Source organism: Myxine glutinosa, chromosome 1, assembly GCF_964187855.1.
Source record: "Myxine glutinosa chromosome 1, kmMyxGlut1.1, whole genome shotgun sequence".
NCBI classification, from domain to species: Eukaryota; Metazoa; Chordata; class Myxini; order Myxiniformes; family Myxinidae; genus Myxine; species Myxine glutinosa.
Window position 1 is genome coordinate 371748809 of NC_136261.1, and position 72089 is coordinate 371820897.

The following is a 72089-nucleotide window of genomic DNA, read 5'->3' on the forward strand; positions in this document are numbered from 1 at the left end:
CCAGACAGTCGGAGAGATCATTGATGAAGATCAGAAAAAGCACAGGGCCCAGAACACGACCTTGGAGAACTCCAGCCTGAACAGGAAGGGGAGATGAGAGAAATCCATTCAGGGCCACACGTTGACTATGACCAGAGAAGAAGTCCGCAAGCCATGCGTGGAAATTTCCATGGATATCATAGGAGGAGAGTTTGGTGAGCCGAGCTGGGTGCCAGACCGTATCGAAGGCACGTGATATGTCAAGGGAGACAGCTCTGACTTCTTGTTTCGCATTGAGGACCTCCATCCGTTGTTGAGAAAGCAGAAGCAGCATGTCCAGAGTAGAATGACCTGGTCTGAATCCACATTGATGATCGGAGATCAAGCCTGTGGAGAAGAGGAAGGATTTGATATCCGAAGCAATGATGGATTCCATGACTTTGCTGATAATTGGGAGCAGGCTGATTTGTCTGTAGTTGCAAGGATCTGTTTTTGCACCTTTCTTGTGCAAAGCGGCAATGTTTGCTGATTTCCAAGAAGCTGGCAGATGACCTTGAGCAAAAGAGAGGGAGAAAAGAACAGAGAGAGGGTGAGATAGAGTGGCAGAGCAGGATTTTAGGACCCGTGGACTGATGCCGTCTGGTCCAGTTGCAGAATCAGTCGAGGTTTCACAAAACTTATTCACCTTGTCAGGAGAGGACACAGAGTCCAGGAGCAGTTGGGTTCGACTGGGTAAGGTGGGAACAGAGAGAGATGGGTTTGGGACACAATATTTTGAGGCAAAAACAGAGTTGAGGCATTCGGCTTTGTCACGTGCGGTGTCAACTGTGTCGCCATTTGAGGTAAGGGAGGGAATGGAGGGGGAACAAAGACCAGAAACGGATTTGACCAGACGCCACCAGGATTTGGCAGAAGGAGACAGGTTTGAGAGTTCATTCTTGAGTGAGGAGAGATAGTGCTTCCTGGCACTCCTGAGGGTAGACACACACTTGTTCTGAGCTTGGTGGAAGGAACTGAGATTTCCTTCAGTTGGATTAGCCTTCCAAGAGGTAAAGGCAAGTTGTTTCAGGGCAACTGCCTCACCACAACATTCAGTGTACCATGGACGGGAGGAAGGGTAAGACAACTGAAGACGAGATGGGATAAATCTGTGCATGAGAGAGAGCAGTTTGCTTTGGAAGAATTCACAGGAAGAATTGATGTCAGAGGCAGTGGAGATAGGAGACCAGTCCAGATGATTGATGGCTGCTTGAAGACCGTGCCAGTCGGCCTGAGTTCAACGCCAGCCTCATCGACGCTGAGGAGGCTCTCTGAGAATGGCCAGAGATGTCCACTTTAACAAGCACATGATCAGAAGAACTGATTGGAGCAGAGGAAGAGCAGCAGACATTTGCAGGGAAGTTTGTCATAACCAAGTCGAGAAGAGAAGATGCTCCGTTGACTGAGATCCGGGTTGGGAAATTGACAGATTGTGTCAGTCTCAATGAGTCACAGAAGTCCTTTGCTGAGGTGCCATGACTGGTGAGAGAGGAACCTACACCCAGCCAGCTGGCATGATGACAGTTGAAGTCGCCACATATGAGGAAGGGAGAGTTGGGATGAGTGGATCGAAGTTGGTCCATGTTGTCAGACAGCGAAATGTAAATGGAGTCATCACTGTTTGGAGGACAGTACAGAACACATATGAACAAAAGGTGGGAGTGGAGAGGAAATCGTAGCCAGAGGTACTCCTGGGGGTGAGGTGGAGAGAGGGCAGTGCAAGGAGAGTGAGGAAGAGAGTTTTTGATAAAGATAGCAACCCCACCACTAGGACGAGGCTCAGGTCTATCATACCGGAGGAGGGAGTAACCAGGAAGAGATATTAAGGAATCAGAGACATCTTGAAGGAGGAAAGTTTATGTTAAGCAGACCAAGTCTGGATTGTCAGAAGCAACCTGTATGGAGAGATCAGTCAGGTTTGAGCGAAGGCCCCGGTTGTTTGAAGTCTATACCGTTAATAAAGAGAGAGGGGAAGCATCGGGTGCAGGACAGGGGAGGGGAGGGGGGGTAGGGTCAGATGAAGGATGAGAGGGGGAGGTAGGGAGAGCTGTTGATAGTCTGTCAGAAATTACAGAAGAGTTACAATAAAGGGAAGGATGACGAGGACGAAAGGTTTGATGGTGATGGGATGAGGCACAGTGAGGGGTTGTTTGAGGGGGGGGCAGAGGAAAGTAGAAGGTTGGGAGAGGTGAAGGTATGGGATAGAAGGGAGATGAAGTGGGGAGGAGGGGGCTTTGAGGAGGAGGGGGCAGGGGGGAGAATTGGAGAGGGATGGTAGGGGGGGGGGAGATTTGAAGGGGAGGGGTTGGGGGGAGTTTTAAAGGGGAGGGGTGATGGTGGAGTTTCGGAGGGGAGGGGAAAGGGGGGAGTTTCGGAGTGGAGGGGCGAGGGGGGAGATTTGGATGGGAGGGGAGAGGGGGGAGTTTATGAAGTGGAAGATCAATGAAAGATGAACATTTATAACAAATTGGGTTTATTGTGATTTTCAAGTTAGAGATCCGTTTAGGAATGATAGCGGAGGGGTGGAATGAAGGTGAGTTTTGAACATGTCGTGAGGAAGAATTGTAAGAGATTGAATTATTTTTTGAAGTGGAATGAGCTGAAGAGGAAATTGAAAAAAGCCTTTTAAATAGGAAGAAAAACAGCGTGTTGTCATATACCACTGAATAAAACACTGCAGGGGAAAGATAAAACATATTTAAATAATATTTAAACAGAACCGCGAAGAACAATGTTATATTCACAAAATACCGACGGGGAGAGGGCATAAAGGGACAACCACGAGTCACGTGAACAGGGCAAAAGGTGGAAGGCAAGGATATAATCTGGGCGGGCGAGACAGCACACGTGGACATAAGCACACGAAACAGCACACGTGGAGAAAAGGAAATAAATGTTTTTTGTTTTGGGGGGGGGGGGGGATTTAAAACGTCAGACAAAGAATAGATTAGTCAGGTTCACTATGCCAATAAATTATATTTCGTTCAAAATCATGGTAGATTAGCAAACCTATACATTTTTGGAAAGGTTATAGCATAAGGAAACTAAAAATCAATGTTTACATTTGGAGAGATACCTGTATGGCGGCCATTTTGAATTTTCAAAATGGCCACTGTAAAATACATATTTTGTTCTATTTCTGCCTCTAATTACTCTAAAAACTTTAAAAAATATACTAAACCTATATTTTCAGGGAAAAGGAATCCAATGAAAGTATCAAATTAGTGCTATGGGGAATGGTAAGACACGAATCAAAGGTTTTGAATTGCAAAATACTGTCTTTATATTCGCGATAAGTTGCATAATCAAATACATGTTATCATTTTGTACAGGCAGTTAATAACATCAAAATGTGTCACAATAATTCATATCACCAAACATACACAGGCAGTCAGCAAAATCATATATACACATGCAGTCAGTATAACTTCACATCTACACAGGCAGTCAATGACAAAATATACACAGGCAGTCAATGGCATCAAACATACACGATTACAGAATATGCCATTTAGAGTTCGTCATCACTGTCCTGTGTGTCGTATCCGACAATATAGTCCGCATCGTTTTCACAGTCCGTTCCACACAAGCAAAGGTCGGTCAAATTGATTGGCAAATCGAATTGGTCGAATGGTCGATCGAATCGAATTCGATGAATCGAATCGAATCGATCGAATTGGTCGAATGGTCGATCGAATCGATTGGTCGAATGGAATTGGTCGATTGGTCGAATTGGTCGAATTGGTCGAATCGAATTGGTCGTAATTGGCAAATGTAAACATTGATTTTCAGATTTTCCATGTAATAACGTTTCCAAAAATGTATAGGTCTGCTAATCTACCATGATTTTGAACGAAAAAACATAGTGAACCTGACTAGATGTTCGGAGGAGAAGGGAAAAATCTAAGAACCAAGCAAAACAGCGAAGTAATTAACTTAAGTTAAGTTAACAACCACCGACGGGGGTAGCCTCAGGCTCAGGGTACAAGGCCGCACACGCGGTGCAAACAGAAAACGATTAATTTATTACGTGTTACAGGAAATTAAAACCAAAACGAACTAGAAACAAACAATAACGCATTGACGATAAAATACCGAGTGGAAATTTTACAAACACACGAATGGAAAAATAACAACTTTTGATGCCCGGAGAGAACAAAAGTCGCCACCTCGATCGAGAAACCGGAAGCGGAGGTCCCAATGTTGTGTATTTCTCACCTAAGAACAACCTTCTCCTCCCCACCCCGGAAAGGAAAAAGATAAAAAACTACAAAAAACCCACAAAACCCAAAAAAACATACATACACCAACAAAACATCAACAACAACGACCAAATACGTTTTACATTTTTCTTTCTTTATATAAATATGTTTGTTGTTAATGCGACACAGACATGATGGGCCGTCTCCCTGCGTCTAAATGTCTCGTGTGTTTTTACTTGTGACCCTTGATGTAAATTGTAAACCGACCTTTATCATGGCGGAGCAATCGTTCTGCATTCCGATTCGTGTTTTCACCCCTCGTACACCACGTCAACTATCGTTCACTGCAGTCTTTCCGACACCTCTTCTTCCTCAGCCACACCTTGTTCCTCAGACACCACAGGTGTGTGTGTGTGTCTGTGTGTGTGTGCGTGTGTGCATGTGTGTGTGCGTGCGTGTGTGTGTCTGGGCCTTATCTTTTTTTTACCATTGAGTTTTGTCATCAAATTTTCAGCAAAGCTTTATTGTGTGAATATGGAGAAGGCCCCCCCCCCCCCCCCCTTCCCACGCCTCCTCCCCCCAAGCCCTCTCCCTTCCACACATCTCCCTGCTCTCAAATGTTGTGTTTGTGTGCTTCCCCTTCTCTCCCCATCTTGTTTTCCGCTCCCTCTTTTTATATATTTTGTTTGTCTGGTTGATTTGTTTGTGAAGTAAATGTTAGCTCTTTCACGAGCCTCGATTCAGTATACAAAAAAAAAAAAAAAAAAAGGCAAATTCATAATTTTGGTCAAAAGGTCAATGGTCAGTATCACATAAAATTGTCAATTTTCATCTGATCGACCTGACATTTTAAGAATTTGCATATTGAGTCACAGAATTGATTCAACAATCGAAAGCTAGAAACGGATTATTTTTTTATATCTAAAGATGAAAGGTCAAGGCTGCATACAATCATCAATTTTCATTTTGTATTTTTTTTTAATGTTTTCATTATTCTGAGCAGTAGGAAGAAGAAAAGGACGACGTCTGAATACAAACCGATGCAGACGTGCTTTGCATTTTCAGATGCTTTCTCGTTTGACATGTTTACCAGCTACCACCAATATTACTATTTGTGTAACAACAAATTCTTGACTAAAAAAGAAAGAAATCGAATACTTCATGCATCATGTCTCCCCGGTGATTCACATACATAAGCATTGTCTTAATATAAATACTGTTCTTACCTTAATGACTAAAAACCACCGTTTAGAGGCCATTTTTCCCCGCAAAGCGGGGGTTGGCCTTTTCGGGGACCGTGGTTGTTGTTGTTTTTTTTTTGGTCCCCTTTTTGAATACCTTAATGACTAAAGTAGGTATAATCGTTTTTCCCTTCGGTTAACGTAAACATCCACAATGTCATCTGGAATCAGCTTCACAGTTAAATCACCTTCTATGTGAAGAAGAGTCAGTGAGGAAAATCTCTCTTCACCCAAGGTTGAACACAAACAGTTTCTAATCCGTCTAATTGAAGAAAAGCTTCGTTCTGAAATGGCTTCATTTGTGAAAATCCTTTATTTGTGAAAATCCTGCATTTGTGAAAAATTACAATTTTCAAAGTTGTTAATCTCATTTGAAAAAGGATGCAGCCAATCACATCACTCAATGCAAATACCACGATATCTGCCGTGGCGGGGGGAAGAAATCCACACACTTGGGGTCCATTTCGCTTTGTTTTTCACGTTTAAATATGGGATGTTTTTATCTTAATTGTAAACTCCTGAAAAATATTAACGTGGGGGCGTTGCCCCCTTTTTTCCGCCAAACCGCCGCCGGTGGTTGCCCCCATTTATTACCCTGTGCTCACGAAGCGAAGAGCATGGCGAAGCGATCAGTTGTGTGCGTACGTGCGTATCTGCATTTTTAAAATTCATTTTCTCGGCAACCGTTGGTGCGATTGACGCGACACTTTACCAGAGGAGCGCCTCCCCTGTATAATGTATTTATTCATAATTATTACGTCATAAGTCATGTGGTACGGAAGCCATCTTGGAAAAAAACAAAAATTGAAACGTGGCTCATTGTCAAGTACTCCCCATGGGGAACAAGATATGTTAATTATGATGTCACCGGTGCTTTCACTATGACGTCATAATTCGACAAGTACAATGCTTGATCCGATCAGTATGAAAAAAAATTCCCTGCAATTGGTAGTCCGATGGACAATAAATTTTCACCAAAGGAGCGCCTCCTCCTGTAGAATTTTTTGTGATAATTATGATGTCAAAGGCCACATGGTCAGGGTGCCATCTTGGAAAAACTTCACACCTCTATATCCCCAAAACCCCTCCATGGAAAAAAATGAAACATGGCTCATTGTCAAGTACTCCCTATGGTGAATAAGATGTTTTAATGATAATGTCAGCGGTGCATTCATTATGATGTCATAATTCGATAAGTACAACGCTTCATCCAACCAGTATTAATTTTTTTCTCTGCAACTGTTGGTCTGATGGACACAAAATGTTCATCAAAGGAGCACCTCCTACTGTAGAATTTTTAAATGATAATTAGGACGTCATAGGTCACATGGTAGAGGCGCCATGATGGGGAAAAAAGTTGCACCTCTATATTTCTGAAACTGCTCCATGGAAAAAATTGAAACATGGCCCATTGTAAAGAACTTCACATGGAGAATAAGTGTTGTTAACGATGACGTCATTGGTGCCTCAATTATGACGTCATTATTTGACAGGGACAATGCTTAGTCTGATCAGTTAAATATTTCTTGAGCGTGATCAACGCAACAATGATATTATCTTGCCCTGATGTTCTTTCTGGACAGCAAATGTTTCCTCCTGGCACACCTCCCATGTAGATAAAATTTGTGCAGCCTCTTTCTTATGGTAGACTCGTACACTTTGACATCAACAGTGGCAAGAGCTACCTGGAAGGTCACATGATAAAATTCTGGGGTTCTTAGAGACTTCTTTCAGCATCTTGCGGTCTGCTCTCAGGCTGAACTTGCTGGGGCGGCCTGGCCTGAACAAGTTGGCAGTTGTTTGGAATCTTCTCCACTTGTAGATGATCTTCCGGACAGTCGAATGATTGATTTCAAATTGTTTGGAGATCTTTTTAAATCCCTTCCCAGACTCGTAGGCATCTATAACCTTCTTTCTGAAGGCCTCAGAGAGCTCTTTTGATCTAGGCATGGCGACGCCGCACACTTCAACAACAAAGAGCAAACCAAACTAAATGTCTGAGGTTTAAAAAAGACAGGTTCCTCCAAGATCCTCTCTCACAATGTTCTAATCATTTGCACCTGAGCTGGTGCACCTGATTTGAATTTTAGTTATTTGAAGTAGTGATAAATGTAGGGGTGCATTTACTTTTTCCACATGTGAAATTTGCATTGATGTTTATGTAAATTATACGATGGACTCCAAAATGTAAATGTTTCATGATATTTGTTATATTATATCACCTTTATCTATTAATATTGTTGAAATGAAGATCAAATAGCTGTATGTTGAAAAAGTCAAAACTTTACATGGGGTGTACTTACTTTTTCACGTGACTGTATATATGGTGGCGGCCATCTTTGATTTTGACGTGGCGACCCAATTTTCAATAGGGTTCTTCCTTAAGCCTAGATACACCCACACACCTGATTAGAAGTTGGTACTTCGCTTATTTTTCAAGATATTCCTCTCACAAGGTTCAGACATAAAGGGCGTCAGACATACATGGCGGCGGCCATCTTGGATTTTGACGTGGGTTGCACCCACACACCAAATTCTAATGCCGTCCTTCGCTTACGCACGCACGCACACTCGCACGCAAGGATACACGGACGGAGCGGAAAACCATGGTCGCCCTTTCGCTCCGCGGTGCGACCGGGGACAATGACATTCAAATCTCTGCCTTTGAATCAATTACAAATCGATCACACACCACGATTCTGAAACGTGAGTCCTTTTGGATACGTAAACCTCGGACAAAAATCCCTCATGGCATAAATTCTGATGATTAAAGAATGTTTCAACATCAACCCAATCAAATCATTAACCGTAACCCATTCATTCACTCATTCATTCATTCTGCCTTTACAAATGTAGGTAGTGTATTCATACTTATATAAATACAAATGGTATATGAATATATGCTTGTGTGTTTTTGTATGTATGTATGTATGTATGTATGTATGTACGGACGTACATACATACATACATACATACATACATACATATATATATATATATATTTGTATGTGAACGGTAACTGTAAGTTGCGCTTCACTCCGCTGAACTTGGGGACGGTGAGTGAGCTTCAGCGTGGCTCTTCTTTCTGTATGCATCTTCTACACATATCGCACATCTTACACACATATCACTGTACATACTTGTCTGATATACATGCCTGTTGTTTCTGGAGACTAAGAAGAAGACGTTTGTTGGTCGAAACTTGTCGAGAATTAAAGATCGACCGTCCTGAAGCGACGTCTGCGTCTTATTTAATCTTCCGATTATATATATATATATATATATATATATATATATATAACTTATTTAACAAACGAATAAATTCCTGCGTGGGACGAGTCTGCCAAAATGCTGACTCAACCCGAGACTCAAACCCAAAGACATCACGTGCGCGGCAACAACCCACTGAGCTATTGAGTCTTCGGGATATCCTCAGGGATTTCTCACAATAATCTGCAAGCTTTATCATGGCCAAAGTCTTGTGTGCGTGCTCTGTCCATGTTGAGCAACACGACGGCCATTGCGGAAGCCTGGGAATGACTCGATCACAAGTTCGACTTGACGTACGCCAAACGTGCCTTTGTGCACTGGTATGTGGGGGAAGGAATGGAGGAGGGAGAGTTCGCGGAGGCACGGGAGGCCCTCGCCGCGCTGGAGGATTATGAGGAGGTTGGAGCTCACCTGGTTGAGGGAGAGGGGGAGGAGGGAGATGAGTTCTACCTCTTTTGGTCCTTCACCATTTTGTTATTCATTGACATTTATGTGTCATGGAGATCCTTACGTAGATCCTTACAAAGTAACCGATTGCTGAAGTGGATCACACACTGGGTCCACCATATTTGTGTCATTTACACCTGGTTTACACGTAAAGTTTATTTACCTCCACCACCACATTTACCTCGTAAACCATCTCTGCAGGTCTCGAATGATGGACCCATCTTTGAAGCAAGTTAACTCAGGGAAGACTTTGCAACTTGAGTGAACAATTTGATCGTTTCCTTTTACCCAATATTAAAGAATCGGATCCATTGATATTGTTGGTGTTTTGTCAACATCACGACAGGGGCTCAAACTCAAGACCCCAAGATCTTCAGCGAGCCACCTTAACCGTAAAGCCAGCACCAGGATTACTGGACCGTTGATCCATGTTGAACGGTTTACCTGTGATGCAGATCACTTGTTGACGTCACGGATTTATTTAATTTAAGCGGAATATATTACATTGTGACGTCACGTGGTAAGATCGGAGCACGAACATCAATTGCGGAGATTGTGAGGTTCGTGAAACGATGAACTCGATATCATGGACCAAGAAGATGTCGAACGAGGAGGAGATGATAATCATAGACCAGAAGGAGACCGGGTCCAAAGATCCAAGGGATCCCGTGGGTTGGACCGAGTCTGTATTGAGGGATTGATCACACAACCAGACATTGAGGAGGTGAACCTGTCTCCATTTTACCTCCAAATAAGCACGTGGGGACAGGTGGGATTCACACAAGCAAGGTGTGTCAAGTTACCAAGCACCTAGCTAGCGCTTGCCAAGCCAGCCGTTCCTTAACAGTTTTACGTGGAGTGCTTGCTGGAACGACTAAGCTTCCTGGCGAGAGCTCTTCAAGAACCTTGGTAACTGAACACACCTTGGGGTTCACCTGGAGAATTGTTTTTTTTCATTCTGAGATCCTCACTTGAAATTAAGGTAAAGTCGAGATAGATTCCACCTTTGGGGCACAGATGTGACGTCATCAATAGGTTAAACACATCGCAATCCCGATCGATTGGAATAAGAAATAAAATAATTACCTGGAGATTTTATGGTTTGAATGAAGAAGAGGATCAGAATGAACGTCTCACCTTGAGGGTTCTTCGTCTGATTCACGGCGAAGACGGATCCGACTAAAAACTGCTCCTCGTGGTTCACGTTGGATCATTTTATTGGACAAAAATGTCACGTGGTGATTGTGTTCTGATTCGGGTCGAAACTGGGTGTAAACCCGAAAAGCATGTCGGGAATTGTTTTTATTTAAATTCAACATTCATGAAGAGATTTGGACTTCCAGTTCATGTCGGTTGAGGACATCAGGAAACAAAACTTATTACCTTCTTAAACTTCATTTAAAATAAACTTTCATCAGATGGTGAATATATGTTATACACAAGACCTGATTTTAATAAATTCAACACAAAATAACCTGCAGATTGTGAAATAAACTTTCATCACGAACAGAACGGAATGAACGAAATCATTAAAACGAGCAAAACCGCACGAAGTCACCATCACCAAAAACCGCAATCGCGGGTTTAACGGGGTCCAGGAAGTTCGCCCTGAACACGTGCAGAACCCGCGAGTCCCGGAAACACGTAAACTCTCCCTCCTCACAATCCAACAAGAACCCAAACCGTTCAGGATCCCCCGGCACGGGCAGGAGGGTGTAGTGATTGTTGTGCCGTGTGTAGTATTTGTTTTTATATTTCTGTAAACACCAAGACTCGGGATTCCCTCCCAACCCGCACTCTTTCCCTCCCCCTTTCCTCCCCATGGAGTTTAAACAGATTCCGATTCTCCACGAACGACTCGACCTCACATCGACCTCCCAGTAATGACGACTCGAGGAGAAACTCTCAGAGGAAAGAACTTGTGACCAACGATCAAACCGATCAGGATGTTCCGGGTGATGATTGTCGGTCTCGGTTCGAGTCGCCGTCCTGAGATCCCGGGAGATCTTGATCCGTCGATGTGCAGAGTTTGGGTCCAGACTCGGAGTCCGTCCATCTGCGGACACGACGACGCGGGATCACAGACTTGGTTGGAGAGGGTGGTGGGGTATTTTGGAGGAGGAATGGGAGGGCGGATATTTTTGAGTAGGACGGAGGGGGGGTATTTTGGAGTAGGAAGGGAGGAGGGTATTTTGGAGTAGGAGGAGAGGGGAGGTATTTTGGAGTAGGACGGGAGGGGGGGGGGGGGTATTTTGGAGTAGGGGGAGGGGCAGTATTTTGGAGTAGGAGAGGGGGGGGGGTATTTTGGAGTAGGAGGGAGGAGGGGTATTTTGGAGTAAGAGGGGAGGGGGGTATTTTGGAGTAGGACGGGAGGGGGGGGGGGGTATTTTGGAGTAGGGGGAGGGGCAGTATTTTGGAGTAGGAGGAGAGGGGGGGGGTATTTTGGAGTAGGAGGGAGGAGGGGTATTTTGGAGTAAGAGGGGAGGGGGGTATTTTGGAGTCGGAGGGAGGAGGATATTTTTGGAGTAGGAGGGGAGGGGGTATTTTGGAGTCGGAAGGGAGGGGGGTATTTTGGAGTAGGAGGGAGGAGGGGTATTTTGGAGTAAGAGGGGAGGGGGGTATTTTGGAGTCGGAGGGAGGGGGGGGTATTCTGGAGTCGGAGGGAGGAGGGTATTTTTGGAGTAGGAGGGGAGGGGGTATTTTGGAGTCGGAAGGGAGGGGGGTATTTTGGAGTAGGAGGGAGGAGGGGTATTTTGGAGTAAGAGGGGAGGGGGGTATTTTGGAGTCGGAGGGAGGGGGGGTATTCTGGAGTCGGAGGGAGGAGGGTATTTTTGGAGTAGGAGGGGAGGGGGTATTTTGGAGTCGGAAGGGAGGGGGGTATTTTGGAGTGGGAGGGAGAGGGGGAATTATGGAGTAGGAGGGGAAGGGGGGTATTTATAAACTCTCACTCAGGTATTTACAGAAAGACAGAGGGAGGTGGTCAAACAATGGGGGACAGAAGAGGATGCATAGGGTGGAGAAGGTGGATCCAGAAGGGACCTCGAAGGAAGGCGCGCTGGAAATTTGGAAGGAGAGATCTGGGTGGGGTGGGGTCAGACAAGTTCATGATTTTAGATTGGGGATAATCAGCTGATGGTGAAGACCTGTCGGGAGGAATGAGATTGAAGAGGAAGTGGAGGTTGGTTCCACAAGAGAGAAAAGGAGGAACGAATGAGGAGGTGAGCAGTGATCCTGGATTTTGGTAGTTTCACCAGAAGTGGGTTGATGGTGGACCATGTGAGCCCTGCAGAAACATGGGGAAGGGAAATGGGGGTGGGGGAGGACAAAGCTGGGAAAGAGCAGAGTGTGCAAGACCAGAAAGGAGTTTCACTCTGTGTCTCTCTCACTCTGTGTCTCTCACTCTGTGTCTCTCTCACTCTGTGTGTCTCTCTCACTCTGTGTGTCTCTCTCACTCTGTGTGTCTCTCTCACTCTGTGTGTCTCTCTCACTCTGTGTGTCTCTCTCACTCTGTGTGTCTCTCTCACTCTGTGTGTCTCTCTCACTCTGTGTGTCTCTCTCACTCTGTGTGTCTCTCTCACTCTGTGTGTCTCTCTCACTCTGTGTGTCTCTCTCACTCTGTGTGTCTCTCTCACTCTGTGTGTCTCTCTCACTCTGTGTGTCTCTCTCACTCTGTGTGTCTCTCTCACTCTGTGTGTCTCTCTCACTCTGTGTGTCTCTCTCACTCTGTGTGTGTCTCTCACTCTGTGTGTCTCTCACTCTGTGTGTCTCTCACTCTGTGTGTCTCTCACTCTGTGTGTCTCTCACTCTGTGTGTCTCTCACTCTGTGTGTCTCTCACTCTGTGTGTCTCTCACTCTGTGTGTCTCTCACTCTGTGTGTCTCTCACTCTGTGTGTCTCTCTCTCTCTCTCTCTCTCTCTCTTGCAAGGCAGTGGCAGAGAGCACGTTACCACCTAGCACAGGACTGTGATGTTTGTGGAATGGATGAAGAAAGGAGGGAAGTTCAGAGCAGGGATCGGAAAATTATTAGGCAGGGGAAGTGGAGAGGAAACGTCGCCAAAGAGTACAAGGAGAAGATGAAAGGAAGGTAAGATGAACTTTGCGAAGAAGCAGAAGGTTTGGAGAAGGAAGAGAACAAGTATGGAGTGGCATTTAGGGGAACTGCAGAAGTTTTGTGTGGAAGGACGTCAGGAAAGGGATTATGCGAGTGAAGAGGGTGGATAGAAGGAGAATGGATGAACTGAGGGAGGAGATTGATGTGCAGATGAGCTTGACGGGGAGATTGGTGAAATGCCGGCTGAGATGGGCTGGACACGATGCGGATGGGGGAAGAGAGACTGGCAAAGAGAGCAGATAGGTTGAAGGAGCAAGAAGGAGGAAAAGAGGGAGACCGCGTTTGAGATGGGAGGATTGTGTGAGGAGAGATATCAGTAACGTGGGGGTAATTGGAGAGTGGAGAGAGTTGGTTGAAGACAGAAGGAAGTGGAGGAGTATCGTGGTCAAGGAAGGGCAGGAGTTTGGTGCCATCGGACCTCACCCCTTATAAAGGGAAGAGGAGGTGAAGATAAAAGGCAACAAAGAACTGTCAACACAAACCAACTAAAAAAAGCAAAATGGACGATCGGCTTGGGATATTAACTTAATCCACGATTATCACAAATGAAACGAGAACGTCACTCGGTAGAGCGCACATCTCCGCCAGGCTGAACAGTTTATGGTTTCTACGCCACTGATAGGCCGGATCTGGATTCGGAACTGAACTAAAATCGAATCAGCTTGTTCTCGTCGCCAAACCAACTCATCAACCTAGTTTAGCCACAACTCGTCCAGAACTTTTTAAAAATATCATGTTGTATGTAACTTTTCACCCGATCTCTCAATGGTGAAGAATCACTTCAAAAATTAAATAATTCTCGTAATCCGAATCCACATTCAGATCTTCACCAAAATCGAATCGATTAGTCCTCATCACACACCCAAACTGTCCACCAAGTTTCGTCCAAATCCGTACACAACGTTTTGAGATATCCTACTACATATCATTTTTGGCACTATCTCCCAATGGTGAAGAATCACTTTAAAAATTCTACTATCCGGATCCGATTCCGGATCTTCACCAAAATCTAATCATTTCGTCCTTGTCACATACGCTACATCTCTGCCAAATTCCGTTTGAATCCGTCCACAACTCTTTGAGATATCTTGTTCAGACAGACAGACAAGCAAACAGCCAGGGGTGAAAATATTACACCTTCGGTGGCGCAGGTAAAAATCCAACTGATTTGAACATGAAATGCCCCAATCATTGGTACGAGTTCAAAGGTAAACAAAAAGACAAAGGTAGACCCAGAAAAAAGACAATCATTTATCCTCCTTATCAAACATCATTCTTCCTCATTTCCACCATATTTACCACCCTCTCCTCCACCACGTTTACCACCCTCTCCTCCACCACGTTTACCACCCTCTCCTCCACCACGTTTACCACCCTCTCCTCCACCACGTTTACCACCCTCTCCTCCACCACGTTTACCACCCTCTCCTCCACCACGTTTACCACCCTCTCCTCCACCACGTTTACCACCCTCTCCTCCACCACGTTTACCACCCTCTCTTCCACCACGTTTACCTCCCTCTCTTCCACCACGTTTACCACCCTCTCCTCCACGTTTACCACCCTCTCTTACACCACGTTTACCACCCTCTCTTCCACCACGTTTACCTCCCTCTCTTCCACCACGTTTACCTCCCTCTCTTCCACCACGTTTACCACCCTCTCCTCCACCACGTTTACCACCCTCTCCTCCACCACGTTTACCACCCTCTCCTTTGGTATGGTATGGTAGTCGCGCACACTCTTGCGCCCACTCTCCCGTCACACCCTCTGTAACACTTACCACAGGCGTGCATTCTTCCTTGCCTTTGACAGCGCACTCTTTCCCCATGCACCTGTCCGTCACACACCTTTCTCGCGCACACTCTTGCGCACACTCTCCCATCACACCCTCTGTAACACTTACCACACCGCGCTTCCATGTGCTCCCTCGCACACTCTCCTCTCCTCTCCTCCACCACGTTTACCACCCTCTCTTCCACCACGTTTACCACCCTCTCTTCCACCACGTTTACCACCCTCTCCTTCACCACGTTTACCACCCTCTCCTCCACCACGTTTACCACCCTCTCCTCCACCACGTTTACCACCCTCTCCTCCACCACGTTTACCACCGTCTCTTCCACCACGTTTCCCACCCTCTCCTCCACCACGTTTCCCACCCTCTCCTCCACCACGTTTCCCACCCTCTCCTCCACCACGTTTACCACCCTCTCCTCCACCACGTTTACCACCCTCTCCTCCACCACGTTTACCACCCTCTCTTCCACCACGTTTACCACCCTCTCTTCCACCACGTTTACCACCCTCTCTTCCACCACGTTTACCACCGTCTCCTCCACCACGTTTACCACCCTCTCCTCCACCACGTTTACCACCCTCTCTTCCACCACGTTTACCACCCTCTCCTCCACCACGTTTACCACCCTCTCCTCCACCACGTTTACCACCCTCTCCTCCACCACGTTTACCACCCTCTCCTCCACCACGTTTACCACCCTCTCCTCCACCACGTTTACCACCCTCTCCTCCACCACGTTTACCACCCTCTTCCACCACGTTTACCACCCTCTTCCACCACGTTTACCACCCTCTCCTCCACCACGTTTCCCACCCTCTCCTTCACCACGTTTACCGCCCTCTCTTCCACCATCCCTTTCACTTACAAAGACGTTTCAGGGTGTTGAACTCCAGGTCGGCAATTTGCACCTGCTTCACCAACTCTTCTGTGGAAATTAATGAACAAAAAAAATCGTGAAATTAAAATCACTTTGTGATTATTAAATAAACTTTATCTTATTATCACAAAATATTGGTCACATTATCTTGCATTACTTCGGCCTTCATATTGGATGTCCTGCTGGGTGTTCCTGGAGGAAGATATTTTTCAAATGCCGAGATCTGAATTTAAGATCCACCATCCCATTCCACTTTGTCCATGTTGATATACATGTCAATTTTTAATAAACAAGACCACAAAATCCTCAGATACTTATCAGATGCAAGTGAAGCGTGTCCAAAAATCTTTGAAAACCTGTTGAAATTTTCACAATATTGTTTACACATTTGGTGATGATTCCCTGCCAAGTTTAGACACCTGGTAAGGTTAGTGATAAACAAAACTTCAGATACAATTTAAACAACCCATGAAATATTGTGATGTGGAAGGAGGGGGGCAGGTGGGGGGTTCATAGTGAGACTGGTAGGTGTAACATAGACCCTGTGTTTCGAGTAGATTAGATTGCCATGTATCACGGACCTATCAGTAGTCCAGCAGAACTTTGAGGTAACCTTGCACTAAAGGTCCCACAATGGTTTTTTCTTGATTTTGCATCTTAAGACCATGTAGACTCAGAAACCCGAGGGTGCCAAGCTGGCACCCTTGAGCGTTTTGCAGAAATCGCGGGTTACCAAGGTAACCATTCCCATCGATTTGGGTGTAAATAATAACAACGAAATCTGCATATATTAGCAACTATAGCTGCCCTGATATTGATTAATATGTCAATTTGTATGTTTTCTGACACGAGGAATCCGTTGGACACATTATTCTGATGATTGAAGGTCAAGGTCATATTACAATGTCAAGGTCACACCAAAAATATGATAATTCGAACATTGTTTTATTGTTAAAACTAAATATTTCACCACACTGAGTAGTGTTATGGTGTTCTAAAGTGTACATAAAATGTCACCAGTTGTAGATACAACTTAAACACTAGATATTTAAACGAAACCTTAATAATGTTGACACGAAAATAAGTGTGTATAAGTCCAACCATAAGGGCAACATATTATTACGAAGCTAAATATGAGTCTAAAGCACGGAAAAGTTCAGCGGTCAGCCCAACACAATTTGCTCAAATATGATTAAGCTCTTAATTGTTATTACAATATGAGCATCAACGGTTTTATATACATGTATATTATATGTACAGTCGGTACTGTTTATTACCCCCCCCCCCCCCTGGGATTTCAGCAACATGTGAGATAAGCGATGCCGTAATAAGCAGCACAAATAAGGTATTTGTGCTGTGTATGATAATGTTTTTCAGCGTCATAGTTTAATCAGTTTATCACGTTAATTGTTTATAATTCTGCATTTACATCTTCCTCATCAGGTACATCCGGCACTACCATTTTAGTACGTTCATTACAACAGTCCAATCCACCTTCACAATGACAGAATATTGTGCAGGGCAACATTGAAGATGAACATGAACACCTTGATGACTTGCAGTTTTCGCAAGTGCACTTGATCAGTTTGAGTATGTCATCCGGTGCAGATGCTGTGTCCTGTGGAACCATCACAGGTTGCAAAGTTTTGTTCTCTGTATCTCGTGTCCATCCATACATGGTAGGGTCCATGTCTGGTGGACTAGCTTCTGCGGCATGTTTCCAGAGGCAGGCTTGTAAGTGGCCCCTCATTACATTAAGTTGAAAAGATTCATTGGTAGGGGGCAGAGACATGAGCTTTGGAGCAGAGACAATATTTGCCCTTGCTGTTTTCACTTTCCACATTTTGTAGCGTACATCGGTCATAGATGTGGCTTCAGCATGTCCATAACACGCAGCTATGAATGTAGTTGCCTCTTGGACAACATCTGCAAGTTGAGCTGTGATATTTCCCATTTCAGATAGTTGATGGCCTGCTTGAAGCACTTTCACTATTTTAACTTTTCCAATGCCCCAGTACTGAGCCACACTATCACATCCTGATAAGGCATGAGTTGATAATAGTTGGCCTGCAATGTCTTTGTGCTGGAAGGCAGTTGCTTGGATGTCAATACATCTCCTGTCTTTTGATGTGGCTTCCATCGTTACAGGGCACGTGAGCTGCATTTGCTGATAAAGGTGGACTAATAGTACTAACACGTCAGTATCATCCGAAATGACATTGATATTAACGTTCATAGCACCCTCTTCCACAATGGATAACATCTGGTGGATGATGATCAAATCAGCCTCCTCTTGGGTGTTTCTCATGTCTTCCCGGTGGATCATTAGTCCTTGGTTTATTTCCACAGGGACCGGATCGCTTCCTGTTACCACCAATTTGTGGCGGGTCGTCCTTAACTGTTCTCTCTGCTGACATAGTGTGTCAACGATCAGATGGATCAGCTGTACTTTGTTATAAGTCACAGTTAATACAACTTTCTGTGCTGGAAGAAGCATCGAACGTGAGAGATGATGTTTTCTGCTTGCTTCCTTCCCTCGATGCACGAGTAACACCTTTGATACTATAGTCTACATATCTATCAAACACTAGGTATACATCAGAATACTTCATCTTGCTTGCCACATATGCAACAAAATTGTCGAGAAATTGTTGCACTGTACCTTGCGTTGGCCAGTGAACGACCCACAATATGGCGGAACCGTCGACTATCACACTGATAGATTTGTGTACAGATCTTGCAGTCACTTCAACTTTTAACCGGTTTCTGAGTTTCGATTTATTTATTGCTAATCTCATTTCGCCAGTGTTAGTGAACATTGAAGTAGGCATCGGTGCTAACTCGTACTTCAGAACTTCTTCAATATTCAAGTCCCTACCAGAAGCCTGCAGACCGATAATGCGCGAATAAATCAGATTGGTGTCATATACCTTTGTCGAGCCTATTTTAATGTCTTTTCGAGTCTGCCATAGTGTGCACATGTTTAGGAAGAGTATCATGGAAACCTTGAGGCCATGTGCTTTCATACTGCTTCATCATCTGCTGACCTATTGACACCGCTTCATGTACATTTACGTTAGGATCTACCACTCACTATTCTACCACTCACAATCTGGATGATGTGATAATTTGGGTGAGTGGCTGGATCAAGTGGATCAACTGATTCTTCCAGTTTTTGCTTGATTTTCGTTCTGTCCTTAGCATCTGATGTCACCCGAGCTTTCGTTTCCTCTTTGTGTAGATATGGGTCAAATTTCTCCTCTGAGGTCATATGAGATATGTATTTTGCCAGAACACTAAAAATGTGAAGGCTGAGGGCCCACGTCTTCAGGGTGTTTGGTTTTAGTGTAATACCGATAATGCCATTGGGTCCCTTTCCATACCGCATGAATGTCGTTTCAATCATCATGTCGGTCCACACGCCATTCCAAGTGCCTGGCGTGTGCCGGGTAACATGATCTCCATTCATGAATCTTTTGAGGATGTGTGGCGGCATCGCTGCAACTGAGCGGAGATAATAAAGACCATAGTGAGCATAATTGGGATGATGAGCTGCAAAGAAGTAGGGTATCATATACTCCACAGCAAGCAGGTGAAGTGCCCAGTCTCCTTGCTTCTCAGCTCGACAAAACAACATCATTAGGAGAACTGGTTTGATCAACATATCTACCCAGAGCCGCGTGGTTCTGCTTTGGTTAGCTCTGTCTTCTAATATGGACATTAGGTCATTTGGATCGTCAGTTTGCTGCACTATGCTACTAAGTAGCTCCTCAACTACCATTCGCTGATTCGCCAAACTGATAGCGGCTGATTGGGATGACTGCAGGCATCAACTCTGCTGAATACACACTCCATGCTTCTTATCTGAAAATACAGGAAAGCACGAATTAACAATGTGAAGACCGCTGTTATTATTTTTGGCGTGACTTTGACATTGTAATATGACCTTGACCTGCAATCATCAACATAATGTGTCCACTTTATGTACACTTTATAACACTATAACACTACTCAGTGTGGTGAAATATTTAGTTTTAACAATAAAACAGTGTTCGAATTATCATATTTTTGGTGTGACCTTGACATTGTAATACGACCTTGACCTTCAATCATCAACATACTGTGTCCAACGGATTCCTCGTGTTAGAAAACATACAAATTGACATATTAATCAATATCAGGGCAGCTATAGTTGCTAATATATGCAGATTTCGTTGTTATTATTTACACCCAAATCGATGGGAATGGTTACCTTGGTAACCCACGATTTCTGCAAAACGCTCAAGGATGCCAGCTTGGCACCCTCGAGTTTCTGAGTCTACATGGTCTGAAGATGCAAAATCAAGAAAAAACCATTGTGGGACCTTTAGTGCAAGGTTCAGCTAAAAATCCCTATTTAGCTGCCGGACCACAGAGTAAGTTGTTTTGTTTCATGTGACGCTGAAGAGGGAGCATATGTAATTTATAGACAATATAGTCATGGTGAGATTATGTGTGGAAAAACTTGTTAGTGGGTGGGGCTCGTTGAGGACCATAAAAAGACGCAATGGTAGCAGACTTTATTTTTATTGGGGCACCCCTGTGGGTATGGCGTCCCAGAGGTTGGCACCTCCCACAAGCAGTGGGTAGCTAATCATGGGACCAGCCACAGAAGGAGGCACTCCCAATGTCTACGAGGGATGGGTCTGTACATGCGCACGGAAGAGTTGAAGCGGGACCCTTGGAGACAATGAAGATCGGTCTTTTTCTCATTCTTTGTCTCGCTGGGTCTCTTCATTTTCTGCTTCTTCGTTGCTCAGGGAGGATTGCTCTCGAAACGTGGATGCCACCTTACAATCCCTTCCCTCCTCTTCATCCATAATTTCTGTTTCGGAGCTTCACCATCACCCTGCACACCACTCATCATGCCAAAGGGAGGTCCTCGCCTGCTTACCCCCATTGTTTCCTAAGAGAGTGGTCTGTGCTGTGCTGCCTCATGGGGTTAGGATTGTTCTTTCTTCCTCCTTGCATAGACGTTTGCATTTCTCCACATCCATCTTTGTGTCTGCATGTTGACTCGCATGGTTTGTCTGATTTTCACCTCCCATCCCTTTTCCCCCATGCTCATCATAAATAACCCCTTATAAATTCCCTTTTTAAAGGCCATTTTCCCCGCCAGAGCGGGGGTTAGCCTTGCAGGCTCTATGATGAATCATCATGGTTCCCTTTTTATATATAAACCCTTGTAAAGGGAAGAAACATTTTCTTATAAAGGTAAGAAACCGTTCAATTTGGTTCATTTTTGGTGACGTTGGGGAACGGTTATGTTGTACATGAATTGCACTGAATGCAGTAGTTAGACCTTTCAGCTGTTGGCCAGATAACAGATCCCAGAGGAGACAGCCCCTGTTAACGGAGGTTGGCTCATGTGATATTTGCTGCTTAGGATAGGGACATTGTCTTGGGATAGGGATCTCCCTTTGCTGTGCAGAACCCATTGAATTTCCCCAAGGAAAATTATAAATCCAATTGTAGCGTAACAAACGCGTGATTGGGCATTCAAAATTTAAAAGAGATTTTATTTTCTCAGTGGCGATTTGCTCGGTGGTGAGCCAGGGTAGTGCCTGACTGAGGAGGGGGAGCCGAGGATAGGAACCTCTCTCGCTCTGGACATCACTCGAAGCCCTACGACAGGTGTGAATGTTGGTCAAGAGTCTAGTGGGACGTTCATTCAGGCCATGTTCGAGCAAATAATGGGGAAAAATTGGAGTATTTGGAGAACAAATGAGAGGTGAAATAAAAGAATACAAGGAGAAAGACATAAAACGTCATTGCCACTGTGGTTTTAGTAATTTTGCTGAACAGAATTAAAGGCTGCCAGTTGGCCATCTTGGATCAGATCACAAATTAAAGTGAGGTGCATGTGTATGCCATCATGTATTGAGCTTGTGTCATTTGAATAAAATCGGACCATGCGTGTGGTACCACCCAGACCCCATGGGGAGTCTTGTGGGGTGTGGCTTCCCCAGTTTACTGGGGCACCATCAAAGCAACAAATATCTCCGTTTTTCTGGCTGTTTCTTCCCTTCCTCAAATTATAATTGGATCTCTTATAAAAGCCCTCGATCACCCCAAATATAGATATTGTCAGCTATTTGTTAATCCCATTCAGTTGCAATCGTACCTGCCCTGGCTTTCTCACTCAGTCTATACAGACATTCCGCAACCTATGGGTCGTGACGGATTTTCAATGGGTCGCACAATCGTTTCATAAATCGCGGGAAAAAAAACTTTATCGACGATTTATTTCTCCCGACTGAACAGAACAGAGATCAAACGTACGCCGACACAAACTTTATAGTGTGGACTCTTCTACCGCGCTGTACCACGCATGCATCCGGTCAGTCAGATCATTCGTTTAGTTTCCGACACGCGAATGTCCATTGCTTTTCATTCGAAAGATTGAGCTGTGAGCGTAAGGTACTCGCCATGGCTAGAAAGTATCAGCCTGTGTTCCTGAACTATGGGTTCACCTTGAATATCGATAAGCACAATGTTCATCCACCACAGTGTGTGCTATGCCTTGACGTGTTGGCCAACGAGTCCCTCAGGCCCCAAAAGCTGAAACAGCACCTCGAGAAGAAACATGGAGATCATGTCAACAAGTCGCAGGAGTTTTTTCTCCGGAAAGAACGCGAGATGAACAACAGCAAGTCAGTAATGAGTTCGGCTGTTTTTCCATCGGAAGGGACCGACCAAAGCCAGCTACCTGGTGGCAGAGAAGATAGCCAAAGAAAAGAAACCGTACACTATTGCGGGTAACTTTTTTGTTTTTTTTCGTAAAAGTATTTCACTGCATTGGCGGTTTGTAGGTTCATAAAGTAATACATGGCGCTGTAAGTATAGTTAAATTTAGTTTTTCATTTCGTCTTTAGAATATTGATGTGTCGGGTTCTTGCTTACTATTACTCGTGCCATGTATACATTGGTATGTCACAACTTCGTAAGTTTTATTGTTTGTTGCAATACAGCCATTCTTAAACTTTGCCTCTTTTTTAAAAGTACGTACGGCAATCACATCGCACATATTGAATTTTTATAATGCCTTGTAACAGCGGTTCTTAACCTGGGGGTCGTGACATATGCGCATACGCGAACAAAATACTGTGTGTGGTATATGTACCTTTGTTCGGTTCCTAAAAATGGGCTCCACAAATTGATGTTTTTTTTAAACCCCAAACGACCCCCAGGTTAAGAACCGCTGCCTTGGAACAAAATCAAGATTAATCATAAAGTGAAAGAAATATTCATGTGTTATTTTATTTATCTTGTATTGCAGAGCAACTCATCCTGCCATGCGCCAAGGCGATGTGCAGAGAAGTGCTTGGAGAGATGGCGGCTTCCAAGATAAGCACCATTCCACTTTCTACCGACACGATTCGCTGACGGATAATAGACATGGGCGAAGACATCGAGCAACAGCTGTACGCAAACCTAGAGGCCAACAAGTTTGTCATCCAGTTGGACGAGTCAATGGACATCACACAGAAGGCGTTGATCCTCATCTTTGTTCGTTATCGGCAAGGCGATGATTTTATGGAGGATCTTCTGGCATGTGACGAGCTACAGACCAAGACCACGGCCGCAGAAATATTCGCAGTCGTCAACAAACACATCGCATTGCATAGCCTCAGGTGGGAAGACTGTGTTGGCGTTTGTACCGATGGTGCGGCATCGATGACAGGTCGGCGCGGCGGTGTCATTAAGCTCATCCAAGATGTGGCACCAGAGGCAAACTGGACCCACTGCTTCCACCACCGCGAGGCTTTAGCGGCGAAAGAGATGTCACCTGGACTTGCCGAAGTAATGGACATTGCAGTGAAAACAATCAACCATCTCAGGAACAGCGCCCTAAATTCGAGGTTGTTTGCAGAGCTGTGTAAGGAGCAAGATGCAGAACACACCACGGTGCTGTATTTTGCAGCTGTTCGCTGGCTCTCCAGAGGAGATGCTTTGGCAAGATTGTATGAACTTCGCGACCAGGTCCTCGCATTATTTGAGGTGGCTAGGTCAGACCTGGCAGTCCACTACAAAAACAAGAAATTCATCGCAACATTGGCATACATGGCCGACATCTTCAACTTGTTGAACAATCTGAACACATCGTTCCAGGGCAAAACAAACAAGCAGGCGAAATCCGTGTTCGTAATGTATGACAAGATAGCGGCGTTCAAGTCAAAGCTGGATCAATGGAAGAGAAGAGTACAGACCAATGATGAATTTGACATGTTCGAAAACCTGGATGATCTGCTCAGCAAGAGTGTTGAGGAACATGTGGACATTAAGGATGTCATTGTCGAACATCTGGTGAACCTGCGCAAACGATTTGACGAAAACTTTCCTGTTGATCCACGCGTGGAGAAGAAGTGGGTCCGAGACTCTTATTCAGTCGACGTTCAGCAGTGCTGCAACTTGTCCAACAGATTGAAAGAGGACTTGATCGACATCATGTCCGACAGTACACTTGAGACACTGTTCAGGAATGACACTTTAGTAAGGTTTTGGCTGACAGTGTCTCATGAGTACCCATAGATTGCACATCTCGCGGTAAAGTTCCTGATGCCATTCACGACGACGTGGATGTGTGAGGCAGGTTTCTCAACGGTGACATATCTGAAGTCCAAGTATCGAAACAAACTGGACCCTGTGGCCCTGTGCGCCCACTTGAGAATCGCATTGTCGCCGCTTCAAAGCCGAATCGATGATCTCGTAGCCAATATGCAAAGTCATCCATCGCACTGATGTGGATCATCCACATCTACAATGTTGCTAACAGAACATTTGAATTCGGCTTGTAAGTTTCACTTTCGGGTTTATTCAGTGAAAGTTGTTTATTTAATGTTGTTCATGATAACGGATCATTGAACCTGGATATAAGTTCAGATGCATAGTGGGGTTTTTCAGTAAAAGTTATTCTTGTTTTGTTTATCAGTTCATGTTACGTTTTAAGTTCATCAGCTATTCACGATGAAGATTAAAATAAAGTTCAAACACCTAATCTTGGCGTGTCACTTTAATAATTAAAGTTTTATTCTAGTTCACAAAAGATACACCGCCAATGAATGTTGAGAGATTCATCTTCATCTTCATCATCTTCTTCATCTTCATCATCATCTTCATCTTCATCATTAAATCTTCATCCGGATTCATCGTCGGGGCAGATTCATCTCCTCCGAAGCTGCTAACAAGGCAGGGAGTTTACGCCTGATTGGCTGACAATAATATCAAGTGGGCGGTGTCTGTGATCGAAGTCGCTGCTCATTCTCAAGGGGGGCGTGGTCTCTCGCTCTCTCTCTCTCTCTCTCATCATGGTCGTGGAGATCCGAACAAAATAACAACAAAATAAGGACAGTGTTTGGTATGATTGTCGTCACTTTGCTTTTTTGTTCAATTACGAAATGTACTACTGTACAAAGATAATGAACCGAACCCTTACCAAGATATTAACGTCATAAGCAATCGATATTTCCGTGACGGTTTTTGGGGGTTAGGGGGTGGGGGGGGGTTCGATGGGTCGTGACTGGATGCCTGGGTTTGTTATTGGGTCCTGGGCTAAAAAGGTTGCGGAACGCAGGTCTATACTGCACTGATCTGATAAACTTCATTTTTTAATTTCCAAAAAACTTCATTTAAAGGAATCTTATCTACTTTTATCACTTACTCTGGATCTCTTTCAGAAGATTGTCATTGATCTGGATAAGAGAGTCCACATTCTGCTCCTCAACCGGGAAGTCCAGCAATCTTGGTGGTGCAGGCTCCGTGGTTGAAAAATGTGACCTGGACTCCAGTCTTGGTTGGGAGGAGAGAAACATTCATTCAACAAGGAAGGAAGGTGAGGGTTGCCAGTGAGAATAAGGCAATGGATGAGATAGATAAATAAATAAATAAATATATATATATATTTATTTTTTTTGCACAAACATTTGAAGTAAGTAAGTAACATGTTCAAAAAGTCAAAATTGGACGAAGCTGCCAAATCGTTGTGATCAAAGTATTGCAAAATCCATTGATAAATCATTTAAATTTGCAGGTAGACAAAATATGAGACATTGGGGAATCATCCACCTGATAAATCATTTCAAGTTAAGTTATAAGCATCTGAAAATGAAAAGGCAGACAAGACAGCCTCTGCTTTGTATTCAGACTTCCGTTTGCTAAACATGACAAAAACAAGAAAAAAATAAAAATAAAAATTACGATTTTAGAGGACCTTGACCTTTTGACTTCAAAACGCAATTGGCTTCAGTGACCCAATATGCAAACCCTGCGCAAACTTAAAGTCAAACAGATGAAAATGAACAATTTTATGCAACCTTGACCTTTAAACTTTTGATCTAAAAAATAAATAAAACAATGGGCTGCACACTTTTGATTGGTGTACCAATTCAGTCACTCAATATGATCATTCTTAAAATTTCAGGTCAATCGGAGGAAAATTGACGATGTATGACAATTGACGAATTGACATCCTTAACCTTTGAACTTTTGATCTGAGAAAACAATTGCCTTCTCGCTTTTGATTGGTGAACCAATTCAGTCACCCAATGTACAAATTCATAAAATTTCAGGTCAATTGGATGAAAATTGACGATTTTAAGTGACGCTGACCTTTCACCTTTTGGCAAAATTATGAATATGGCTTTTCCATAATCTCTTAATAAAGCTTTATTGAAAATTTGATGAGAAAAGCTGAAATGGTAAAACAAGTTGCAACCTGGACAGACGCACAGACACAACACACACATTGGTGATTGCAAAACCCCATCTGCTGGGAACGAGCTGACAATGGATATTACGAAGTCGATGGCTGCCATTGTAAATGCCCACAATTACCACCTAAAGCAAGGTTGAAATATGTCAAAAGGTTCCACCATAAATGACTCAATATCAAATTTTACATTAAAAACATTTTTCCGTTTTGACCCGTGACCTTTGATCCCCCACCCCCGTGGCATGAACCACGGGCCAAATCCTAAAATTTGTGACATATTTAATGCGTTCCCCAATGATGAAATGCATTCATTAAAAAATATTACAAAGTTTCATGAAAAATATTTTAAAATGTGCCTGTAAAACATTTTTTGGTACTGGATCTTTTGAAACCTGCAGAAGGGGGTTTACAACCATCATGACCTTCTGAAACCATGATCTATTTATACACCTCCACCGGAAGTGCGGCCAAAAATGATTCACAAATACTGATCTTGTACCTTCATGCAATGTGGTGATAATTAGAATTTATGTACAACCGCTGAGGAGGTGACAATGTGACGGAGGGATGGACAGACAGACGAAGCCAATTACAATATCCCACCGTTTCTTTTCTTGTTTTTTTCTTTCAAAAAGCATGGGGATAACAATCACGAGTATAATAGCATGACCGAGTCTGGAGAATCATCGGCTGAGCGAGTGTGAAAAAGTATTGATGTGTCCAAGCTGTTAACTTGGACCATTGGATGGATGGACCGAACTGGCTGTTACTCCCTTGGACATATCAGATTAATGGCTGCTTTGTGCGCACGGGATCGCTGGAAGCACATCGGAGAATCTTAGCTCTTTTAAAATGGGGTTCATTTTTCACACAAATAAGGGAAGATCAACCTGACGGAGGTACAATGGCGGTATAAAAAAGGGAAGAAAATGGGGAAACACTGAATAAATACATAATTATATACAAGACAATAAAAATCGAAGGTGCCTCACACTGGCTTGAAGCTTAGACGGGAATGGGAACTCAGCCACTCGAGAGGCAATCATAACTCCTTCCCTCACTTTCGGGCAACTGCGCCCCTTTTAAAGCCACTCCTGTCTCCCCTTTTCAGGATGTTGCCAAGGCCTCACCTTGACGCCTCATCCGAGGACGTGACAGGAGGCCATACATACGATTGCCTTAACCTAAAACCATAACTATTCATTGCAACGCACCACCCTCATACGGTGTACATTTAAACAAGACAATTTTAAAGCTACATTCCCCTGCTTATTACATTGCGAAGGCTAACTACCCGAACATGGACCATACTAATCCATACATTTAACTGTAACGTGGGTTTGGAAATGCACAAATTGGACATCACATCCTTCTTTTAACGTTCAGTGAATCTCCAATGTTATGAGAAAGAACCATCATCGGAACAAGATGAGGATTTCTTGTTGATTTATTTTGGCAGGTCAATTAAACGGAAGAGTTGTGCCAGAATTGTGCCCACACGAGAACTCTGCGGAAGTTCAATTCAGTGCTGAGTAATTCAATACCCATTTTATGTTCTTTTCTACACATTTGTTTTCTTTACTACACGTGATTAAAATACACATGAAAGGGACATGATAAAGGACATGAAAGATACTCTTGCAGTCTTACCTGCACAGCAAATCCTTGTAGACCTGAAAAGGTAGGAAATAAACAAGGATCAGAATCAGCTATACAAGGAAGTCTGATGCAGGTGGGGGCCATCTGGTCCAGAGCTATAGAATACTAGAGTTCAGTGAACTTAACAATAGGCGCCATGTTGTTACTCAACTGTTCATGTGCGGTTTAGCGTTAATTATGCACGATTGGAACGTACCTTTGAGACATTTAAGGTTCTTTAGACCTTTTCGACCATTTCAGACCTTTTACTTAAGACCCTGTGAAACCTCAAACCCCTTCGACCCTTTCGGCCTCGCAGACTTTTACAAACCTTTGACTTTAGATCCTTTACACATTCAGACCCTTAAAACTGTGGACCTCATGGAGCTTTAACTTTAGAGCCTGAAGATCCCTCAAGACTTTTAAGACCCCATTAGACCCTCAAGACCATTTGCTATGACCCTAGCTTTTTAATAACTTTGGTTGAAACTCTTTGAATGCACCAGGCATGCCAAGTCACAGACAAGGTTTCTTATATCTCAGCTACCCTTTACCGAGACAAAACATCACGATAACACGTCACATTTATTGATGTTTCATCGTTTTTTACAGTGGTACTATTGCTTTCATGCACGTAATATATTATCCACTCATAATTCTGTGTGGTCCTTGCGGAAGTAATTTTGGGTACATTTAATTTACACAAATTAATTAGTGAATACACGTATTAGATTAACTAGGACGTGCCCGTACGTGGGTGCCCGTACGTGCGTGCAAAAAAGCATGCGTGCAAACAACAACAACAAAAAAAAACTTTGAAACCACGTGGCAGTAACGACCACAGAACGCCCCCCTCTATTTACATGAAATGGTTTGGTCCATTCGCAACGACCACAGAACCCCCCCCCCCCCCCTCTATTTACATGAAATGGTTTGGTCCAAAGCGAACGGCTTGCGGAGTTTGGTAAAGAAATCGCCATAGCTCGGTAACTACTTGTCCGATTAATATGAAACCTTGAAAAGGCACATCCTCGGGTCCCCAGCAATATACCTGGCAAGTTTCAAGTATATCGGACTGGTAGTTGTCGAGAAACAGCGGTCACAGACAAACACACACACACACACAGAGATTACTGGAATTATAGATAGACTAGGGCATGCCCGTACGTGGGTGCCCGTTCCTTGCCAAAAAAAAAAAAAAAACGCTACCCGTACGCTCTACCCCGCCCGTAAACAAAAAAAACAACGCTCTTCGCTTCCGCCCTTCGCTCTGGGAGAAATAATGCGCATAAGAAATCGAGAAATTATTATTTTCTCCGGAAGAAATCGAATTACGAACCGTAATGGCGCACGCGCTCGGCTCGGCTCGCAACAATGCGTTCTGTGATTGGCTGCCGGAAGTGAAGTCTTCACTGTCCGGAAGGTCGCAAATCGCAGTTACGATGAATCGCAAATTAGTTTTAATTAGTTTTAAAACATAGTTTAACGCCAACATAGTTTGCCAACGTGAAATAAATGAATACGCTCTCAAATGTGCCGTCTGAGGCAGAGTCTGTTCGCCACGTTCGGCACACGTGATAGCTCGCTGCTCTCTGATTGGTTGAATCGTTTTTTGGACATAGCTCGGTAACTACTTGTCCGATTAATTTCAAACCTTGAAAAGGCACATCCTCGGGTCCCCAGCAATATACCTGGCAAGTTGCAAGTATATCGGACCCGTGGTTGTCGAGAAACAGCGGTCACAGACAAACAAACACACACACAGACATACACACACACACACACACAGAGATTAGTGGAATTATAGATAGATGAACACGAGAGGGTCTTCCTCCAATTGGGGTGGGGGGGAGGATGGGGGGACGGGACAAATCCTGTCTCTGTCTCCGTCTCCGTCTCCCTGTCTGGTAGCTCAGATGGCAGAGCACTGCTCCGGTTTTCCAGACGACCTGGGTTCGATTCCTGGTCTGGGCATGTAATTTTTCCACATATATAAATTTAATTATTTATAATCCTCTTCATTAATCTAATTGCTTCACTCCACCCCCAGTGGTGTTCATAACAGAGAATACGGATTTGTCCCCCCAATTGGAGGAAGAACCTCTCCTGTTCAGGCCCTTAGTGCTCCTGTGGTTGGCAGCGAGTATCCCGGAAGCATTGACAGAGAGTGGCAATCATATGTGTGGGAAAATTGCATGCTCAGTCAAGGTCGCCCAGATAGCTCAGATGGCAGAGCACTGGTTCGGTTTTCCAGAATGACCTGGGTTCGATTCCTGGTCTGGGTATGTAATTTTCCCACATATATCAATTTAATGAATACACATATGCAAATACAATGCTTATATTTCATATATACTCGAAATAGCTGCTAACTTGTGTATCGTTTGCTTAAATACTTGTATTAATGAATGCTTTATCGTGGAATGTCATTCATGGATGAATGATTTTAATCAAGTTAAATTGTACTTGCAAAGGCCACATGTTTAAAAGCACATTTTACCAAACCCAGTTTAAAACTGCATTTCTTCCGTCCCACGTTTCCATGGTTTATGACCTGAAAGAATGCACGAGCTTTCGGTGCATCTTCCCTCCCTTTTACACAGCCAGTCACCTGTATCAACAGCTTCTGCCATAAAACTCATTCCACCACTTGAATCGTTGTGCTCGGTTCTCTTCCCCACTCCAACCAATTGTTACGGATTCGGCCCGAAGGGTTGTTGTTATGATTATTGTTGTTGATTCGAAGTATTTTGGTGATTGTGGTTGAAGGGAAAGGGTTATTATAGTTAAAATATTTAAAAGCGCTCCTGGTAAAATGTGGCCGGAAATCCGGATCGTGACCGGAAGAGGTGGAGCAAAGAAGAGGAGAGAGGCGGTATGAGATCGTGAAACAGACGTTGTTGTTGAAGCTCCGGACCGAGCGTTCGACGTACAGTGCGAGTGAACTTTGCGTCCTTGAAGGGAAGTTCAGGCGAGAAGAGTTATCGCCGGAGCGCGTGGAGCCTGTGTCGTCGGGTATCCTCAATGAGGTTCCGGAGGATCCTGGCCTCAAAGCCTGGGTTCGAGGGAAAGCCGTCCGCCATCTTCGCCACGCGAGCAACCCGCAGTGAACCGGTTTTGGTCGTGTCGGCTGGGCATTATTCCCCGGTGGTTTGCCGGGGACGGCTGTGCCAGAAAGGGCACGTGAGAATTATACGGAGGCTCGCGGATTGAACCGCAACGTGTACGTCGGAGTGCGTGAGGTTCCTTTCCACCGCTGTGTTGCTGGGTGCTGAACAACGTGACCTCGGGGTCGTCTCGCTCGCCTACACCTAAATTGACCATCGGGCCTTGACTCCCCGATCGCGCGAGCGCATAGAGACATTGGGACTTCGCCTTGGCGGGGTGCAGAGACATTGGGGGAGGTGCCGTGAGTTTGGGGTTAAGGAGCTTGATAAGGATATCATCGTAAGATTTGAAAGTAGCGGTGATTGCCCCCATTGTTGTATGGCTCTTTGTGTGTGATTTATAATATATTATTGTTTGTTTATAACCTGGTGTGGTTGCATTATTGATTTGACTGTTTCATTTGCTGGTTCCATTATTTGCTGGATTTCAACCAAGGATAACACATCTTTCAGCCGGGGACCCTCTCGGGGTTCGGAGGTCTACCGAGATCAAAGGTAAGGGGGGGACCCCGTAACAGAAATTGGGGGCTCGTCCAATTGATATTCGTGGGCTCGCAATTGAGTCTGCGTCCGGGATCTAAAAATTCCTAAATTTAGTCCGGGAAAGAATTCCCTAACATTCCCAGAATTCCCAAATTTGGAACTTTTTCCAACATTCCCAAATTTTTCCAAAAACAAACAACAACAACAAAAAAAAAAAATTTTGTTTTTTTTGTTTGTTAAAAAATTATTGTGTGAAGGTTAACAGGTGTTACCAGTAGTCACTATGGAGTCTGACGCAGAGAAGTTAACAGTGACCCCTAGTGAAGCACAGTTCAGAGTGTTAGTAAAATCGGACCTCTGGAAATTGGCCAAACATTTTAGCTTGGAGGTCCGAACTAATATGAAGAAGGCAGAGTTGCAGACAGTGGTGATACAATCTATGGTGGGATTAGAAGCATGGGAAGAGGTAGCCTGGGATTGGTTACCAGAAGAGCAAGAAAATTTGGAGCTCCGGAAACTGGAGATGCAATTACAGAGCCAGGAAAGGGAAAAAGCACAGGAACGAGAACTCCAGGAAAGGTTAAAAGTACAGGAAAGAGAACTCCAGGAAAGGTTAGAAGAAAAAAAGAAAAAAAAGAGGAAAGGAGAGTGGAAAGAGAACTCCAGGAAAGTTTAGAAGACAAAAAAAGCAGAGGAAAGGAGAGCTGCAAGAGAAGTCGAAGCAGAGGAGAGAAGAGCCGAAAGGGAGTTAATGGACCGTGAATTGGCGCGTCAGCAGGAAATTAAAGTCAAGGAGCTGGTGTTAATGAGAGAACGGGGAGAGGTACCATCCCTGCTGACTGGTTCGACACCTAGTCAGAACAGCTGGGATGTTGGCAGACATGCGAGGCTGGTCCCACCCTTCAATGAAAAGGAGGTAGCCAAGTTTTTTTCCACACTTTGAGAAAGTGGCTCGACAGTTAAACTGGCCTGAGGAGTACTGGTCCACACTCGTGCAAAGTGTTCTGGTGGGTAAAGCTCAAGAGATTTATTCGGCTTTACCGATTGACAAATGTGCAGATTACGAGGTATTGAAGAAACACATTCTCAAAGCTTATGAATTGGTCCCGGAAGCTTACCGGCAAAAATTCCGGAATGCCAGGAGGAGGGAGAGTGAGAATGAATGAATGATCGTTTTAAGGCCATTTTCCCCGCTAGAGCAGGGGTTAGCCTTGCGGGCCCCATGACAATCATGGTTCCCTGTTTGAGGCAATGTTTTTATGGCCGGATGCCCTTCCTGGCACCAACCCTTAGTCGCCTCTTACGATGCGCAGGGATACGGTGTACCTATTCTAAACCGGGTTACACACCGGGATCATTCATCCCAGCAAGCTGGTACTCAATTTGCCGACCTCGGAAGGATGACAGGCTGAGTCAACCCCCCCTGGTGTTAATTTAGCGATCGACCGGGATTCGAACCCAGGATCCTAGGATCCCAAGCCGGCACCCTAACCGCGAAGCCAACACCAGGCTAGGAGGGAGAGTGAGACCCATGTGGAATTTGCCAGTGTGAAGGAAACCATGTTTGATAGGTGGTGTGATTCAAAAGGAGTTGGGAAAGACTTTGAACTATTGCGACAATTGATCCTGGTGGAGGAATTCCAACAGTGTGTCCACGAGGACATTAAAGTTCATCTGGAGGAAAGGAAAGTACCAAAGCTGTATGAGGCAGCCACCATGGCAGATGACTATGCCTTAACACACAGGATGGGGTTCCACAAACCGAACTTCTCGCCCAGACCTAGCCAGGGGAGCTATGGTACATCAGGGGCGGAGAATGAAAATCCATGGGGGCGGCCTCGGGATGAAAATGAGGTCCACTTTGACACCACGACTTCTAGAAATCAGAAGACTGCGGTTCCAAGACAGACCTATCGTCCTGGGGACTCGAGGCAGACCGCCGCCCCCATGCCTTGGCAGACCACGAGGTTCTCCTCCGGGCCTACTTGCACTTTTTGCCATAAACCTGGACACTGGATGTCCAACTGTTATGCTCTGGGAAAGGAAAATCAGGAGCGGAGTTCGACTAGTACGACTCCAAATGCGATGGCCATTGTGAGAAATCGCCCTCAAAAGGGCGACCAACCATTTATTTCCGAGGCGTTTGTATCACTGGATGGAGCCTCGACTAACCGGAGACCGGTTAGGATATTGAGGGACACAGGAGCACATCAATCTTTAATGCTTGAAGGCATCTTGCCATGGTCCGAGGAGACGGCAACTGGGGATAGTGTTCGTTTACAGGGGATTGGTGGCTGTGTTAGTGCTCCACTGCATGTCATCCATTTGGAGTCCGATTTGGTGTCAGGACCGGTCACCGTCGGTTTACAAGCCACGCTTCCTGTAGAGGGAGTATCAGTTGTTATCGGGAATGATTTGGCCGGTGGTCAAGTTTATGGTAACCTGATGGTTGTTAAAAAGCCCAGTAGGTAAAATAACACAACACCAGGTCGGGATGGCGACAAGTTTAGCAAGTTATTTGAAGGTGGACTGAACTTCAAAACAAAGGAAGGTGTTTTGGAGTCTGCCTTCAGCAACTATGGACCGCTTTTGGAAGTGCTGCTGATAAAAGACAGGGAGACACGAAAGTCAAGAGGGTTTGGCTTTGTCACGTTTGAAAACTCAAAGGACGCCAGAGAAGCAGAAAAGGATCTGAATAGCAACGAGTTGGAGGGTCGGACCATCACAGTAGGGAAGGCATTTCCTAGGGGTCGAGGGGGCTACAGAGGAGAACCACGGAGTAGTAGTGGTGGTGGCCACAAGCGATATTATTATGGAGGCTTCCAGAGTTATGACCGCTCCCGAAGGAAGGATTATCAGAGCAGTGGCCGAGAAGGAGACCACCAGTGAGGTGACTACTGTGACAAGTGGTCCCACCGTAATTATTAGGAGTCTGGAAAAGTTGAAGCACTGAATGCTGCGGAGCCGCCGAGCCAAGATTCCTACACAGACTAACCGTGAATGCCACGTTCCTAAAGGCATACAGGTAGTGAACTTCCCTGCACGGACTAACCGTGAACTCCACGTTCCTAAAAGCGTCCATGTAGTGAACTTTCTTCCCCGGACTAACCGTGAACTCCACGTTCCTAAAGGCGTCCATGTAGTGAATACTTCCAGGCCTCACCACCCAACCACCATGGAACCTGGCTTTCAGCTCGGCCTCCCGGGGAAAGTGCTATAGATTTGCTGGCCTTTGGGTTTTTGATCACAACCCCTTAACCTTCATTCAAGAGAAACTAGAAGTAAAAATCAGAGGGGCAGGGACAATGTCATTGTTGACGCTTGGTCCAGAGGGAATTAACTTTGGAAAGCTCTGGGGGTGGTGTAAAATTTTGTTGCTTTATTTTTGGGGGAGGTTGAATATTGTTGCCCACGGGGATGGCTGATTTGGGTTGTGAATTTACTTTGGCTTGTTTAAAGAGGGCATGCAAAGAAAGTTTTCGCTGTGTTCAAACTTTCTTTCTTGAGGGGGGGGAAGTGTTACGGATTCGGCCCTAAGGGTTGTTGTTATGATTATTGTTGTTGATTCGAAGTATTTTGGTGATTGTGGTTGAAGGGAAAGGGTTATTATAGTTAAAAGATTTAAAAGCGCTCCTGGTAAAATGTGGCCGGAAATCCGGATCGTGACCGGAAGAGGTGGAGCAAAGAAGAGGAGAGAGGCAGTATGAGATCGTGAAACAGACGTTGTTGTTGAAGCTCCGGACCGAGCGTTCGACGTACAGTGCGAGTGAACTTTGCGTCCTTGAAGGGAAGTTCGGGCGAGAAGAGTTATCGCCGGAGTGCGTGGAGCTTGTGTCTTCGGGTAGCCTCATTGAGGTTCCGGAGGATCCTGGCCTCAAAGCCCGGGTTCGAGGGAAAGCCGTCCGCCATCTTCGCCACGTGAGCAACCGGCAGTGAACCGGTTTTGGTCGTGTCGGCTGGGCATTATTCCCCGGTGGTTTGCCGGGGACGGCTGTGCCAGAAAGGGCACGTGAGAATTATACGGAGGCTCGCGGATTGAACCGCAACATGTACGTCGGAGCGCGTCTTGGTGAGGTTCCTTTCCACCGCTGTGTTGCTGGGTGCTGAACAACATGACATCGGGGTCGTCTCGCTCGCCTACGCCTCAATTGACCATCGTGCCTTGACTCCCCGATCGCGGGAGCGCACAGAGACATTGGGACTTCGCCTTGGGGGGGGGGGGGTGCAGAGACATTGGGGGAGGTGCTGTGAGTTTGGGGTTAAGGGGCTTGATAAGGATATCATCGTAAGATTTGAAAGTAGGGGTGATTGCCCCCATAGTTGTATGGCTCTTTGTGTGTGATCTATAATATATTATTGTTTGTTTATAACCTGGTGTGGTTGCATTATTGATTTGACCGTTTCATTTACTGGTTCCATCGAGGGTTTCATTATTTGCTGGATTTCAACCAAGGATAACACATCTTTCTGCCGGGGACCCTCTCGGGGTTCGGAGGTCTACCAAGACCAGAGGTAAGGGGGGGATCCCGCAACACAATTAATTTCCCTGGCTGTCCAAACTCTATTTCCACAGTCTCTTTTTTATGAGCTCACTCCTTATCAGATCGGTGCCTTGGGCAAAAGCCCACAGCTGTTTCACATCAATGGCCCCCACCCATGACAAAATGTGTAAATGAAGCCAGAGCCACCGCACTCTGGCCAGAATAATCTTCATGCTGCCTCGCGTGTAGCTGTTCTCCATGCATCCGTTTTTTTGATGCATCAGCTCTGTATTAATAAATGTATTACTCGAACCGCAAGGCTAATTCTTCAACAATAATTGGCGTAGTCGGCAGGATCACAAACCCCAGAGGAGAGAAAGGAGACGAGGGCTCGGCTGGGTGACGGCATACACGGACAGCCGGCTGGAATAAAGGTAAATGCCCTAACTGCAGGTCGTATGCCCGTCTCTGACCTACCGGGTAACGCGATCCGAAGTGTTCAGAGTTTAAACATTTATAAGGCCAGAGAAAGCAGGTTAGAATCCTGTTGTCTTTGTGATGGTTTGGAAAAGGGGGTGCCTAGACAGGGAACCCAGAGTCCCCAGTGAGGTTAGGAGGGCTGATGATTTGAATGGTAAGAGTGCCAGCTGGATTGCACAGAGTTAAAATCCAACTAGCTGGAGGTCTCACATGTTTGTGATTCAAATGCTGTGAAGATGCAGATATTCAGGAGGTAAAAGTCTCCAAAGAGAGACAAGGGGTGAAAATCCCCAATGTGCGCACAGTGTAATGCCTACACCAGAGGTATAGAGTGTAGTGAAAATGTATATCAAAGTTGAACCCAGGAGTGATGCCCACTTAAACCGCAGAGGGGCGTCTATAAGACCTCGGACGTCCGCGAGGCGGAGCCACTCCTGTGACATTTTACTATGACATGTAGTCCTGAACGGTACGTACTCGCACATGTATTCTAGGCTTGCTTGCATTGACTAATACAACCGATCCTCCCTGTATGATGCCAAGATCCTGATATATATTGCATGATTGTATATTGCAGGATGATGCTAAAGATCTGAGTGAGATTAAACCTACCTATGGTACAAAGTTGTGGACTTGGTTTATTTTCACAACATTTAATCTCAATCAAGATCTAAAGAAATGGCGGGACACAGGATGATCCATGTACCGACCTTCAGCGCCGACCCACAAGCTGCGGACTCGGGCTCTGAGTTAACTCACTGGCTCAGGACACTGGAGAACCAGTTCAAAGCCCAGGAGACCGTTCCCACTGCTGAAACGAAACTGGACGTTCTGCAGACTAAAGTGGACCCCACGTCTACCGGAGCATTGGGCGATGTACGACGTACGATACCGCTGTGGCGGAGCTAAAGCGTATTTACATTAAGAAACGGAGCATGGTATACACCAGGTATATGCTCTCATCGCGGCGGCAATAGCCCACTGAGTCGATAGACGGCTTCGCTCAGGAGCTTCGACAACTGCTAGCGGACAGTACCCAAGAGGTCCGCAATCACGAGCAAGTCCAGGACGATCTTGTCCGAGACGCTTTCGTCTCTGGGATCGGCGCTCCTGCTCTCAGGCTCAGACATTTGGAGACAGCTGACCTGACGTTCGCGGAGGTTCTCCGGGTGGCTCACGTCTACACGGAGGCCCGGGAACAATCTACCGCCTATGACCACACACGGGTCGTCGCGGGGACTTCTCAACTCGCGCGAGCGGAGAGGGCTACCGCCGAGGATACGGGAGCGGACCCGACCACGCTAGCGGAGCCCTTGGCCGCTCCCGAGGTGGACTCGGATTTGGGCTTGGCTGCGGCTACGGCGGCCAGGCCAAGGCCTGTACGAAATGCAACGTGTTACTTCTGTGGCAACCGACAGCATCCCAGGTCAGCGTGTCCGGCTCGAGAAGCAATATGCCATTTGTGTTCAACGAAAGGACATTTTGCAAAAGTCTGTCGGAAGACCGCGCTGGGCGCACGAACTCGCGCGACCTTGAATGGGCTTATCGCCGAGCCAACGGACCGAGCACGGAGCGGGGCGCCTCACCCGACTTTGATGAGTGGTCCTCCTCCTCGTGGGCCCCTGGCTGCACACTCGACCTTGGTGAGATACATCGGGCCGCCAAAACAAATGGTGCGAACACGATTGACCACGGAGCGACCGTCCTTGACTGGAATCCGAACGCCCTCCGAAGGCAACTCAACAAAACGACAAGCTCCCGCTTTGACGCAAACAAAGCACGTGACACGGGCACCCTCTGACGGCAGCACGTACGAACTACACGCTCTTGCCTCAGCACGTGAAACTACAGATGGCTGCGATCCTTCTCGCGTGACTCGAGCGCCGTTTGACGGCTGCTCGTACGGACTACAAGCTCCTGAAGCTCCAACTATGCCTTTGACACAAGGGCCCTCCGGAGGCCGCTCAAACGACCGGAAAACTGCAGCCGGCGTGGGCTCCACACGCGAGGCGCGATCTTTTCGCCCGGATGGCTCGATACCTGCCGGATCTTCCGGCCTTGCTCAAGCCATTATTCCACTCATGGTCGAAGGCATTTTTGCGCGGGCTTTAGTCGACACGGGATCTACGGATAGTTTTATCGATCAACGACTGGTGCGTAAACATGGGTGGCCGGTCCTCGGGACAACAGGACGGATCTTCATGGCCTCCCAGGGGCATCGGCTCAGCATGAAAGGGGAATGTCGATTGAAACTTGTGATAAAGGGACGCATGTTTCCAGATGTACATCTCATGGTCGTGCCTGCTTTATGTGCCGACATTCTGTTAGGACACGATTTTCTTAAGCGGCATGGACGTTTGGAAATGGAATTCGGTGCGACTGACACGCTTGCTGTGTGTGCACTAGCGAAAATGGAAATCGAGCCTCTTTCACTGTTCCCCAACCTGACCACTGACTGCACTCATGTAGCGGTGAAATCACGGCGCTACTCACAAGCGGACGTGCAATTCATTGCAGAAGAAACGGCCCAGCTCTTAAAGGAGGGTATCATAGAACCTAGCCGGTCGCCGTGGCGGGCCCAGGTCTTAGTGGTGTGAAGTGAAGCCCATGGCCGACGCATGGTAATCGACTATTCACAGACGGTTAATCACTTTACACAGCTGGACGCCTACCCGTTGCCGGGGATTGGACGCGCTGGTATGACAGGTGGCCCAGTACTCAGTCGACAGCACTCTCGATCTGCGTAGTGCGTATCATCAGACCCCCATCTCTAGGGCTGATCGCATCTATACCGCCTTTGAATCGGGTCAAAGGTTATACCAGTTCACCTGATTACCTTTTGGGGTAACGAATGGGGTCACCTGTTTTCAGAGGGCTATGGACGACCTCGTTACAAAGGAGAACTTGACAGATGTCTTTGTGTATCTGGACAATCTTCCGGTTTGTGGGTATGACCGGGGCATCATGATGCTAATCTGAAGTGCTTCCTCGAGGTCGCGCAGAGGTATCGCCTAACCATGGATGAGGCTAAGTGTCGTTACTCTCGACGCACGATAGATCTTCTGGGGTACACCATGACCCATGGCTCTGTCTCTCCAGATATGGAGCGTCTGCGACCTTTGCTCCATATGGCTCCGCCTAGCAATCGAGCTTCGCTGAAGCACGCTCTCGGGCTGTTCGCCCACTATTCGAAGTGGGTGCAAAATTTCTCCACGAAGCTCCGCCCCCTTGTGGCCTGCGACACGTTCCCCATGGGTCCAGCCGCCTTGGCAGCCTTCGGGGGCCTTAAGGCCGACATCGCCGGCGCCGCTGTGGCGACGATCGATGAGAGCGAATCTTTCGTCTTAGAAAGTGATGCCTCGGATCATGCGATAGTGGCGACACTCTCCCAGGGGGGGCGCCCGGTGGCTTTATTTTCACGGACTCTCACCTCCGCTGAGCGGAGGCATTCGTCTGTCGAAAAGGAAGCGTATGCCATCGTTGAGTCGATTCGGCGATGGCGACCGTACTTACTCGGGCGATGCTTCCAAATCATCACGGACCAACAAAGCGTAGCGTTCATGTACGACACCCTACATGCTCAACGCATTAAGAATGAGAAAATGACTCGCTGGCGTATAGAACTCGCCGACTTCTGCTACACCATCAAATATCACCCGGGGAAGGATAACCTGGTCGCCGACGCCTTATCGAGGCCGGCTACGTGCGCGGGTATCGTAACTCTGGAGGGTCTGCGCGCTTTGCACGGCACTATGTGTCATCCTGGGGTGACGCGTTTCGCTCATTTTGTGCGTAGTGGTAATCTGCAGTACTCGATTGAGGACATCCGCCGGATCTGCCGTGACTGCGCTATATGTGCGGAACTCAAACCGCTTTTTTACAACCCTCCCATGGGGACGCTGGTTAGGGCTACTAGACCGTGGGAGAGATAGGCAATGGATTTCAAAGGGCCGCTGCCGGTGTCGAGTGCCTCTCGTTATCTGCTCACTATCGTTGATGAGTACACGCGATTCCCTTTTGCTGACACGTGCGTGGATACGACAGCTGGCACGGTCATATGGTGCCTGCAGAATTTGTTTTCTATGTTCGGGTATCCGGACTACGTGCATACCGATCGGGGTGCGGTGTTCCTGTCCCAGGACGTGAAGGGTTACTTGCTCCAAAATAATGTCGTTTCGAGTTACACCACACCGTACAGGCCCCAGGCGAATGGGCAGGTCGAACGCTTCAATGGGATTATATGGAGGGCCGTCATGCTAAGTCTCAGGACCCTCGGCCGTGGCCTCGATAAATGGGCTTGGTCGCTACCTGCGGCGCTGAACTCGATCAGGGCTCTACTATGTACGGCCACCAACCAGACTCCTCACGAGAGACTGTTCCACTACCCTAGAAGCTCGGGTAGTATCCGATCTTTACCCAGTTGGCTCGCTGAGCCGGGGCCGGCCTATCTCAAATGTGCGGTTCACACAAGCAAGTACGACCCCTTAGTGGATAAGGTGCAGGTACTCCAGGCTAATCCCGAGCATGCTCGTGTGATGACGGCAGATGGACGCTAGTCCACTGTCTCCGTATGCCATCTCGCCCCATGTGGGGTCATCGACCCTTATGGGGATATCGACGAACCGATCTACGAGTCTATGGACTCCCCCGAAGCTTCCTCTATGGAACATCTGCCGTCCCTTCCTTCGTCAAATACACCCCTGCATGAAGGCCCTGAGGTGCCCCCTCCGACACCTGCCTCCAGCGGCTACTCCGCTGCAGGGGACTCTGGGCGTGGGGAGGCCGTACCCGGTAGTTTCCGGACCCGTGCTAGCAGAGTAATTCGCCACCCTGACCGCTATGGATGGACCGACTGGCACGGAATGACGTCCCCAATCAATTAATGCTGACGCACGCTTGATTCCTGCCTAGCGGCAGTGTAGTTCTAACGGTGTGGAGAATGTAGTGAAAATGTATATCAAAGTTGAACCCAGGAGTGATGCCCACTTAAACCGCAGAGGGGCGTCTATAAGACCTCGGACGTCCGTGACGCGGAGCCACTCCTGTGACATTTTACTATGACATGTAGTCCTGAACGGTACGTACTCGCACATGTATTCTAGGCTTGCTTGCATTGACTAATATAACCGATCCTCCCTATATGATGCCAAGATCCTGATATCTATTGCATGATTGTATTTTGCAGGATGATGCTAAAGATCTGATTGAGATTAAACCTACCTATGGTACAAAGTTGTGGACTTGGTTTATTTTCACAACACAGAGGATGGGTTGTATGGGATGGGAAGTCCCATTGGGTAAGAGTCCGGATGTTTGAAGTGTTAAATAAAGTAGTTTTGTAAATGTGTGTAACAGACTGCATGCCGTAAATTGTAAAATTTAAGTATTGACAAATTGTTTTGTTTGAGTAATTGGCGTTTGCCCTGTTTTATCCTGGTGGTTGTGTTGTTTGGTGCAACAGCCTGTGTATTGCAATTGCGAAGCTTGGGAAGGGGCAATAAGCACGGAAACTCGGCCCAGGTTGAGCTCCCCAATGGGAGAATTTGCGCTAGATACATGTATGAAAATTACGGGTCGGAGTCTGTAAGTGATGTTCGGAAATGGTGTAAGTGGACAGAGGGCGATACAAAGTTGAATTTTCCAGAAGATGGTACTTTTGATAGAGAGAAACATGGAAAATCTGAGAAAGGAATTGAAAATTAGAGGGCAGAATCAGAAAACTGCAATGGAAGTAAATTGGGAAGCATTTATGATGAGGCTTGAGGAAAGTATGAAAATAAATGAAAAAAATCAAAGTTAGGCCGAGAAAAATATATTTCCGGTCTCTGGTCAGTGCGTGCATCAATTTTGAGCCTGTGCATCAACAATTATTATTTTTTTCTTTAATTTCCAATGGTACCTACAACAGCGCGCGCCTGTTGTTGCCGGGCCGGCGCGCTATCTCGGGAAATACGGGTCAGTGAGGGTCGCCATTGGTATCAACGTTCGCGCACGGTTCTCCCCTACAAAACTACGTTTAGTTTGTCCAAATCCAACCAGCCATTCCAAAGATATGAGTAGTGCTGTGTGCCGTGCCGTCACGAATCCAATCGGCTGGATATTGTCATTTATTAAAACTAAGACGTTCTTTTTCGGGTTCGTGTGAAGCCACAGGAAGGCCAAGAGAGCTGCGGGTGGTCTCTTTAGTTAGGCCTGGATCCTATCTCGTTTGTCATGAAGTTGTAAGTGTCTGTGATAATCTGGTGGACTGGGAGAAGAGATAGTGGGAGACCATCTGCTTGTTAGACCACTTGTGCATGCGCAGTGTTGACGCGATCGACGCATTGGAATGTTTGACGGTACGGCGAGGTGATCTCGAGAACGAAATGGCAGTCTATAATAGTAGAATATGCTTGAAGAACTCAATGATTTTCAGAATAAATACATTTTAAAATAACTTAAGCTTCTGTTCATTATTTACAAAAAGGCCGACAAGTCCCATTGGCTGTCTATAATTTCTCTCTGGACGGCGCCACGGCAGATGAAGAGGACCGCAAGGCATGAGGACACAAAAAACAACACCTTTATATGTGCAAATCCATGCTTTGCAAAAAAAAAAAAAAAAACCCCATCGCCGCATCAATTCTGGAACTTTGGTCTGACCAGAGACCAGCAATATAATTTTTTCAGCCTTATCTAGCTCAAGACGTAATCTCGATAAGGCACAAGGTTTTCTCAATGAAGTTACAACTCAAATGCCGCTGGAAATCGGGAAAGACAAGAAAGTGCAAAGAGCCGTAAAGGCAGCGCTAATTGTTGAAGAGGAAAATGAAGATGACGACTGGCAGCTGGCGCCGCCACCACCTTATGCCCCAGTGATGCTAAGTGCACCGTCATCATGGGGAGCATCGGGTATGGCTGCGGCAGAATCTCTGTATAGAGGATTATCGAGACAATTAAGAGATGAGTTGGGGCAGGCTTCAACAAGTACCACGACGACAGAGAGACCAACTGAAAGTCATGCATCACCGAGGCGGATAGCCACTAAAAGCATCACTCATGTCAAAGAAATGAGTCCCAAGAGTTCAAGTGTCATAATTAATGTTGACAATGATCATGAAGATGATGGGAATGTACTGCAAATGCCGCAAGAGAATTCCCGGGACAAAATGATGGACCAGTACATGTGTACCGACCCTGGTCAGCGACCGATTTAAGTGTCATTGTGAGGTCCATGCCCCAGTCGGGATGATCCTCATAAATTTCACATAATATATATATAATTTTTGGTGAATAAACATTGTTTTGCATTCCAAATTTTTGTCAAACAAATTGTCAATAATAATAATTGTCAATAAAATGTGTCAATAATAAACCAGCATATGTAGATATGAATGTCCTGTTCGATATATGGTTGTGGCTGAAGGGCTATTACTCCAATTTAAACAAAGCCAATTGGCCATACTCGGAATATGGATCAAAAGCATAAGATAGGAAAATATCGGCCTGCTTAAACAAGCACTGGAAATTGTGCCCACTGGAATCGATTGGGGCAAAATTCAGGAATGCAAACAGAAGCTTGACGAAGATTCGACGGACTATTTAGAACGATTGCGGACGGTGTTTAGGAAACATTCAGGAATGAAAGGTGATGCAGGTGAAAAATGCCTCTTCCACGTTTTCATAAACGGGCTAAATGCAAAATTACAGTCCGATGTAAAGAAAACATGCTGGGAGTGGGAAACAAAAGATACAATGGCCCTTTTGCCAAATGTCACCCATTGCTTTCGCTAAATGGACCAAAAAGGAGCAGACACTGCCACAAGATTGATGCAAAGTGTTGAAGCTTCTAATAAGTTAATGCAGTTGCAATAAGTGCAATGCAAAAGGAAGGGGATAGAGGGTATCGCAAGCAATAGAGAGGTACGCGAGGTAATCGTGGCCAAGGATCTAACAACACCATATGTGGGCAGGAACACATGCCACGGGTACGGCCAAGTTGGACATTGAGCCAAGCAGTGCCCAAACAAAGGTATGCCTGCACGACGGCCAATCCAAAACCCAAATTTTAACCCATGGCCCCAAAATCAGGCTGTGTGGATTATGCAAAACCCCTTCACACCATAACAACAATAGGTGTGCCTGGGCCAAACATCAGCATTACGGTTACCAACTTCTAAACCTTCCGAAGAACCGACCCTTACTATGAAGGTATCAGGGCAAGAAATCCCCTTCCTAATAGATACAGGCGCCCCACGCTCGACAATTATGCAGAGTGGCTTCCCAAATGTTCTGCTGTCACAAGCACATATAAATGCAATTGGGTTATCAGGAATACCAATATCAACTCCTGTAACAAAAAATTACATGTGGAATGAGGACCTTGTCAGGACAGCGTGCATTCCTGCTAGCAGCAGATACTCTGGTCAACTTATTGGGCAGCGATTTGCTATGCAGACTAAATTGCACAGTAAAATGTTCTCCTAATGGGGCTTATTTAGAAATGCCTGAGTCATCATGTGACACTGTTTTTAATTTTCTGCAGACAACCACTGAAACCGTTGTGTATTGGTGGACTTTGGATAACGACGAGCTTTCTCGTACTTTGAGGGCTCATTTTGTAAAATTGACGAATTGTGTGTCTCAAGTACAGGACTGGATAACTCAACCAGATAGACCTTTCGCAGTGGAAACCTCATCTGCACTGTACATCATAATATGACACAAAAGGTGATGATGCAGATTATGCAGAGAGAGTGTCTCCACGCCTACAAAAAAAGGTATGACGTAACATTGGGATCACTGTGGATAGGACAACAGGGAATAGGTATGGAAGTACACCTGTTAAAGGAACAATTGGATCTGTTTAAACAACTGCATGAGATAACGCCGCACATGACTTTGGCCGAGGGATATCTGGCTGAGGATATAGGTCCAATGATCACGAGGCTAAAAACAGTCTCTGAAGGATGAGGCAATAGCTTCAGGAGCTTTCCATGATGCCCAACTCTGGCAAATTGGCTCCGATGGATTCCGATGGGAAAGGAAGAGTGAGGCGACTTCCTCCACATTCATGGTGATTGACATCCTGCATGTGGCTGTCATAAATGCCTCTCGTGACCAACTAGATCAGGTTCTGAACCGTCTATGGACAACGCATCCAAATGAATGATGTAGAACGAATTAAAATATGCGACCAGGCAAAATTACGATAGACACATTATTTTTCATCTGTACTCCCATGAAACGCATGGCCTCGCTCAAGCGGTACTCACACCGAAGCATTGAGATAAGATGCGTCCCATTGCTTACTATGGCACAAAATTGGGACCCTGTGGCTTCAGGATTTCCACCGTGTTTGAGGGCAGCAGCAGCAGCAACCTCCTATGCAGTACAAGCTACAGAATCAATTGTTCTAGGCACAACGTTAATCCTTCTGGTGCCACATGCTGTTACCACTGTCCTATTAAGAACAAATATGCACCATTTGTCAGCTTCAAGAGCTACCACATATACACTTGTGTTAATAGCTGTGACGCACAACATAATTCGGCGATGTCCACCACTGAACCCTACTTCTCTTTTGCCTACCACAGAAGATGTATAGCCGCATGACTGTGAGGAGGTCGTGATGCATATGCTAATGCCACGACCTGACGAGAGACAATCCACTCCAAAATTATGATTTGGTGTTGTATGTTGATGGGTCATAATCACGTGTATCTGTCTCCTATAATTTTATAGGCCTGAGCTCCGCCACAGCAGCTGAGTTGCTTTTTACAATAACTCAATTTCGCACTGCCCTTGTAATGATCTTAGACCTTCCAACCCCCAGGAGTACCTCTGGCAGCAACTTCCCCTCCCCTATTCCCCTAACTCTTGTTTGTCTGTGTGTTATACCCTTCTCCAAACAGTGACGACTCCATCTTCAACTCTCTCTCAAACAACAAAGACCAACATTTCCCACTCATCCCAACTCTCTCTCTTCTCCATATGTGGCAAATTTCAATTGTCACCATGCAAATTGGCTGGGTGTTGGTACCTCTATCAGCCATGGCAATTCAGGAAAGGACTTCTGTGACTCCATGGGACTGATACGATCTGCGAACTTTCCGATCCAGATTTGTCCCAATGGCAAATTCTCCCTTCTGGACGAGGTTGTTGTTGTTTTGTATGCAGCTTGTGGCTACTTGGTTGCATCATCTTCTGTGGGTGCAGCTGTTCTGCTGATGCAATGCCTGATGCAATGCCCCGTTACCAATAAGCTGGTATGCATTTTGACGACCTCACAAGGGTGGCAGGCTGAGTCAAACCACCTGGTGTCAATTTAACGTTAATTCAGAGGCTCAAACTCAAGACCTTAATATCTTAAGCCAGCCCCCTCAACCATTAAGCCTACACCAGGCTTTATGGACGAGGTGATATATTTGGTTCTGGACTTTCTGAACACCAGACCAAGTGATGAGAAACTTCCTGCAAATTTCTCCTGCTCTTCCTCTGCTCCAATTCGTTCATCTGTCCATATGCCTGTGAGAGTGAACATCTCTCTGGAAATATTCAGAGAGATGCTTCAGCGCCGGCGAGTATGGGAGTTCACTCAGGCAGATTGACCAGGGACTGCAAGCAGCCGTCTATCTCTCTTTAGCACTGGTATCCTAAATCTACTGCCTCTGATGGTATCCTATATCCCCAGCACATTGGATGTAGGGTCAAAGTGGGGCCACTCCACCAATGGTGAGTGAGAGTGGAGTGGTGTAATTCTCACCCAGTGACGTTGGCATGCGACTTTCTATTAAGTGGGATGCAGGCGAAGATGCTCTCGCTGCCTGCTTACATTTATCCCAGCACCATGGGGAGCACGATGCAGCTGTGAGCCCGAGTGCTGGTGAGGCAGATTCAGCAGAGACCACGCCTGCCAACACCACGAATCTATGCCGGGTGGCGTTCCTTCCCCCCTGCTGAAGGGAACAACTGTGGACTTGAAAACAAGTCGGTTTGCCCAGAAGTTTTTTTTTTTCTTGTGAATGTCCCTCGTCTATCTCTTGTATCAGGCCCAGATAAGGCTTGGGCTACTTGAGGACTGACAATTTGTTCCTTCAATTGTGGGCGTATACCGGGTAGTTGTGCAAGGGGAATTATTGTTGGCCTACATATTTTTCATGCTTTGCTACCTTTTATTTCCACTCCATGGCATTTTCAATAAGCAATATAAACTCGATTTGGTCTATGGGTGAATTGTGGTTGTCCTGGTGGCTTCATCTGTTAGTTTTGTACAACCTGTTAAAGGTCAATTGGTCACGGTCTCCGACCCGCCAAACTATCACATTACGTGATGTGACTTTGTTTGCTCAGCCAAGGATTAAGATCAGTCATGTGATCACTCATTAGCATGTCCCTCACTCACTTTGGGGAATCCAATCTGTATGGTAACAAGGTCAAAGGTCATCAAATGCAAATGTAACAGGGTGCATTTGAGGTAGATGAAGGTTGCGGTCGTTTTGACACTAACTGGATTCGAACCAGGCAACCAGTGCAGACTATGGGGCGGGGGGAGGGGGGGCTGTAACAATATTATGTTTTAGGAATCACCAAATACTGGACAATTTATAAATGGAATTGTCATACGTGTGTGTGTGTGTGTGTGTGTGTGTGTGTGTGTGTGTGTGTGTGTGTGTGTGTGTGTGTGTGTGTGTGTGTGTGTGTGTGTGTGTGTCTGTGTCTGTCAGCCAAATTCAAACCAAAGCCTCAATATCCTATTCTGAAATACTAATCTCGCTCTGAAGTGAAACTCTTAAACTTTATCTTCTATGCGATGTTAAGAATCAGCCTCACCTCCAGAAATGAAACTGCCTCCATCTTCTTGAGTGATGCTTTGAGGGTGGATTCTTCTTCACAGAGAGAATCCATCTCCTGTTGCAAGTTCTCCCTCTGGTGTTCAAGGTGAGAAAGCTTCACACTCTGTCTCTCACTGAGCCACCTCTTCATGTGATTTACCTTTTCATCCACAGCTCGATACATCTCTCTCCTCTCCCCCTCCAGCCTTTCCTCCTTCTCTTTGCCCGACACCTGGAGAAAATCATTTACGAATGTTTGTTAAAGTTTCACTGAAAATTATAGAGGTTAAAATTACAACAAAGCGACTTTAGGATCCGTTTTGAAGGAAACAAGACCGAAAGTCTAACAGCGGCGTAGCCGGGCTTGTTTGATACTTTCGTTGAAGAGGATGGTATGACCTGGGTGGAGATACCAGTCAGCAAATAATGTAAATATTAAATTATTTTGAAGTACTCCAAGTCTCCAAGCTTTCTGTCACCATGGAAGTGAAGTGATTGCATCGAGACACTGACACCGGTTTATTCTATATGTTGGTCAGTTCATCAACATTATCAAAGTGACCTGAGCACCATCCCGACACATCCCAGTGCGTGCGTTACGGAATGAGGTGTTTTACGGCGGTCGCAGTGCAAATCCTGCCACCAACATCCTTGAGAGGACCCAGTGAGTTGGTACTCATTTTACAGACCTCGGAAGGATGACAGGCTGAGTCAACCTCACCTGATGTGAATCCAATAGCTGACCAGGATTCAAACTCAGGACCCGAGTATCCCAAGCCCTCCACACTAACCGCTAGCCAACACGAGGCAGGGTGGTTGGAGGCAGTCATAAGAAATGCTTCAATGTTTGGAGCCCTGAATCAAAGGTTTAATTAGTAATGATCTGGGGGGCATGCACTCCCCCCCCCCTCCCCCATCATGTATAATCACCCTGTTCTCATAATTTCAGTCCCCCCCCCCAATCATCAAGTGTGATAATTTGCCCCAACCAGGTATATGACGTAATATATGAACGTTCCCTGAAGGGTGTTGAAGGAAACATAACGAGCAAAGCCAAATGGCATTACTTACATTCCACCTTTCAGAAGCGTAATTATCGGCTGTAAAACTCACCCGATATGTGGGATAAATATGTGAGGGACATACACACACACACACACACATGCGGAGAGACAAACGCTGTAAACACAGGAACCAAACATCAACGCCAAAAAAATAGTTTGTTTAATCGCGAATTTGCCAGGTCTAAAAGCCTCTTTGCGAGTTTGAAGAAGAGGAAGAAGCGCTAATGTTGGGATTATTCACACAGCAGTTTAAACGGAAACATTTATTATTCTACAACAGCAGAAACCCTTTAGAACAGGGGGTTCTTAACCTGTGGTCCAAACAATGGTCCAAAAATCGGGCCAAAAACTATACATAGCACGATATCTCAAAAGAGTTATGGACGGATTCGGGCGAAACTTGGACAGGTTGTGTATGTGACAAGGAAGAATCGATTCAATTTTGGTGAAGATCCGGATCCAGCTAGTTGAGTTTTTAAAGTGATTCTTCACCATTGAGTGATGTGGCCAACCAGGCGGAGGAATGCTCTCCACAGAGTGCCGTTCTACTTTTCACGTGTTTTACTTCATGTGTTTCACGTGTTTGTTTGTTTCAGACTGAATGAAAAACGTACAGGTAGAGCATACAGATTGTGATACATGACAGGTTCAACGATATGCCCGGCGTCCTGCCGTAATGACATGACATCATCCCTGCCAGGTAACCAGATCCTCAGCTCTGATTGGTGTACATTTGAGGGGACATACATACATACATACATACATGCATTTGGACAGACAAACATGACTGTTCTAGACGGCTTTACCCGATGGGCGACGCTGTAAAAATAAAGTAGAAATGGAAACACTCCCGGCTGCAATGCTGGTCAGTTCCACCAAACCACGGGGTTTCAACATTTCCCAAGTCCAAATTCGTATTAATGAGACAATTTTTGATGTATTATTGAATCAAAAAGTATGGGTCTGAAATATGAATGCAAGTTGAAAGAAAACATGAAAACATCTTCCTGAGAACAAACAGTAAGGATTGAAAGTCTCTTATAAACATCTCAATGCAATTGTTTCTGCGATCACCTGGAATGTTATTTTATTTTATTCCCATCCATCTTGATTCTCTTCTTATTGTTTTATCCAATTTTAATTTGTTATAATGTAAAAAAAAATTCCAATAAGCCTCAATCTTGTTTCACAATCAATGTAAATATACGAAAAAGATGATAATCTCTTAAAATGCAGATTGTAATGTTTTTCCATGTTATATTTTCATTTTATTATGATGACAGCCAATCATCGATGTCCCTTACCTGTGTATCCCGGACCTCTTGATGCACCTGCTGAATCTGGGACCCAACTTGCTTTATCGACTCAACGATAGGAGGATACTTTGCAGCCAAAATTCCCTGCATGGATTAAAGAAACTTCAGTTAACAAAATAAAAAAACAAAATTTATATGGAAATTAAATATTTCTCAATCATTTTAAATATCGACTTGAAATACATTTGTAGGAAATATCACAATGATTGTAGATTACGAGTTGAACCTGGAAAAATGTCCTTGATTTAAATGACGCCGATGCAGGATGAAATCAAAAAAGAGGAACATGAACTCGAATGTGGACTCTGGAATCATTTCCTAGCAGGAGGATTGCTGGCGAGAAGAAAAGGGAACCACCTTTCGAGGCCATTTCCACCCGCAGAGCGGGGGTTGGCCTTTTTTTGGGCACCGTGGTCCCCTTTTCGAAACAATGTTTTATGGCCTGATGCCCTTCCTCCCGCCAACCCTGTTGGTCACCTCTTGCGACACACAGGGAATTACCAGTGAACTGGTACTCAATTTTCCGACCCTGGAAGGATGACAGGCTGAATCAACCCCCCTGGCGTTAATTCAACGATCGACCGGGTTTCGAAACCAGGATCCTCGGATCCCAAGCCGGCACCCTAACCGCTAAGCCAACCCCAGGCTGGCGAGACTGTGCTGAATTAATAACTACGAGACATTAGCACGACAAGACATTTATGTTAATCTGCGAAGGAAGCACATCATGTGGTTAAGAGAATTTGGGTTAAAATATTGATTTGTGAATATGATTGGATAAATATGGAAATAAGCTAAACCCCACACTCTTGTATCCATAAACTACAATCCACCATTATAAACGAGAAAGATGTTGCACTCGGAGTGCATTCCGACATACAGGCCCGGGCGTTACCTCAATGTGTCTGCCGTCCCTTACATAGACGTTAAAACTGGGTGTCCTCTCTGGTCTTATTAGTTGGTGGATGTTAAAGTTCCAACACTGTCCTTTGTAAAGCATCGGCGAGTTATCACTGGTAACGTAATCAAATTCCGAATTCATTCCTGGACCACAGGTAGCAAGTGGTCTGCTCTTCTTTGAGAGTCCTCAACACCAGGTTACATTGCTGGCTATGTGCGACAATGGTTACAGTCTCGGCCGGTTATTTCAAATGATTATTGTCGACTGTCTTTTTAAAACAAGGAGGGTAACCAATTCGTTCATATATCTATCTATTTTCTATATTTATAAAGTTTTTGTTTGTTTGTTTGCGCAAGCTAATCTCCTGAACGGTGAAAGATAGGAGGGGGGTTTTAGGCTAGGTGGCGAGACCGGTCGAGGACGCATCGGCCGGGCCAGGCCCATTTCGCAATTAAAAGCTGAGCTGAATTATAGTCACGTGAAAATGTAAGTACACCCCATGTAAAGTTTTGACTTTTTCAACATATTTCAACATACAGCTATTTGATCTTCATTTCAACAATATAGATAAAGGTGATATAATATAACAAATATCATGAAACATTTACATTTTGTAGTCCATTGTATAATTTAAATAAACATAAATGCAAATTTCACATGTGGAAAAAGTAAGTACAATTAAAAGCCGAGCTGAATGATAGTAGTCAATCTTCTACGGCCGCAAGTAAAAGCTGAATTATAGTAGTCAATCTTCTACAGCCACAAGTAAAAGCTGAATTATAGTAGAAAATTCATTCAAAAAGAACCTGGGCAACGCCGGGTGCATTCAGCTAGTTTCATTATAAAGCCAAAACCAATTCCTGAGCAAATTACACAGAAATGAGAAAAATATTTTTGAACTGATTCAGATACCTTGAATTCAGCAAGAGCCACCTCCACAGGTACAACTTCATGGTCCTGATGTTCAGCTTTACACAACAGAGACACCAAGCTCTCATCGTCCTTGCAGTAGAAGTGGATCGAGTTCCCATGCTCGGTACATCCGGGATCTTCCACTTTCATTTCCGGCTCCACAAGGTTGTGCCCTTTGTGTTTAGGGGGCTTCACGTGTCTCTCACAGCACACGGTCTCATATGGTACACACCGCATGGCTGCCTCTTCATTACACTCCTCACAGTGACTCTCACAGCCTCCCACATTCACCATCCTGTTCACTGTGACATCATCACCTTCACCATCCTTTCCCTCAGCCTGACCCCCAACACTTTGACGACCTTCACCTTCTCTCAGCTTCATCTGTTCTACCAACCTTGCAAGGATCACATTCTTATGGAGTTTTGTTTTTTGAGGAAAAACCTCACGACAATTTGGCCAAAGACAGGCAGTGGATTCTTCTCTGCTTTCCCAATAATTCTCGAGACAGGAACAACAAAATGAGTGTCCGCAAGGCAGTGCAACTGGCTCTTCAAACAGCTGCAAACAGTTGGCACATGTGAGCTCATTGGAGCTATCTTCGAAATAAGAATAAGACGCCATTTCCCCAGGAAGAGAGAGATGGAACCTGCTGGTCAGATAGGGTTACAAAAGAGACAGCATTAGCAAATCTTAAACAATACTCAGTTGTCAACTTAGAAAACAAGACACACCCCAACCAATCCACATGAAAAACAATCACCCTGGTGATGTTCCTTCCCTCCCCACCCACTAGCATCACCTCCTCCCCCTCTCCCCACTCCTCCAGCCAATGAACACAAGTTGATAATCTCTAAGAGATGGAATTATTGTAAATAAAAAAATAATAAAGAAGACTTTTGGCCATCGTAAGCGGCCAACATGGCGGCTCCTCACTCACAACAGGCACGCCATCGTTCGGTGGCAAAGCCCATGGCAGTGAGGAGCCTTCGGCTGTCAGTTCCTCTTTTTGTAGAGAAAGTCAAGGATCATGTAAAAGGTACAACACAGAATGGATCAGGATGGAACAGAACATAAAGGATCTAAATATCGAGGGCAGAGAAGATTATCGTTGCACATGTGGGACGATCTGAGATGGTGGTGAACAACTAGGTTGAAAACCTGAATGGGAGAATGAGATTTAAGATTTTGTGAGTTTCACCAGAAGGAGGTCGATGATGAAAGCTGATCGGTCTGGAGTTAAGGTGTTTCCGATTTTGCACCTTTTTATGTAATGTGGTGATGCTGGCTGATTTCCAAGCAGATGGAAGATGACCTAGACTCCTAGAGCAAATGAAAGGGTGAAAGGGGCAGAAAAGGGAAGTGCAAGAGCAGAAAAGTCAGTTTTTAGGACACGTGAGCTGATGCCATCCGGTCTGGTTACAAAATCAGTCAAGGGTTGCGAGAAACCTCAATCTTAACAGGTCCAAAATGCACAAAATGAGTCCAGGGACAGTCGGACACAACTGGGGAGGGTGGGTACATACAGAAAATGAGGGGTTGCGGACACAATAAGCAATCACAGAATTGAGGCATTCGGCCTTCTCATGAGTGGAGTCGGCCATGGTGCCATTTCAAGAGAGGGAAGTGAGGAATAGGGAGCATAATCTGGAGACAGACTTAATGAGGTGCGACCAGGTTTGAGAGGAGGGAGATAAGTTTGAGAGGAGGGAGATAAGTTTGAAAGTTCATTCTTGTGGTTGGACAGATGTTTTTTGTCTCTCCTGAGAGTGGACACACACATGTTGCGGGCTTTGTGGAATGATCTGAGATTGCTTTCAGTTGGGTTTGCTTTCCAGGAAGAGAAGGGAAGCTGTTTCAGAGCAACTGCCTCGCCACAGGATTCCGTGTCCCATGGGCGGCTATTTTCGGACAACTGAAGACGAGATGGGATGGATCTGTGCAAAAGATGGAGTAGCTTCTTCTGGAAGAATTCCCAGGCTGATTTGATACCGGGGGCAGGAAAAAAATAGGAGAACAATCCTGGAATGATTCTGTGCTTTCTATTATTCTGTGATTATGTGATTGCATGCAATCTACCCTTATAAGTACCAAGTGTAATTTCAAACAAACCATTCATTAATGTGATGGTAGAGAGCGGACATGATGGGATAAATGTTCTCATGTGTCCGAGTTTCTTATTTATCCAAATATTACAAACACAGATGCATCAAATTAAACAAACATCTCTCTTCTTGTTGACAACAAACAGAGCTAATGACATTTTAAACACAAAGAGGAGGGCGAGGCCTTTTCATACAAGAGGATTACGAGTGTGCCAAGTCTTTTATCACAACGTACACATCAAATATGTATTGGTCCTTCAGAGGGATGAAACTGACCACTTCGACATTGCATTGGTTATCAAGTGTGAACAACCTTCGTCACCCGAAGCTGTACACGAAATGGTCCTGTTGAACGACACTCGAGGGTGATAACTGAAGCTGTCATGTAATGATATGTGAGGTCAAGTCTTTGGCCATGTCATGTCTTGCATCTCGTCAAGCTGGTTATTCCAAATATCCTCTGGTGTCCTGTCAGGGTGGGCTTCTTTCTGATTACCAACCTTGGTCTCCCCAGGTTTGTAAACAAAGATTAAAATGGATATTTCATTTGAGGCCAAATTTAACTGCTTTAATTATCGACAGGCCCAGTCCTATTCCTGATCTTCATCAATGATCCATCTGACCCTCGAGAACTATTTGCTGATGATTCCATCTTCTGCCGTGACATCCCTCATCCTTCAGACAGGCAGGCTGCAGCCACTTCCCTCTCTTCAGACCTTGACAAAATGATAAGCTGGTCAAGTCAAACACTTGGAATATGTCTTTCAATCCTGATAAATGTCATACAATCTATCCATCCGCCTCGATCCATCCGTGTGTGTCTGTCTCTGTCTCTCTCTCTGTGTGTGAAAGGACAATCTGTCAAACCCTCCGATCTACTTTCTTAACAATCATCTGGAGGAAGTTCAGTTATTCAAAGTCCTGCGTCTCACTATCAGCGATTATCTTTCTTGGGCAAATCACATTTCAAAGTCGGCCTCCAAAACCAGCCGCCAACTGGACATCCTCTGTCGTACAAAGTCCTTCCTTGGCACACCTGAAATATTATCCACCTTCATCCACAGCTTGATGGAGTATTGCTCTCCCCTCTGGGCTGGCTTCCCTGCATCACACCATACTCAGCTTGTCGCTATGGAAACCAAGACCTATAAGATTACTGGAATCTCCTACGATGAAGCGGAGTCTTTGGGATTATCACTCCGACATTGCAGACAAATCGGGGGATCTCTCTGTCTTCTACCGCCTCCTCTCTGGTCTTGCACCTTGTGCTCTATATGTGCTTTTTCCCACCTCCAACCCCCTACCCAGGTTTCTGCACATCTCACATGGTCCACCATCAACCCCCTTCTGGTGAGACAACCGAAATCCAGGATCACTGCTCACCTCCACTCATTTGTTCCTCTCCCCCCCCCCCCCAACCCCCATCACCTCCCCCACCTATGGAACAAACTCCCACATCTTTTTCAATCTCATTCCTCCATCCAGGTCTTCAAGACAACCGTTCACCACCACCTCAGATCATCCCCCATTCCAAAACCATTAACTTTTCTACCCTGATTGATCGCCTCTACACCCCAATCCCTCATCCTTCCAAATTTCCAATTTTCCCTCCTTTATCCATATTGTCCACCCCATGCATCCTCTCCTATCCCCCATTCCCCCCACCCTATTGTTTGTCCAAGTCTCCCTCCATTTTTTCCCTCAACGCAGCTGTTTGTGTTTCCCCCCTTACCTCTCTCTCCTGTTCCTTTTGTCCTGATCCGTTCAGAGTGCTCGTACTAGCTCTTACACGAGCCTCGACTGTGTATACAAAAATAATAATAAAAACAGTTCAAGCAGTTGATAAGGAAAAGATGAAAACAGTCTTTATCTTTCCTTATAAAAAAACCCTTGGTGCCTCCTCCATCACCTCCACCACCGAAGGTATTTGTGAACACGACATCTCAAAAAGTTGTGGACTGATTTGGATGGAATTTGGTGAGCAGGTTGGGTACGTGACAAGGAAGAGGTAATTCAATTTTGGTGAAGATTTGAATTCCGGATCCGGATCTGGGAACTTTTTCATGATTCTTCACCATGTCCACAGAGAGATCGAGCAAAAAAAAAAAACCGGCATATAGCAGGATATCTCAAAAAGTTGTGGACGGATTTGTACGAAACTTGGTGGACAGGTTGGGTGTCTGACAAGGACAAATAGATTAGATTTTGGTGAATATCTGAATATGGATTTGGATATGAGAATTATTTAATTTATCCAGTGATTCTTCACCATTGAATTATAATAATTATATCAGATATGGCTAACCAGGTGGAGGTATGTGCCCTCTGAGTGCCGTTCTCGTCTCGGTCTGCATTCTTTGACTTACCTGGTAACATGATTAAAAGAGGTACATGCTCATTCTGATCAACTCTTTCACGAGCCTCGATCTTGTATACAAAAAAAAAAAAAAACAAAAAAAAAAAAAAAAACAGTATCACATTACCTGTACTACGCACAAGTGCGTGGTCGGTGTTCGTGGTGCGTTGTTGGTGTGCGTGTGCATCGGACTCACCGTATCACTATCAGGTGTGTACTGAAGGCTGAGGCTTCACCAACAAAGACAACAGATGTACAAAGGAAGAAACAAAACGTTTTCGTCCTTCAAGGAATAAAATAATAAAATCTATAACCGGATAAACTTTCCTGTGGTTATGGAACCGGTCCAGGAAGTGAACGCCTTAATCAGTGACGTCATTCGTTAACGCAGTGACGTCATTCGGGGAAGTGAACAACGTTCCGAGAATCGACGTCTTTATCTTCTCAGGGTGGATACACTTACTGCAACGAAGAAGTTCTCCACAAAATTGGGATTAATAACAATGACGTCCCTGCAAAATAATATATTTTCAGCTTTACTCACCAAATAAACTTGATTTAACTCACCAAATAAACTCGATTTAACTCACCAAATAAACTCGATTTAACTCACCAAAAAAAACTTGATTTAACTCACCAAATAAACTCGATTTAACTCACCAAATAAACTTGATTTAACTCACCAAATAAACTTGATTTAACTCACCAAATAAACTTGATTTAACTCACCAAATAAACTCGATTTAACTCACCAAATAAACTTGATTTAACTCACCAAATAAACTTGATTTAACTCACCAAATAAACTTGATTTAACTCACCAAATAAACTTGATTTAACTCACCAAATAAACTTGATTTAACTCACCAAATAAACTCGATTTAACTCACCAAATAAACTCGATTTAACTCACCAAATAAACTTGATTTAACTCACCAAATAAACTTGATTTAACTCACCAAATAAACTTGATTTAACTCACCAAATAAACTCGATTTAACTCACCAAATAAACTTGATTTAACTCACCAAATAAACTTGATTTAACTCACCAAATAAACTCGATTTAACTCACCAAATAAACTTGATTTAACTCACCAAATAAACTTGATTTAACTCACCAAATAAACTTGATTTAACTCACCAAATAAACTCGATTTAACACCAAATAAACTTGATTTAACTCACCAAATAAACTTGATTTAACTCACCAAATAAACTCGATTTAACACCAAATAAACTTGAATCCTTGTGATGTTTCCGGTTACACTCGAGCTTGCCGAGTCGATGGAAAAGCTCAACACTGTTTTTGTCTTCTTCGTGGAACCGCCCACCAAGGTGCGACCTCCCACTAATGGGCGGGGCTTCCAAACAACATGAGGTAAGTGGGTTCACGCACCAATGTGTGACCTCCCACTAATGGGCGGGGCTTCCAATTAACATGAAGCGTTTATCCCATCTCAACAAAACAACACAAATGGTCATGGAGGGGTGGGGTTGGCGGAGGTTCCTGGCAGTGCATTTTAAATTGCCCCCCTCCTCATCCCCGTTATAAGGTTTTGTATTAATGGTGATTAAATTGCTGAAATTTTAACATCTGACAATGTTCGAACCCCACAAACAGTATAAGATCAGCAGCGGTGTGTTCCGTTAACCAGCTGCTTGCTATCGCTTTCTAAGCCAGTCGTTCCGTATCAAGCTTTACAAGCCGCTCGTTAAGCGGAACAAGCGATGAAGAACCCCGAAGAATTTGAAGACCCCTATGATGCTTTAGACCCCAAAGACCCTGCATACCATGTACACCATTAAGACCCATATGACCCTCAAGACTCTTTAAGTCCCTTTAAGATCCTTTAGACCCCAAATACCCTTGATACCCTAAATACACTTCAGACCTTTAAGACCCAATTGAGAGCACCAACGACCTATTAGACTCCCAAGACACTTTTAGCGGCTATTATAGGACAACTGAAGACGATTTTCAGTTTTTCTTCCACTGTGAACACCATAGTTGGTGTAGGATCCTACTGACTACTTCTTAGAAATGGTGTACGACCACCAAGAGAGAAGGGAATAGAAACGACAGAACATCAGGCTGCTCAAATAGTCGACATTTTTATGGTGTCGCCCACAGGGCAAAGCCGTCTAGAACAGTGTTTGTCTGTCCATATGTATGTATGTATGTATGTACGTATGTCTGTATGTATGTATGTATGTATGTGTGTATGTATGTGTGTGTGTGTGTATGTATGTCTGTCCCCTCAAACGTAAACCAATCAGAGCTGAGCATCTGGTCACATGAGAGGGGTGATGTCATGTCATTACGGCGGTACGACGGCTGACTCCACACACCGCCATTTTGATTCTTTTACCGTTCAGGCCGGACATATCGTTGAACCTGTCCTGTATCACAATCTGCATGTTCTACCTTTACGTTTTCCATTCAGTGTGAAACACAAACAAAACGCGTGAAACACATCAAGGAAAACACATGAAAATAAGCATCTTTTTTAACACTCGATTGTTATCACTAGCGAAGTACCCGTGCTACACACGGGTGGGAGGCCAGAAGCCAACAGACAATGCAGAAACGGCGAATGCTAAAGCATGAAACCAATAAATTCCACATTCATGAAGCACCTTCAGTCGCATATAAGACATGGACAGCAAGTTTGTGAAGGACGTCCACGAAAAACGTACCCGTACGCAAAGAAACGGGTACGTTTGTTCTGTACCCAGTCCATGGCGAATCTGCATATGGCGATCCGCGAATTTCACGTTTAGAAAGTAGAAACCATCACGGCATTCTATCATTCACTTGAACTCGATATCTCTTTTTTTCATTCCAAACAGCAAAACTCCAATCACAAATTAAATAACATTAATATAAAAAATAAACTTTTAACAACATTCGTGACGTAAACAAATATTTAAATCCTGGTGTGAAGTTCCATACGGTTGGGTGAATACAATTACGAATTCAAAATCGTAATTGTATTCACTCAATTCCAATCATCAATTGATACTTTAACAAAACGATTAACACGATTAACCTTTAACGTTTAACGATGAAACATTATGATTGAATGACGGTTGTATTGGGATATTATCAAACCCACGCATTGCCGTCATCTGTCCACTTCCGGATTCGCTGCAGGTTCGTAATTCTCATCAAAATCTAAACAGTATTTGTTGAATTTAAATAAAAGCCACATCACTGTTCATATCGGTAAATATTATTCCATCATGTTTGGAAAAACTGGAAAATTAGAAAAATTGGAAAACAATATACCCCATTTTACTCCAGGAGGTCCTAGAATTACCCACCGAAAATATCGTTGCGATCAGTTGAGCCGTTTTTGCGGTTCCTTCGAACGGACAGACGGACATTTGGTGAATTACAGTAAGATAAGATGGCTGTGGCTGTTGTTGTTGTTGTTGTTGTTGTTGGTTTGTTCATTCTGTGTAGTTTTATATATGTTTATATTGCTTCGCAATATAGCACAACTTTATATATAATTTTGTATGCTCGTTCCGTGTCCTTCTACAGAGTTTCTACTGTCGTAGAATAATAAATGTTTCCGTTTAAACTGCTGTGTGAATAATCCCAACATTAGCGCTTCTTCCTCTTCTTCCATTTCGCAAAGAGGATTTTCGAACTGGCAAATTCGTGATTGAACAAACTATATTTTTACGGCTTGGATGTTTGGTTCCTGTGTTTGCAGCGTTTGTCTCTCCGTGTGTGTGTATGTATGTATGTATGTATGTATGTATGTATGTATGTATGTATGTATGTGTAGCGGTACCCGCTGGATGTACACAATCGCCTTGCACCTGCCAGGACGCGGACAGGGCGCAATCGCCATGCCGGGCTCGTCCGGACGGGCCCAGACGTGCCTCTCCCGGGCATGCCCGGACTCGCTGTTCCCGGGCACGCCCGAACCTCCCGGGCACGCCAGGTCTCGTCTTTCCCAGGCATGCCCGCTCTCGCCTTTCCAGGGCTCGCCCAGAGCGTCCGGGCATGCCCGCTCTCGCCTTTCCAGGGCTCGCCCAGAGCACCCGGGCACGCCCAGCCTCGACTTGCCAGGCCGCCCGGGCATGTCCAGACTCGCCTTTCCAGGACTCGCCCTTGACACCCGGGCATGCCCGGTCTCGCTTTTCCCGGGCAAACGCTCCGGCATAAATGTGTATATATTATATTGCTGCCCGATAAACGGGCTTTTCAGAGTACCCGTGTTTGATACGTATAATAAAGCAACTCGGACGAATTTCTGTCTTTGGTCGCGTCAATTCTTTCGACTCGCGTTGGAGCACAGCTCCTTCGCTGGTGACCTACCGACATGGACACGGCAGTGACTCTTAAACTGCCTACCTTCTGGGAGGCTCACGCGGCTGTTTGGTTCGCCCAGGCGGACTCCCAGTTCGCCCTGCGAGGCATCACAGCAGGACGACACCCGCTTCCACCATGTCGTGGCAGTGCTCGGTTCCGCCACCGCGGCCCGCGCCCTGAGCCTCCTCGAGCACCCGCCGGCTGCTGACAAGTATGACGCGCTGAAGATGCTCCTCCTCGATGCTTTCGTCCTCTCACCGGCGGCACGCGCACGGCGCCTGCTCGACCTGCCCGAGCTCGACGACACGCGCCCGTCCGAGCGCATGGACTATATGCTCTCATTGCTCGGTGAGCACTCTCCGGATTTTCTGTTCCGCGAGCTGTTCCTTCGCCAGCTGCCTCACCCGGTACGCCTCGCCCTGGCTGGAACATCGATCACAGATCCCCGCGCCCTCGCCAGGGAAGCCGACAAGATCTCCTCGGCGGGCCAGCACATCGGAGCGGCTACCTGGAGCCCGCCGCCGTCCGAGGCGACGCCCACGACGCCCGAGCGCCCTGCGCGGTTGGAGGCCGAACTGCCGGTGCAACTGTCGGCCGCCACGCCGCGCCAACCGCTTCCGACACGATGGCCGGGGCCTCCACCTGACCAGGCGTGGCGTTATTACCATGCCAGGTTCGGACACAAGGCTCGGACATGCCGACCCCCGTGCACTTTCGGCAAGTCGGGAAACGGCCGGGCCGGCGTTCATTCCCAGCCATGAGCGCTGGCCACTCGGGCAACTTGCTTTTTATTCGGGACAAAGCATGCGGGCGGCGTTTCCTTTGTGACACCGGCGCCCAACTGAGCGTCATACCCACCTCCGAGCAGGACAGGCGGAACGCCGTTTGCGGCCCCTCTTTGGTCGCTGCTAATGGCTCGGCCATACGCACTTTCGGCCCGCGTGACGTCACCCTCTGCTTCGGCAGCCAGCGCTTTCAGTGGACCTTTGTGACCGCCAGCGTCCCCATGGCTTTGCTGGGCGCCGACTTCCTCTGCGCGCACGGGCTGCTGGTCGACGTGAAACGACGTCGCCTTGTCAATGCCGAGACCTTCAGCTCCCTGGCGTGTACGATGAGCAGCTCCGCGCCGACCGAACTGGCATGCGCCCTCCCGACGGCGAACGAGTTCGCTCGCCTGCTCGCGGAATTCCCGGCCCTGACGCGGCCGACGTTTTTGGCCGTCGCAGTGCGGCAAGGGATCGAGCACCACACACCCACTACGGGTGGCATAGTTCCGAACCCGAAGGATCGGTAACCGACACAATTTCGGTCTTCGAGGCCGGCCGATAGGCAAAGTGTGACCAGAAGGGACGAGGTTCTCCTGACCACGTGGCCCTCGACTTGGTGGGGTTTGTCCGCACAATGTGGGCGCTTTCAGGATGAACTTTAGCCGGGGAGCGTTTGGGCGCCCCGGTCTGATACTGCCGCCCACGCGCAGAACAACTTGTGAGTGCACGTGGGTCTCGGCGGTCCCACTGGCCTAGCGCTACCATGTTTAGACAGCGAACTCCGTCCCGGGGCACCGGCACCTACTCCCGGAAGTTTGAGAGAATAGCGGCGCCAGGCACGGTAGGACACCCGCGGAGCCCCGGCGGACCAGGGACGCGCGAGCCTACGCGTTAGCATGCTACGGCAGAATCAACGGCTTCGGCCACGGTCGGGCAGATACTCGGCCCGGTCACACCGGGAATGAACTGGTTCGACGCCCGCACTGGAGAGGTCGCGGGCGACTGAGATGTATTAACAAATTAATTAATTAATTTGAGACGTCCGATTTCTAGTGTTTGGAAATTTGGAAGAGCTTGACCCTAGCCTTTCCCTTGCGAGGGCAAGGAGGAACTTAACGCTTGAAACTTAAGCTTAGTTTGAAGTACACCCTGACCAGCGCTCACAGTGGGATGGCAAGGCAACCAGAAGGGACGAGGTTCTCCTGACCACGTGGCCCTCGATCTGGGAAGCGAGAGGCGTTCCATTAGTGGACGCGCCCCTCACGCCCGACTTTTGGGCGGCCCCGGCAGGCCGTTTGTTTTGACGTTCCGTGACAGGCCCCGCACCCCCACCTCCGGGCCGACCGGGCGACCGGAATGAATCCCGGTGTCCGGATCCGAACCTTCAGAGCGGGCCGGCTGGGGAGTGACTGTCACCCCGTACCTGCACTTTCCGTCCCTGCGGTCCCAAATACCGGAACCACCCGAATACCACTTTATTCGACAAAATGAGGTGCGGCCTACATCTAGGCAGGGCCGCATGACGTCATCGCGCTTTCACCTTAAAAGACTTATTTGATATAAGTTAATATTTTGATATAAGCCTTAGAAAACCAACCCTATAGAAGTCAATACCTCCAACGACACAGGCGCGCATTCGTGCCGCGTGACGTGGTGACGTCATCGCGCTTTCACCTTAAAAGACTTATTTGATATAAGTTAATATTTTGATATAAGCCTTAGAAAACCAACCCTATAGAAGTCAATACCTCCAACGACACAGGCGCGCATTCGTGCCGCGTGACGTCATCGCGCTTTCACCTTAAAAGACTTATTTGATATAAGTTAATATTTTGATATAAGCCTTAGAAAACCTACTCTATAGAAGTCAATACCTCCAACGACACAGGCGCGCATTCATGCCGCGTGACGTGGTGACGTCATCGCGCTTTCACCTTAAAAGACTTATTTGATATAAGCTAATATTTTGATATAAGCCTTAGAAAACCAACCCTATAGAAGTCAATACCTCCAACGACAAAGGCGCGCATTCGTGCCGCGTGACGTCATCACGCTTTCACCTTGAAAGACTTATTTGATATAAGTTAATATTTTGATATAAGCCTTAGAAAACCAACCCTATATAAGTCAATACCTCCAACGACACAGGCGCGCATTCGTGCCGCGTGACGTGGTGACGTCATCGCGCTTTCACCTTAAAAGACTTATTTGATATAAGCCTTAGAAAACCAACCCTAAAGAAGTCAATACCTCCAACGACACAGGCGCGCATTCGTGCCGCGTGACGTGGTGACGTCATCGCGCTTTCACCTTAAAAGACTTATTTGATATAAGTTAATATTTTGATATAAGCCTTAGAAAACCAACCCTATAGAAGTCAATACCTCCAACGACACAGGCGCGCATTCGTGCCGCGTGACGTGGTGACGTCATCGCGCTTTCACCTTAAAAGACTTATTTGATATAAGTTAATATTTTGATATAAGCCTTAGAAAACCAACCCTATAGAAGTCAATACCTCCAACGACACAGGCGCGCATTCGTGCCGCGTGACGTCATCGCGCTTTCACCTTAAAAGACTTATTTGATATAAGTTAATATTTTGATATAAGCCTTAGAAAACCTACTCTATAGAAGTCAATACCTCCAACGACACAGGCGCGCATTCATGCCGCGTGACGTGGTGACGTCATCGCGCTTTCACCTTAAAAGACTTATTTGATATAAGCTAATATTTTGATATAAGCCTTAGAAAACCAACCCTATAGAAGTCAATACCTCCAACGACAAAGGCGCGCATTCGTGCCGCGTGACGTCATCACGCTTTCACCTTGAAAGACTTATTTGATATAAGTTAATATTTTGATATAAGCCTTAGAAAACCAACCCTATATAAGTCAATACCTCCAACGACACAGGCGCGCATTCGTGCCGCGTGACGTGGTGACGTCATCGCGCTTTCACCTTAAAAGACTTATTTGATATAAGCCTTAGAAAACCAACCCTAAAGAAGTCAATACCTCCAACGACACAGGCGCGCATTCGTGCCGCGTGACGTGGTGACGTCATCGCGCTTTCACCTTAAAAGACTTATTTGATATAAGTTAATATTTTGATATAAGCCTTAGAAAACCAACCCTATAGAAGTCAATACCTCCAACGACACAGGCGCGCATTCGTGCCGCGTGACGTGGTGACGTCATCGCGCTTTCACCTTAAAAGACTTATTTGATATAAGTTAATATTTTGATATAAGCCTTAGAAAACCAACCCTATAGAAGTCAATACCTCCAATGACAAAGGTGCGCATTCGTGCCGCGTGACGTCATCGCGCTTTCACCTTAAAAGACTTATTTGATATAAGTTAATATTTTGATATAAGCCTTAGAAAACCAACCCTATATAAGTCAATACCTCCAACGACACAGGCGCGCATTCGTGCCGCGTGACGTGGTGACGTCATCGCGCTTTCACCTTAAAAGACTTATTTGATATAAGTTAATATTTTGATATAAGCCTTAGAAAACCAACCCTATAGAAGTCAATACCTCCAATGACAAAGGTGCGCATTCGTGCCGCGTGACGTCATCGCGCTTTCACCTTAAAAGACTTATTTGATATAAGTTAATATTTTGATATAAGCCTTAGAAAACCAACCCTATATAAGTCAATACCTCCAACGACACAGGCGCGCATTCGTGCCGCGTGATGTGGTGACGTCATCGCGCTTTCACCTTGAAAGACTTATTTGATATAAGCCTTAGAAAACCAACCCTATATAAGTCAATACCTCCAACGACACAGGCGCGCATTCGTGCCGCGTGACGTGGTGACGTCATCGCGCTTTCACCTTGAAAGACTTATTTGATATAAGCCTTAGAAAACCAACCCTATAGAAGTCAATACCTCCAATGACACAGGCGCGCATTCGTGCCGCGTGACGTGGTGACGTCATCGCACTTTCGCCTTAAAAGACTTATTTGATATAAGTTAATATTTTGATATAAGCCTTAGAAAACCAACCCTATAGAAGTCAATACCTCCAACGACACAGGCGCGCATTCGTGCCGCGTGACGTCATCGCGCTTTCACCTTAAAAGACTTATTTGATATAAGTTAATATTTTGATATAAGCCTTAGAAAACCAACCCTATATAAGTCAATACCTCCAACGACACAGGCACGCATTCGTGCCGCGTGACGTGGTGACGTCATCGCGCTTTCACCTTAAAAGACTTATTTGATATAAGCCTTAGAAAACCAACCCTATATAAGTCAATACCTCCAACGACACAGGCGCGCATTCGTGCCACGTGACGTGGTGACGTCATCGCACTTTCACCTTAAAAGACTTATTTGATATAAGTTAATATTTTGATATAAGCCTTAGAAAACCAACCCTATAGATATATATATTGCTGCCCGATAAACGGGCTTTTCAGAGTACCCGAGTTTGATACGTATAATAAAGCAACTCGGACGAATTTCCGTCTTTGGTCGCGTCAATTCTTTCGACTCGCGTTGGAGCACAGCTCCTTCATATGTATGTATGTATGTATGTATGTATGTATATATGTAAGTATGTATGTATGTACATACGTATGTATGTATGTATGTATGTATGTATGTGTGTATGTATATATGTATGTATGTATGTATGTATGTATGTGTGTATGTATGTATATATGTATGTATATATGTATGTATATATGTATGTATGTATGTATATATGTATGTATGTATGTATGTATGTATGTATGTATGTCCCTCACATATTTATCCTACATTTTAGATGAGTTTTATAGCCAAGATTATGCTTCTGAAAGGTTGAATGTAAGTAATGCCATTTGGATTTGCTAGTAATGTTTCTTTAAACACCCTTTAGGGAACATTCACATATTACATCAAAAAACCTTGTTGGGGCAAATTATCACAATTGATGATCGGGGGGAACTGAAATTATGATAACAGGGTGATGACATATGATGGGGGAGAAGGTGGAGGATGGAGGGGGGGGGGAGAGAGGTGGTGCATGCCCCCCAGATCACATATATTTAAAACTTTGCTAAAGGGCTCTTCAAACATTGAAGAATTTCTTATGACTGCTTCCAACCACCCGAAACCTGGTGTTGGCTTAAGGGTCACAGGGCTTGGGATTTTGGGAGGGCTTGGGATCCTAGGGTCCTTTGTTTGAATCCCGTTCAGCTGTTGAATTAACACCAGGTGAGGTTAACTCAGCCTGTCATTCTTCTGAGGTCGAGGTGAGGTGAGGTCTGAGGTCTTCTCTCAAAGAGGTTGGGGCCAGGATTTGCACTCCGGCTGCTGTAAAACACCTCATTCCGTAACACACACAGTGGTGTGTGTCGGGATGGCGCTGAGGTCACTTTGATAGTGTTGACTAACTGACCAACATCTAGAAACAAAGGGGCAATACCCCTGGCGCTCACCTGGTCGAATAAACAGTATACTGCACTGACTAAAGGTATTTCAAACCAATTTCAATGGTTGTGAGAAGACAGGGCAGCATCTAGAATCATACTAACATAATCATAAGACTTTAAACAAACAAAGAAAAACATACTTATTTTGGGGGGCAACCCCCACCCCCCTTCCAAAACCCCATATACGTCTTAAGACCACAATTTTTCTAATGCCTTGAACAAACATTGGTACATAATGGGTGATTTAGGTTGTGGTCAAGTTTCATCGAAATTGCATGTGTGGTTTCTGAGAAGAAAGCAAATACCTATTGTGGGGGGCAACCCCTGTAAAGCCCCAAAGGGGCACATTGTTAATACCGTGAACAAACATCGGTACATCACGGGTGATGAAGGTTGTGGTCAAGTTTCATCGAAATAGTGTGTGTCGTTTCAGAAAAGAAAGGAAATTCCTATTTTGGGGGGTGAAACCTGGACCCACTTTAACCCTGGTAAACCCCCTTAGACCTCAATTTTTCCAATACCTTGAACAAACATCGGTACATCATGAGTGATTAAGGTTGTGGTCAAGTTTCATCGAAATTGCATGTGTAGTTTCTGAGAAGATAGCAAATACCTATTGTAGGGGGCAACCCCCTCCCCCCATAGTCCCCTAAAGGGGCAGATTTTTTTAATGCAGTGAACATACTTTGGTACATCACGGGTGGTGAAGGTTGTGGTCATGTTTCATCGAAATCGTGTGTGTAGTTTCTGAGAAAAAAGGAAATACCTATTATGGGGGGCAAACGTGGACCCACTTTGACCCCCCCTTAGACTTCCATTTTTTTTAATGCAGTGAACAAACATTGGTACATCATGGGAAATGAAGGTTGTGGTCAAGTTTCATCGAAATCGTGTGTGTAGTTTCAGAGGAAAAAGCAAATTCCTATTTTGGGGGTCAAACCTGGAACCACTTTGACCCCCGGCAAACCCCCTTAGACCCCGATTTTTTTAAATGCCGTGAACAAACTTCGTCACAACACAACAAATATAATTTGTGCCAAATTTGGACACAATCCCTTCAGTGGTCTCGGAGAAGAAGTTTCAAGTGTTTCCGGGCGGACTGACGGACGGACGGGCGGACGGACACGCCATCGCATAATCTCCCCTGAACTTCGTTCCAGGTGAGCTAATCAACCAGTGTCTCAATGCAATCTCTTCACTTCCATGGTGACAGACAGCTTGGGGCTTGGAGACTTCGAGTACTTCAAAATAATTTAATACTTCCGAGTACATTATTTGCGAACTGGTATCCCCACCCAGGTCACACTATCCTCTTCAACTAAAGTATCAAACAAGCCCGGCTACGCCGCTGTTAGACTTTCGGTCTTGTTTTGAAACACCTGTACATACACAACATCATTATCGCCAATTGTGACATCCCCATGGAATTAAGGAGTGAAAGGGAAGACATATTAATTTTGAAGACCTTTAATTACAAGTTGTTAAGAACAAAATATGCTCTTTAAGCACTTTGTGTTGGGAGATTTGTTGGTTTCTCGCCTTGGGATTCCATCATCCATGCTTAAAGTCCCACTGTCCCCAGGCCTAAAATTTCCTGCTGATTCAGCAGCACGGCACCTCAAGGGAAATTACCTTCAGATGTGAATTACCTGTTATAAACACCGACTCTCGTGCTCCTCATGTCCACATTCACAGGTGTAATTAGTACGGATTGTGGATTGCATATCTCGAAGTGATATTTCATCGAAGTGAAATTGATCAATGCGATTCTTTGATTAATCCATTTATATATATTTTTGAAACATAGATAAAAGGTATGAGCAGGTAACAACAATTTCAAAGCTGATGCTGAATGAACACCTGGTAACCTGCCCGGGTTTGTGCGGATGAAACTTCAATAAACTCTTCTTCTCTTTCGGAACCCTTCATCACGTGGCGTCATCTCCGTGCAAGTCTTGACTCTGTTCTGGAGGTAAGAATCCCAATGTGTACCTACAAGAGACATTTTAGGATTTTTTTTTCTGCCCTATTAATATGTTCAGATAATTATTTCCTCCGATATGAGCGTTAATCATTAATTGTGTGACAAATTAATCACCTTCGCATTGTCCATACAGCAATTCAAACCTTATAATTGATAAACTCTCTTAGTTACAGCGATTTTACTTCCCGTCACCCAAACCTGATTTAACCCTTTTTCCTCCACAGTTATAATGTGTCGGATTATTGGTCGCGATAAACACCATGATCCGGTCAAATGTCCTTATTGATTGATGACTGATTATTAATAATCTGGAGCCTATTAGGTCCTGATTCCGATATCGAAAGTTAATGATCGATCACATGGATCAAGGTTGTTGTTATTAATATTTTTGAGGTTACCTGTATATTGTTCAAATGTGACACAGTTCATGATTTTTGGATAGTGGTTCAAGAGCGGTTAACGAAAGTGCGGTTAACGAAAGTACGGTTAATGAAAGTGCAGTTAACGAAAGTGCGGGTTGACGAAAGTGCGAGTTAACGAAAGTGCGGGTTAATGAAAGTGCAGTTATCAAGATGCTCACATTAGTACAAGTCTTGCAAACTATATTAAATTTTTTATTATATAATCATGTTGAATATACGAGTATAAACACACAGTTCATGATTTTGGGATCACAGGTTCAAGAGCGGTTAACGAAAGTGTGGTTCATGAAAGTGCAGTTATCAAGATACTCACATTAGTACAAGTCTTGCTAACTATATTATAATTTTTATTTTATAATCATGTTTAATATACGAGTATAAACACACAGGTCATGATTTTGGGATCACAGATTCAAGAGCGGTTAACGAAAGTGCGGTTAATGAAAGTGCAGTTATCAAGATACTCACATTAGTACAAGTCTTGCTAACTATATTATAATTTTTATTTTATAATCATGTTTAATATACGAGTATAAACACACAGGTCATGATTTTGGGATCACAGATTCAAGAGCGGTTAACGAAAGTGCGGTTAATGAAAGTGCAGTTATCAAGATACTCACATTAGTACAAGTCTTGCTAACTATATTATAATTTTTATTTTATAATCATGTTTAATATACGAGTATAAACACACAGGTCATGATTTTGGGATCACAGGATCAAGAGTGGTTAACGAAAGTGAGGTTAATGAAAATGCAGTTATCAAGATGCTCACATTAGTACAAGTCTTGCCAACTATATTATAATTTTTATTTTATAATCATGTTGAATATACGAGTATGAACACACAGTTCATGATTTTGGGATCACAGATTCAAGAGCGGTTAACAAAAGTGTGGTTAATGAAAGTGCAGTTAAAAAGATTCTCACATTAGTACAAGTCTTGCTAACTATATTATAATTTTTATTTTATAATCATGTTGAATATACGAGTATAAACACGCAGGTCATGATTTTGGGATCACAGATTCAAGAGCGGTTAACAAAAGTGTGGTTAATGAAAGTGCAGTTAAAAAGATTCTCACATTAGTACAAGTCTTGCTAACTATATTATAATTTTTATTTTATAATCATGTTTAATATACGAGTATAAACACACAGTTCATGATTTTGGGATCACAGGTTCAAGAGTGGTTAACGAAAGTGAGGTTAATGAAAGTGCAGTTATCAAGATACTCACATTAGTACAAGTCTTGCTAACTATATTATAATTTTTATTTTATAATCATGTTGAATATACGAGTATAAACACACAGGTCATGATTTTGAGATCACAGGTTCAAGAGCGGTTAACGAAAGTGTGGTTAATGAAAGTGCAGTTATCAAGATACTCACATTAGTACAAGTCTTGCTAACTATATTATAATTTTTATTTTATAATCATGTTGAATATATAAACACAAAGTTCATGATTTTGGGATCACAGGTTCAAGAGTGGTTAACGAAAGTGCAGTTAGCTAAAGTGTGATAAACGAAAGTGCAGTTATCAAGATACTCACATTAGTACAAGTCTTGGTGACTATATTATAATGTTTATTTTATAATCATGTTGAATACAACAACACAACAACATGCATTTTAAGGCCATTTTCCCTGCAAGAGCGGGGGTTAGCCTTGCGGTCCCCATGACAATCCTTCTCCATTTTGCCC

General features: G+C 45.1%; 1 protein-coding gene across 5 annotated transcripts; it reads right to left on the reverse strand.

The window, feature by feature from the left end:
• Positions 1 to 10373: 10373 nt before the first annotated feature.
• Positions 10374 to 58744, reverse strand: LOC137412449 (E3 ubiquitin/ISG15 ligase TRIM25-like). Of its 5 annotated transcripts, none has more exons than XM_078770152.1 (8): positions 58665 to 58744; positions 52973 to 53621; positions 51148 to 51243; positions 48778 to 49011; positions 28368 to 28390; positions 25668 to 25795; positions 15956 to 16015; positions 10374 to 11234 (listed from the first exon to the last, which is right to left on the reverse strand). In XM_078770152.1, the coding sequence occupies exons 2-8, from the start codon at positions 53594 to 53596 to the stop codon at positions 10708 to 10710; spliced, it is 1692 nt and encodes a 563-aa protein (XP_078626278.1). In that variant the 5' UTR covers positions 53597 to 53621; positions 58665 to 58744; the 3' UTR covers positions 10374 to 10707. The 5 variants fall into 5 exon arrangements, with proteins under 5 accessions (XP_078626278.1, XP_078626277.1, XP_078626279.1 ...); XM_078770151.1 differs by lacking the exon at positions 58665 to 58744 and adding an exon at positions 57630 to 57825; XM_078770153.1 differs by lacking the exon at positions 58665 to 58744 and adding an exon at positions 57561 to 57817.
• Positions 58745 to 72089: the final 13345 nt, after the last annotated feature.

Bases quoted from the DNA above. Each gene is read 5' to 3' on its own strand.
- LOC137412449 (XM_078770152.1), bottom strand. From the start codon at position 53,596: ATGGCGTCTTATTCTTATTTCGAAGATAGCTCCAATGAGCTCACATGT. The intron at 49,012-51,147 runs GTAAGGGACATC...GATTTTCTCCAG, and splicing joins AAGAGGTCCGGGATACACAG to GTGTCGGGCAAAGAGAAGGA. The intron at 16,016-25,667 runs GTAAGTGATAAA...TAATTTCCACAG, and splicing joins TCTTCTGAAAGAGATCCAGA to AAGAGTTGGTGAAGCAGGTG.